We start from the raw sequence: 72089 nt of genomic DNA on the forward strand, positions 1-72089 counted from the left end.
AGATTCTCTAACTCAGGCGAGCAAAACCTTGAGACTTACTTAGATTTCATGCACAAGCTGTTGTTTACAATTACACATAGACCGCCACCCCTTGTCTTACCAGAGGCTGCTGTTCTATCCTGCCGACAGAGTGTACAGTGAAAAGAAAAAGTATTTGAACCCTTTGGAAATACCTGGATTTCCTCATAAATTTGATCTGTACTTCATCTAGGTCACAACAATTAACAAACACCGTTTGCTTAAACTAATAACACACAAACAAGTGTACGTTTTCATGTCTTTATTGAACACACCGTGTAAACATTCACAGTGCAGGGTGGGAAAGGATCGATGGTAAAGGCAGATTACCCACTCGCCGTCGGATCCTTACAAGGCACCCAGACCTACGTCCCCGATATCTCTGTCTCTTTCTTCTGCAAATGCTGGGGATGAGGACCTTGTCGGGTGTCTGGAGTAAATCCTTCGCGTCCGACTCGAACCCATAAGAAAATATATTATTCCAGTACGGGGTGAGTAATCGCTGTCCTGATATCTAGAAGCTCTTTTCGGTCATAACCGACGGTGGCAGTAACATGGTGTACAAAATAAGTTACAAATAACGAGAAAAAACACACACAATAGCACACTTGGTCAGGGGACCGTAAAACGGCAGCCATCTCCTCCGGTGCCATTATGTTCACAGACCCAGCAAAGTTGCAGTTCTTGACACAAACCGGGGCGCCTGGAACCTACTAACATACCCCGTTCAAAGGCACTTAAATCTTTTGTCTTGCTCAATTACCCTCTGAATTGCACACATACACAATCCATGTCTCAATTGTCACAAGGCTTAAAAATCCTTCTTTAACCTGTCTCCTCACCTTCATCTACACTGATTGAAGTGGCTTTAATACTGATTGAAGTGGATTTTCTTAATGTTTTGTATACTCAGTGTATATCAACCATTGTTATTAACTGGCAAATATTATGTCAATATATTTGTCACTTTAAACATCATGCTGACCTCAAACTGTTAAATGGGTCTGTGAATGAGACTAAAAGTGATTGCTACAGAATGTATTCTACTATTAGGCCAGACAAAATTGATTCACTGTTTATCGGATTTTCCCCCCAGAAAAGTGAGGTGAGCGAGCAAAAAAATACAAATAAAAATAATAAGGTGGATAAGGAATAACAACTTTACCACCTTGTTCTAGGCTATATGGACATGAACAATCGGCAAAATATTCAATTTCAGACTGATTTTCAGATTATTATTAATACACAAATGAACATTAATGAACATGATTCAAACAGGATGTATAATAGAATGCAATATTCTATCATAGGAAAAAAAGTCATGTATAAATGTATTATCAGTTCATTAATCTACTAAATTGTATAGTCTAACAAATTCAAGAATGATTAACAAGAAATAAATTGTAATCAAATTAAAATGATGCATGAGCTTATTACCTGCATGCATCTCTATAGACTAGGCATTAACAAAATACTCATACAAATACGATTAGGCCTCTCATAGACTAGTAGGCCTTGTAGAAAGAGGGTCAATCAAGTTAGGTCTGCCAAATTAATGTAGCAGTGGAAAAAAATACATAAATCCAGCCATAGAGTATAACCTTTCATCACAATTTTTTTTTAAATAACATGCACAATTAGAAGCATCAATCTATATAGAGCAAGCCGACTCAATTCGAGCCCAGTAACTTTGCTCACCGCATCCTTCGATTGTCTCGTCTGGCTGCCACGAAAAGCCCCCACCTGCTGATCTGCACGAAGTGTGTGCGTGCCACTGGCGATGTACTTTGCTGGACAAGCTAGCGTTTCTCCGCGGTGCATCATCACTTCAAACGCATTCCGTCGTGGTGTTATCGGTTGGCCTATTACTACTGGTAGTACCGGTAAAATGTAAGTTATGAATCGCAAATCACCATACAGCTGACACACTTCGATTTCATCAATCATTTTGACTTCAATTTGGTTGTACAAAATACTATCAGTTTACACTGCGTTTTTGCTGATGAATGCCCTAATCTCTGACAAGTCCAGATGTTTGTTTCGTTTATGAATCGCTTCAAATATATCTGAAAATGATGCAATAACCATACATTTTACCGACTGTTTGTTTATAATGAGGGACGTCCCACGTTTAACCTGGACACATAGGAATTTGCGCCGGCTTCAGCCATGACTGCATGAGAGAATTGAAACATCTGCACGTCGCCTGCAGGTGCCAGCTTGTGTGTTTCACTGTCCAAACTGAGGCTCGAACATGATTTGAGCGCGTGATCTGAGGCTGTTTGGGTTCTTGGGCGTCAACTTGGGAAAGCCTCAAGGGAGAGCGGACAGTGCATTATAAACAAAGAGCCGCATGTATTGGCCAAAAAAGAACACATCTGATTTTTTTTTTTTCGGGGTGTGGAGAAAAGTGAGGCGGGGCATCCGTTAAACAGTAATTCAACTTTGTCCCGGCCTTAAAACGCTTTGTTTGCTATTTAAACATGCAGCATAATAAGAAACTGAAGCCGAAACGTAATCACCCTTGTCCAGTGATTTAGATTGTTGGTTTTGTGAAAGTCTTTGCAGGGGTAGTTAGAGACAGCGAGCTCGCCTCCTTCATTTAACACACAATGAAACTCGTTCTCGCTATATGGCGAGGTAATTGAGCGATGAATTACTTTTTTCATGGGCAACACACAATGGCACTGATTCTGGTGTAGTTATTATCTCCCATTCTGGTCGTAATTCATCCCTCTAATGACAACCCAAAGGAAAATGTACAGTCTTCTCCTTTCATTAGACCTGTAAAAACAAACCACTCTTATCTAAGGGGAAAATGCAATGTATTTTGAGTTTCATATTTCCAACCCCTTTTGCATGGGGGCTTTACATGTTTTCCTGATGAAAGTATGAGTTTGAAGGCCTATGAGGTGCCTTTTCATTTTATGGAGTCAAGTCTTGGGAGTTTGACTTTTGTACATTGTTGTTCCCCCGGGAAAGGAAATAAATTAGTTTTACATTGAAAGTAATGCAATTAGCCTCTGCCAGACATAGATCTCCCAAAGTTGATTATATCAGCAATAATTGAGTAGATGTCTCTACCTAAAATTACATTATAATAGCAAAGAGCAGGGAGAATAAGTGTGGAAGGAGGATATAAAAAATATATAGGGAGATTGAATGAGAGGGAGAGTATTACATGTGTAGGAGGGCGGGCTCATTGTAATAGCTGGAATGGAATAAATGGACAGTTATCAAACATTTGGAAACCACATTTGATTGTTCCATTTATTCCATTCCAGCCATTACAATGAGCCCGTCCTCCTATAGCTCCCCCCACCAGCCTCCTCTGAAGTATATGTAACAGTGTTTCAGTGAAGAACAAACAGGCGTCAAGTCAACAAGAAAAAGAGGACAATCTTTATTTCAAACCAGTAATAAAGTGTGACAATCTCAATTCAAACCCAATGAGTGGAGTTTGGCAGAGAATGGTAGGCAACTACAATGACCAGAATGCAAGGCAAGGGCATGTTGGTTTCCATAGTGCAATTTCACAGTTGTCTTCTGAAAACCAAGATTAGTACTTGGGTTCGGGTGCCTAATATTGTCAACTAAACGCTAGTTAAACGCAAGCACAATAGACGGGTTAGCTGACGTCACGAAAACGATGCGCGTGCTTCAATGGGGCAGAGGGCCGTGTGTTGTGATTCTGGATGGCCAGATAGCTAGCAACAATGACAAGAAGCTGCCATGTGGGGAATCATAGGTAGCAAGTTTTTATCTTGTTCTTGATACCATGTCTTGTTTTTGAGGTGCTTTGACTGTAGTCATGTCTATGCTAATATGGCTCAAATTTGCTAGCCAACTAACAACTGTAACGATCTATTTGAGATAAGTGCTCATTGTGCAAATGTATTGTTTTCGATAAACATTGGAGACTAAATATATAACATTTTGTCATCAATCTAACACAATCTGTTTTGCCCTATAGTTCCGCACATTTCGGTTTTGTTTCTAAACTATCAACACTTCTATGAAAACCGCTAAAGAAAAGTAACAATTGTTATGTAATATAACAGTTTTACTGGGTAACTTAACGAGAGAGCTGGAGATCACGTTTTTCGTAATACTTATTTGACCTTGATCTAACATTTCACAAACATCAGTATGCCATGTATCCGTAAGACAAACCGTTGCAGTAGTTGATCTGGCATTGTTCATCAACCGCAGGTCATATCAAATACATTGTTTATGTCATGCAATGCTTATGTAGGACTAAGAATATAAACGACAGTGTACCCCTTTAAACGCCACATGACCCTTTTATTGCAATGTACTGTCATTAAGTACTGTAAAAACTCCCAACAGGTTTTTGTCAGTGCATTGAGTAAACTCACACTGAATTGTATTGTAATCTCAGTGCATTTGGATGCAATCTGATACCATTTCCTACCAGAACTAGTGATGGACAACAGGTGGTGAAGATCTTTCAGAGGAGAGCAAAGAGCCACCATTTTTGGATCTGATCAGCCATTGTCTTCAAGTGTATTACCATTCCATGTTTGCATCCGAAATGGCACCCAATTCCCTATATAGTGCACTACTTTTGGCCAGGCTGGTCAAAAGTAGTGCACTATATAGGGAATAGGGTGCCATTTCGGATGCACAAACCCACATTGATGTCATTAAGCCTGTCTCCCATTACATTAACCATTGGCCATCTAAAATAGAGAAAAAAACAACTTACTGTACAGTGTGTCTATTTAAAACTACAGCAGGGTAAATAAGCCAGACATCCCTTCAACCTTACATTATCCAGATTGTGGGCTCTACCTATGTAATTGTTTGCATCATTTCCACTGTTGTACACTGTTCTATGAATAAGTGTCTGGAGTTACAAACGTGAGATTCCATTTGAAATGTATGAGTATTCATTTTATGGCAACTTTTCCTTCATGGGCACTTCCTCTGCAGTCGACTATGGGTGAATTGCAACATTCAGCGGGGGGGGGGGGGGGGGGATATTTTAATCAAAAGCTTTGAAATGGGAATACTAAATTCCATCAGAACAAAGTGTATAAATCAATATCAAATATTTCAGTGCCTATGGACACGGGAAAAATGGGTTACCTTTTTACCACATTACCAATGGGTCACATTTTTTAAAGCACAAATGCTACCTGATTCAAAGTATGGAATGACCCTGTGTAGTGGTTGTTTAAGAAACGATAATAATACATTTAGCTAAAATGTGGCTTATTTCCTTCCTTTCTTCTCTGCAACACTTATCAATGACTAATCTTTGTAATTCCATTTCAAAAAGGCTAATTTAATAAAGGACATGATTTTTTTAGTGCGTTGCCTAGCGGCTGACCTAACTGACTAATAAGATTCAATAGCAATAAAAAACAGTCTGCGAAAAGAAAACAGTAGGGCAGGGGGGGAAAAGGATGATAAAGATGAAAAATATATATAAAACAACACATTGTTGATATGTGTCTGAGTTCCATGTTGCTGTATGTCACTAGGCCGGTTCCTCCGCCTCCACTACCCTTGGCATTAATCTGCTTTCTTGTCGTCTGGGTTCTTCTCCTGCTCCTCCTCTTCCTCATTCTCTCCGTCCTCCTCGGGGCCCTCCAGCTCTCCGGAGGCCTGCCGAGGCTCGTCCTCCTCTTCGTCCTCCTCCTCGTCGTCCTCCCTCTTCATGAGCTCCATGTCCTCCTGGCCATCGTCTGACTCGGCTGTGCAGATGCCATAGCACATCAGGCTGATCACGCCCAGCGGCAGACCAAACAGGAAACAGCCCAGCACTGGGGAGCTGCGAAACACAGACTGAGAGGAGGGAGGGGTGATCGGGGGAAAAAAGGAAGAGATTGAGAGATTGGCAGAGATGGAGAGAAAGAGAGAGGAGGTTTGGCAGTGGTGGACAGAAGGTAGGGTGGAACAGTGGAAAGAGTAAAATATATTTATGCTGTTAGATTCTGGGTTAAACTTGGAACATTGCTATCCTAGAGACATGATACATCAGAAGTAAGACTATGGTATCTGAGGGGTGATAGACTGGTTTTTACATCAGAAGTTAATGGTTATCTGTAGGAGCCAGATGGCTTTGGAATGTGCTGGGTAGCTGGGAGGCAGTCACATGATTGCTATGGGTGGAGATCTTTGGGTTAGGCATCAAGGGGTTTGAGGTCAGGTCAGATCACCTTACGGGAGAAGGAATGGTTTATTACCCCATCACTTTGACTTCCTGTCGAACCATAAAATATGTAAGGATTGGAGAGAAGGAGGAGTGCCTAAATTGTATATATACTTGTGGTGGCGGAAACATGTTTTGTCTAATTCAGCTGTATTGATCCTCTGGGAAGAATTAAACTTGGTTAAGCTTTCATAGCGTCCGTTGAGTTTTTTACTCTGATAATTAGATCCTAACAATGCCCTCTATAAGCCCAAACCATAAACACATATTCAATGCCAAACATATCATTACCTAACATGCACTATTTATGCTTGCCTGGCTCAGTTTTCCCTTCTAAACCAAGCTAAACGACCCTCAGTCACACACGCAACCCCAGGAACCTCAAATATGACTCTGTATAATTTGCCCTCTTTGCTCAGCGTTCCCTTATAAACCAACCTAAATTAGCCTCACCTACAGGCACAGATGAGCTCAGGGCACTACTCCAGTGACGCACAATGTCTTCCTCTAAAATATAGATGAGTGGCAGTGAATCATTGGGCCTTAATAGAGCGGGTTGCAGGGGAGACAATGTGCCGAGAGGCAAGACATTCAGTCAAAGGCTGCTGTCATCCAGGAAGGAAAGGAAGAGAAATCCTGCCGACAACGCCAGGGGAAGAAGAGGGATGGTAATTGCCAGGCGTGTGTAATGCTAAAGATGGGTGTGCTTTGCTAACTCATGCAGCATCATGAGTCATTGGGTCTAATGCGGACCATTGCTTCCTTGCAGTGATGTGTGTTTGTGTGCACTCCGAGGGAAAGGTGATGGCTGCTTGCTCATCTCGTTCACTGAGTGACCAAGGCTAGCAGGGGCACTACTCAAAAGAAACAACTGAGTGCTTCACAATAAAAAATTATGACATTCAGACTGAAAAAAATAACGAAATCCTTCTTTCCCATTACAGATTTTAGTGGGGCATGCTTGAACTTCACACAAAAAAACAACTGTGAAAATTCTATAAAACATTTCAAAAAGGTAATTTTTGTCAAAAAAAACAACAATGATTTCCCTTTTCCCCCCCCGGTGACCATTTTCCATCAATTTATTTTTCCTGCCAGATTAGCATTTTTCTAAATCTAATCTATCATTTTCTTTTCCATTTGAGGGCACCTTTAAGGTTTATTCTTGGATCGGGTATCGTCTACTTTCTGAATAGCATTACGCTACTACATCCCATTTTCATTCATATCACACAGTCAGCCAAATAAACACTAGTCCTCCCTGTTACGAAACCAACTAGCTAGCCTACTGACTTCACTACACTCGCTAAGTCTAGGGGTCCTAGGCCTAGCTATAACCTGATTTGATGTGTGCGGACCGTGATGTATGCATCTGCCCAGGAGACAGCAACCTTACTTGGGTCCAGGGCTAGCTCAGTCTTGACTCCTTTGTCGGCCAGCTCAAACAAGTTATGGATGTTCAAAGTGGTGACAAAAAAATATAAAAAGAAACTACAAAAAGGCATGCCCAAAAAATAACGATTCAAACCAAAGGCCCAAATGGCCCTCAAACTGCAGCAGCCTCACGGCTATGCAAGCTGCCACACTGACTGATTACCCACACCTGTGCACAATCAACACTTAACAAAACTTCCTGGCAGAGCACAACACCTGACTCAGTTGGTGCTGTCACCTGGGGATGGAGTGTGAAAGTGGTAGTGTAGTGTCTAATTGTACTATAAGAACAGCTCCAACAGTTCAAAGAAAGATTTATTTATCCCTTCCCTCTCTTTCTGTCATCTTTTCTCTCTGTCACAGTTGCAACTTCCTTTTTCAATACACCACTCCTCTTCTATTGACGAGTCATCTCCTCGTGATACTGGTAACTATCAGGGGAATAATAGTGGGCCTTAAGACACATACTAGGGGTGCACGATATATCGGTGAACATATCGGAATCGGACAATATTAGCTAAAAATGCCAACATTGGTATCGGCCCAAGTCTAGTTAAACCGATGTCAAAGCTGACGTGCATACCTATATAACATAGGTACATGACGTAATGCAAGCATTTCGCTACACTCGCATTAACATCTGCTAACCATGTGTATGTGACAAATTAAATTTGATAATGACGCCACGTAAAATGTTGCGCTACACGTGCAACACAGCATTCCTAAACTAGCCCACAATGTATGATGTGTGGATCGAGCAGTCAACAAGTCAGCAGTCATTTGAAAGAGTAACAAAATTTCAGCGAGACAAATCAAAGGCGAAATCCATTAAAGCCGAGATAATGGAATTCATTGCCCTTGACAATCAACCGTTCTTTGTCATGGGTGATGTTGCAACTGGTCGAGCACCGGTACACACTACCAAGTGCGCTATTTTTCAGATGTTGCCCTACCGGAGTTACACAGTAATAGCGTCACTGCTATTAACGTCACCACATACATACTATGGAACGCCGTTTGGGTCTTTGCGTGTGAAAAAAGATACAGTAGCACTGTCAACGCTGTACAAAAAAGCAAACCTCGGTCACGAACAATGTGTTTACAATACCGCATTGGTAATAAAGCATAATTTGTTCGACCGCATCTTCTGGGGTAGCTAGCTTTAGCTTGGTACCTAGCTAGCATCAATACAACCAGCCTGAAAACAATGACCAGAAGAACCTGCAGTAATTTTCATTATTCTTAGCAATGATTTAGGAATCCTTGTGAGTAAGTATTAGCTAGGTTGCCACTTGTTGTTCGCCTATTGAAATTGAACTTAATTTCCTGAAAATAACTAGCTAGTCAGCAACTTGAACCCTGTTCCCCAAAGCTAACGTTATAATCTGGCTAGTGAGGCTCGACCACACCGGGTTATGTATTGTGAAGCTAGCCACAATAAGGATTAGGCACAATAGTGGAATTTGCGGTTTGCCTTCAAAATAAAAGAATGTCATGAATGACAGTAATGCAAATGAATACAAATAGTAGAATTATGCCATACTTTCATTTTGAAGGCTAACTGCAAAGTCCACTATTGTGGCTATTCCTTATTGTGGCTAGCTTCACATAGATGCGTTCGCCCACCATTAATCAAATAAGAGCTGTCTTATGAATTAGGGTTATTTTAGATGATGACACCAAGTATATAGTTAGCCAGCTAAATATAGCTACTGACACAGATGTTGTGTTATTTGACACGTCAAATAGTGTTATTTGACGTGTATCTTTTTTGACACGCAAAGACCCAAACGGCGTTCCATAGAAATCCTGGTTGAGAATGAAACGACTGAACAAATGAACAACGAAACAGCACAGCAAGTAAGTGAAAGAAATAGGTTTTGTGTGTCCATGTGTGTGTGTGTTAAGTATTTAACTGTACTAGAATGCTTAAAATGCCGATAAAATTGTAAATATCGGTTATCGGCATCAGGTTTCTTGGCAAAGAAAATACTGGATATCGGTATCGGCCAAAAATATCATATCACTAACACATACTGTAGCTAGCTACACAGGATATTGTACAGAGAGCTGTTTCCTTCCATATTCTACTTGTTATTCAGAAAATATAATGAGAAATATTATTCAAATGAAAAACGGCAACCAAATGTTGTTTTTTCTTAATTGTTTTGATAGAGACATCACGACAGCATACATTTAACCTGTGCTGCACACATGGCCAATTTATCCTCCCTCAATCATCTTGTTTTCCCATTTCCCCTTGCTATTTGGCTAATGCTGATTGTGCCCAGCCACTCACCATAATGGTGGACTTGGCGTCGAAGGCCACTCGTTTGACCCTCTGGAACATGCCGTCTCCTCCCTGGGCCTGAGGGGAAACACACAGACAGAGGATGTGGTGTTATAGTGGAGCACTGGGGAGACTGGAATGTGAGTGAGAGAGAGAGAGAGACATCAGCCTGCCAGCGCTTCCTCATTAGAGTCTTTGACAGCATAGCAGCCATGAGGTGAGCTGGCTGGGCTGGCACGAGCCTGGGGAACAGAACAGGGTTCTCACTATCCACTGCTGTTTACTTGGTGGGGTTTTGGTTTGTTTTGCCAGGCGAAAAATAACACTGCTGAACGCTCTGGGAAAGAGAAGGACTTCCGTTGTGTTTGGATTACGGTTTAATTCATCTGTGACTTTATAATAAACAAGAGGGGGAAAGGATGTCACTTTTTCCAGCTGCCATTTAGTGGATTCAATGATGTATAGAAACCCCTGATTGCTGATGCTATGTATTGGCCATAGAGCGGCTTTAAAGCCACCGGTTGGCCATATTGGCACTCCCCAGTAGGAGCAGTACTCCATAGGAATTAATGGAATCCTACAGTATTTAAATGACATGTTTCAACGACAAAATTACATGTCTTTAAGTATTTGGTTGTTGTAGTGGGGATAGTTACATAAGTCATCTCTAAATATTATACTTTAAGGAATTAAAAAATATATTTTCATTTTTTATATGTATGTTTAGCTCACATAATATAATTTAAAAGTATGCATTAAGGTGTCTCTAATAGAATGAATAGGGGGGAAAAATTAATAAATGCATTTCTATAGCTTCCAAACGATTTTTTTTACAACAGTGGGGGGGTGCCAAGATGGAGGCATGGTGGCTTCAACACAGCACCCCCATATGTCATCTAGTGTACATATAAATCATTGAGTGGAGTATATTATAATGCCAAATACTGATACTGGAATATATTATATGCCAAATACTGACACTGTAAATAAATATTTAGGAGCCAGAGTAATGGCAGAAAGGCTATGTAGAAGAAAAACGATGTAACATAAATGTCAATCGCAATAAAGGATATTGCCAAAGAGTCCATCCAGTCTCATTGGAATTCCCTGGATAAATAAAGACTAAACAAAGCCTGGACCGCTGCACAAACAATTTGAGCTTTTTGTTGCAGTTAGAATGGTCAAATAAATAGGGGAAGGGAAAAGAAAACCAGCTGGAGCCAAAATGGCGGAGGGGAGTCAGAAGAGTGGAGTTGTGGACCTGAGCGGAACCGTCTAGAACACTGTTGATGAAGTGAACCAGCTGCTCCAGGGTCTCCACGGGCTCGCTGGGCAGGAAGTACTGCTCATTAGACGTGTTGAGGATGATGATGGACGGCACCGACACCTCTCTGTGGGGGAGAGAGGAAGAGGAGATTATCACTCTAAAAAAGGTCACAGAGATATGGCAGATAACCAATTCAGAAGATAAACTATGCAGCAAAATGTCAATCTCAATAAAGGATGATTGCAATCGTTCGACTGCAATCATTTTAGCAGTGGAAGGATTGAGGTACAGGCAGGTGGGAGAAATAGATTGGAGGGTTGGAGCAGGGATTGAATCCCTGTCTATGGTCAGGAGAGCACTATAAGCCTGGAGCATTAGCACTAGACCACGGATCACATGCGCCGAATACAACAGGTGACTGTGATTACAGGGCTACAGTAGGCAGGAGGCCTTTGGCCAGTGGGAGGTCAGGGGTGAGCGCTCTCTATTTCAAGCACACTCACTACCTCTATCAAATCAAATCCCATTTTGTTTGTCACATGCGCTAAATACAACAGATGTACAGTCGTGGCCAAAAGTTTTGAGAATGACACAAATATAAATTTTCACAAAGTTTGCTGCTTCAGTGTCTTTAGATATTTTTGTCAGATGTTACTATGGAATACTGAAGTATAATTACAAGCATTTCATAAGTGACAAAGGCTTTTATTGACAATTACATGAAGTTGATGCAAAGAGTCAATATTTGCAGTGTTGACCCTTCTTTTTCAAGACATGCAATCCGCCCTGGCATGCTGTCAATTAACTTCTGGGCCACATTCTGACTGATGGCAGCCCATTCTTGTATAATGAATGCTTATAGTTTGTCAGAATTTGTGGGGTTTTGTTTGTCCACCCGCCTCTTGAGGATTGACCACAAGTTCTCAATGGGATTAAGGACTGGGGAGTTTCCTGGCCATGGACCCAAAATATCGATGTTTTGTTCCCCGAGCCACTTAGTTATCACTTTTGCCTTATGGCAAGGTGTTCCATCATGCTGGAAAAGGCATTGTTCGTCACCAAACTGTTCCTGGATGGTTGGGAGAAGTTGCTCTCGGAGGATGTGTTGGTACCATTCTTTATTCATGGCTGTGTTCTTCGGCAAAATTGTGAGTGAGCCCACTCCCTTGGCTGAGAAGCAACCCCACAAATGAATGGTCTCAGGATGCTTTACTGTTGGCATGACAAAGGACTGATGGTAGCGCTCACCTTGTCTTCTCCGGACTAGCTTTTTTCCGGATGCCCCAAACAATCGGAAAGGGGACTCATCAGAGAAAATGACTTTACCCCAGTCCTCAGCCGTCCAATCCCTGTACCTTTTGCAGAATATCAGTCTGTCCCTGATATTTTTCCTGGAGAGAAGTGGCTTCTTTGCTGCCCTTCTTGACACCATCCTCCAAAAGTCTTCGCCTCACTGTGCGTGCAGATGCACTCACACCTGCCTGCTGCCATTCCTGAGCAAGCTCTGTACTGGTGGTGCCACGATCCTGCAGCTGAATCAACTTTAGGAGACGGTCCTGGCGCTTGCTGGACTTTCTTGGGCGCCCTGAAGCCTTCTTCACAACAATTGAACAGCTCTCCTTGAAGTTCTTGATGATCCGATAAATGGTTGATTTAGGTGCAATCTACTGGCAGCAATATCCTTGCATGTGAAGCCCTTTTTGTGCAAAGCAATGATGACGGCACGTGTTTCCTTGCAGGCAACCATGGTTGACAGAGGAAGAACAATGATTCCAAGCACCACCCTCCTTTTGAAGCTTTCAGTCTGTTATTTGAACTCAATTAGCATGACAGAGTGATCTCCAGCCTTGTCCTCGTCAACACTCACACCTGTGTTAACGAGAGAATCACTGACATGATGTCAGCTGGTCCTTTTGTGGCAGGGCTGAAATGCAGTGGAAATGTTTTTTGGGGATTCAGTTAATTTGCATGGCAAAGAGGGACTTTGCAATTAATTGCAATTCACCTGATCGCTATTCATAACATTCTGGAGTATATGCAAATTGCCATCATACAAATTGAGGAAGCAGACTTTGTGAAAATTAATATTTGTGCCATTCTCAAAACTTTTGGCCACGACTGTAGACCTTAACGTGAAATGCTTACTTACATCAATAACCAACAATGCAGTTTTAAGAAAATATTTACTAACTAAACTAAAGTAAAACATTAAATACGAGAAGTAACACAAAATAACTATAATGCGACTATGTACAGGGGGTACGGGTACCGAGTCAATGTGCGGGGGTACAGAGTAGTCAAGGTAATTTGTACATGTAGGTATGGGTAAAGTGACTATGGATAGACAAACAGCGAGTAGCAGCAGTGTAAAAACAAATTGTTCTGCAGTCTTATGGCTTGGGGGTAGAAGCTGTTAAGGAGCCTTTTGGACCTAGACTTGGCGCTCCGGTACCGCTTGCCGTGCAGTAGCAGAGAAAACAGTTCATGACTTCAGTGACTGGAGTCTTTGACAATTTTTTGGGCCTTCCTCTGACACCGCCTAGTATATAGGTCCTGGATGGCAGGAAGCTTGGCCCCAGTGATGTACTGGGCCGTATGCACTACCCTCTGTAGTGCCTTGCGGTCTGAGGCTGAGCAGTTGCCATACCAGGCGGTGATGCAACCAGTCAGGATGCCCTCGATGGTGCAGCTGTAGAACTTTTTGAGAATCTGGGGACCCATGCCAAATATTTTCAGTCTCCTGAGGGGGAAAAGGCATTGTCGTGCCCTCTTCACGACTTTCTTGGTGTGTTTGGACCATGATAGTGTGTTGGTGATGTGGACACCAAGGAATTTGAAACTCTCGATCCGCTCCACTACAGCCCCGTCGATCTGAATGGGGGGCGTGTTCGGCCCTCCTTTTCCTGTAGTCCACAATCATCTTGCTCGTATTGAGGGAGAGGTTGTTGTCCTGGCACCACACTGCCAGGTCTCTGACCTCCTCCCTATAGGCTGTCTCATTGTTGTCGGTGGTTATGTCGTCAACAAACTTAATGATGGTGTTGGAATCGTGCTTGGCCACGCAGTAGTGGGTGAACAGGGAGTACAGGAGGGGACTGAGCACACATCCCTGATGGGCCCCCATGTTGAGGATCAGTGTGGCAGATGTGTTGTTGCCTATCCTTACCACCTAGGGTCGGCCCGCCAGGAAATGCAGGATCCAGTTGCAGAGGGAGGTGTTTAGTCCCACGGTCCTTAGCTTAGTGATGAGCTTTGTGGGCACGATGGTGTTGAACGCATATCAACCATGATGCCAATTAAATAGTAGATTATAGTGTAAGAAGCACAAGAAACAAAAATAACAAAGAAGCTTTACAGTCAAGATGGGATACACAGCTCTTTTCGATGCGGCTCTACTTTTCCTGAGGGCATTGGTATTTGGTATGGATGAAAGGCAATGCGATGCAGAGTTTTTGGAGTGTCATCTTGATCTTTATGCAAACAGTGTGCGACTCTGGCGGCATCATGGGGCCACAGTTAAAGGAACCTTTACAAATTAGCTGACAACTGAATCAGAGGGAGTCTAGCACTGGGTGGCCACACAGCTGAGGTGACATATACAGTGTCACACAGACACACAGTGTAACCCAGAAGATCAGACACAACTGCACAGCTCAACTGAGAGAAGGCACACGTATAGATAGATACAATGTACACGTGCGTGCACACACACACACAACTACACAGACCAGCTGAGATAAAGCATGTTGTGCATCACTGTGCACACCGCAGCTGAGCTTAGGCACACAAGCTGCGCACACACACTAGCTTTGTAGACAGCCCTCCACTACACCACCATTAGGCTGAGATCTGGAGCTGTGCACACACACACACAACCCCCCCCCCATCCACAAACCCTACGTGAGTACTCCATCTGACATTCAGCCGAGAACCAACAGATGGCAGACATTTTGAATCAACATGGATTAGCCCATTCACCTTTCAGAGAGCAGACTGCTGGGGCTTTTCAGCAGCACTTCCACTCTCACTCTGCCTGCTTTGCCCATGCATATTGCAGAATGGCTCTCAGTCATAGCAACGGCCATTACGGAGAGTGCGAGAGTCGCCACGGCTCTGGCTCCTCCAGGTTTCCACCCAAACACAATGCAATGAATGCATACCATATGCCCGGCTGTGATGTTGCAGCGGCATTGCTACGTCGCTAATCCTATACTCAAACAGACGGGCAGAAACACTAAAACCAGCCTCAGACGTTAAACTACATGGGACTAGGGAGTGTGTGTGCTTGCATGCGCGCACGTGTGTGTGTGTGTGTGCACGTGTGTGTGTCTGCCAGATACGACTGGGCGCTTCTCGCTGCCAGAGAAGGAGCCCAGTAATCTGTGTGATGAAGGAGGGGAGGATAAAAGGCCATCAGATTTATTTCCCTGGCCTTCCTAAGGGAGCGGGATTAGTGGCCATTGACAGGCCGGGATTTTATTCCTCAAAGGAGGCCAATTAATCCTGGGCAAACTCGGTCCGGGGCCGTCCAAAAGAATCACAGACACACACAAGCAAGCACATATATACACAAGCATGCAAACAGTTGTGTAATCACTACCCACCCTATACACATTTTAATATGTATGTCTATTATAATCCCCCATCACAGTGTCAGCATTACACACAGACACACAGTGTACTTTGATCACAGACATATTCACAGTAACACATTTGCTGTCATCACAAACACACTCTGTAAACCCCTGGTGTGATTAAAAGAGCATGTTTACTGTAATCTCCCTCACACAAACAATAACATTCCGAGGTATTTAACCCCCCCCTCCACATACACTAGGGTTGTCATGATGCTAATATCGCAATTCATCCGAAATACCGTGTTAAGGAAACAAAACATGAAGCAGACTTGTTTTTGGGGGAAAACAGTCATAATGTTGAAAAAATATATATTTTACAGAAAGTCATTTTTTCAAGGACCATCGAGTTTAGTCTGCTCCATGTTTTCTTTTTTGCCATGGAAAATCTGGTATCACGACAACCCTAACCAAACAACACGTTTTGGTCACGCTCATATTAAAAAAGACTAACCAGGTGAATCCAAACGAAAGCTATGATCCCTTATTGATGTCACCACTTCAATCAGTGTAGATGAAGGGGAGGAGACAGGTTAAAGAAGGATTTTTAAGCCTTGAGACAATTGAGGCATGGATTGTGTATGTGTGCCATTCAGAGGGTGAATGGCCAAGACAAAAATATGTAAGTAACTTTGAACAGGGTATGGTAGTAGTTGCCAGGCACACTGTTTTGTGTCAAGAACTGCAACACTGATGTGTTTTTGACATAGTTTTCTGTGTGTATCAAGAATGGTTCAGCACCTAAAGGACATCCAGCCAACTTGACCCAACTGTGGGAAGCATTGGAGTCAACATGGGCCAGCATCCCTGTGGAAAGCTTTTAATACCTTGTATAGTCTACGCCCCTATGAATTGAGGCTGTTCTGAGGGCAAAGGGGGATGCAACTCAATATTAGGAAGGTGTTCCTAATGTTTGGTATACTCCTTGTATTATGTATGTATGCATGGTTGCATGCATACATTACACACACACACACACACACACACACACACACACACACACACACACACACACACACACACACACACACACACACTATGTCCTGTGCCCCCGCTGCCCCGCTGTGATCCTGCTGGCCCTGCCAGGCTTGGCGGTCCGGGCTAATTAACAGTGTGGTGGTGTCAGAACAGCAGCAGCACAGGCCTCTCAGAGCATGACACCACACCACGCAGCAGCGAGCCCTGTCACGCAGCTCCATACCAGGGCTTACTGCATCATTAGCACAGCTCTCCCTCCGACAGCCATTAAAGCACAGGCCCAATAAGACTCTAATCCACCAGCTTCATAGGACTCGTGTATTCTCCCCTTCTCCACGGCGGTATCTATACAAGGTAAACCTGGCAGGGAGCTAGCATTAGTGATGGGGGGAAAAATAAAAAGATACAGTTACATATCGGGATATTATTTTTTCAATATATTGTATCGTTTTGACAATGTCGCAATATTTTTGCGCTAGTTGGCTGTACCTGCACCAAAAAGGCAGTATTTTTCCTTCAAAGCTTGTTCTCGATCTTCTTTTTAAATAGGTAGCCATTTTGTTTTTAGCACTTTTATTTCCCTGACTGATCAAAACTCATTCTCATGGCTCTCTCTTGTCCCTCTGCAGCAGACATATGGTAAGCAATATGTTTGGAACATCGAATCGCACTAAAATCACAGTATCGAATCGCAATACATATAGAATCGTAATACATATCGTATCAGCACCTAGGTATCATGGTAATTCTGACAATTCCCAGCCCACTAAAAGCAAATAACGGTCAGTCCCGGGTAATTGACAGATCCAACAGAGTGCATTTTAATAGCGGAGGCAGACTTTAAATTGCGGTTTTATGGAGTCTGACAGTGTGAGGTTACTGCGGTAGCCTAGGAAACCTGAGAAGGGAGTAGGGGGAAGAGAGGAGGAGGCAGTAGAAGGGAGGAAGAGACAGGAAGGTGGTGGTAGAAGAACGGGGTGGTAGAGGAGAGGAGGAGAGGAAGTACAGAAGAGGAGGTAAAGAAGCAGAGAGATGGAGGAGAAAAAGGAGGAGACGCTCACCCCATAATGAGGCTGTTGATGTAGTCGTTTCCATCCATGTGGCCAAACTGGAAGTCTCTGGGGAGATAGAACAAGACAAGCAACAAAGTGAGACACAACATGCATACAAACAAGCTCATTTATGACAAACAACTCATCATAAGACCAACAAAATGAAAGGAGACCAACTCATATAAGCATTGCTATCCTATCAAGAGTCATAACACAAGACCTAGCTTCCTATGAAGACTGAACCAAGGACTCCCTTCTCTCGCCAATGGCACGTAATAGCAAAATAACACAAAATTCCCATCTTCTTTTCAAAAAAGTATCGGATGATTTACCTAAAAACGGTAAGGCAGAGGAAAGAAGAATTCCATTTGTATCTCGTTGTGTTGTTCTGTGTTGGCGCATGCCATTTCTATCTCATTGTGTTGTTCTGTGTTGGCGCCTGTGTGATGCATTGTGGGAAGAAAGCAGGCGATAGGGATGGAAGGGGACTGCCGCAGAAGCCGGGGGAACTGGGAAGAACCCAGTCATTTGTACTGAGAGACGGATTAGGCCGCCTCAACATATATATTACATTCATATTGAATCATGGTTCCATCTGGAACACCTATCCCCTGGGTGCCAAACAATACTGCCGGTGCCAATATCAATGACATGTTTATGAAGACACTCAACTATTATTAAACTCGATCTAATCTGGTTAGGCTGAAGCTCAGTCAGATAATATTGGGCTAAAGACTGAGTACTTGAAGTGAGGCTTGTTGAATTCTTATTCTAAGATACCAAGCAATTGTGAGACATTACTCTTACCCAAGAGGAAGCTAGTTTATGGACTTCAATGAATGAATTCAGTGTGTGTGTGTGTGTGTGTGTGTGTGTGTGTGTGTGTGTGTGTGTGTGTGTGTGTGTGTGTGTGTGTGTGTGTGTGTGTGTGTGTGTGTGTGTGGATATATATGCCTGTGTGTGTGTACATGTGAGAGACTTTTGGAAGAATATATTATACACATTTTATGTGGTGAGCGTGTCTATAAATGTCAGTTCATCATAGCAATCACCATAGCTCTCCCCGCTCAACCGCATAAATATTGCTGTCTCCCTCCCGTTCCCCCTGTCTTCACCTCCCTCTACCTCCCTCCCACTCTCTTTTCAACTCCCTGCTGTGCAACAGACCCACAACGCTAACTCACAATCACTCAAATACACATATCCCCAAACCATAGCACACAGACACACACACCTAGCCAGCACCCAAACACACACAGAGAGAATCACACCACACACACAGACACGTCTCCTTGGGTAGTCTCCTCTCAGAGATTGCATTTATCGCTCTGTCACACTGTTGCGGATGGAGGGCGAGCTGAATGCCACAGTATTCATTACCGCCCTCACACACCGCCTCACTCATCCAAATGACATCTATCTGCATCAGTCGCCTGCCCTGCGTGTCTGCCTCAGTCTCCGTGTCTGCCTCAGTCTCCGTGTCTGCCCACCAGAAGGGGCACTAACAAGGGGGGTGTGACGTAATTACAACGAGCCATCTAGCATTTAGGTTGTGTCAAAACACTGGGCTATAATCTAACTGTGAATCAGGAGAGTGTGATGACTTCAAAAACAAGGCGCGATAGCGTGGCAGATAGTCTAACTGATGATAGGGATCTGTGAAATTCAATCAGCTCTAATGTGGCTGCCTGGAGAGGAGAAGAAACACTTTGATCATAGAGATTTTAGATAATAGCTCTTCATTTAGCTAGAGGGCCAGCACCGGTGAATTAACTAGTAAAGAGAAAGAGCAATATGGAGTGTGTGCCAAGTATGGTGAGATTCTGTACATTGACACTAATATGTATGACTATGTATGGGACGAGGGTCTGTACTGCAGTGAATGCATTTGATGTGTGTGTTCTTACGCATCAGCCTTATGAAATCCCATTTCGAGTTTGTCGCGAGGTAGATCACTTCTTAATTAAAGCAAAAGTAATCCATTGCACGTACCATTCTGTAATGTAGTGTTCCATTCACACTGGTGATAGTTTAATAAGGTATTCTTACAGGAGAACAAAGTCTCGTGAGGTAATAAGTTCCTCCAACTGTGCAGCGACTGACAGCTCCAGAGGAGCGCCTATTTTTGGTAAGCCTGACATTTTGCATAATTACCTCCCCACTGATACTGAATGAAACCAGACATGTCCTCAAAGAAGTACAGCTGGTTAGGCTGTCTCCCCACAGCGATCCCTTGTAATGTGTGTGTGTGTGTGTGTGTGTGTGTGTGTGTGTGTGTGTGTGTGTGTGTGTGTGTGTGTGTGTGTGTGTGTGTGTGTGTGTGTGTGTGTGTGTGTGTGTATGTGTGCGTGCGCGTACACTTGTTCTTCTATCCTCGTGGGGACCTGAAATCTCCAAATGTTCCCACAAGGATAGTAAAACAAGGACCATGAAGACAAAAGACTATTTTAAGTTTAGGGGTTAAGTTTAGAGTTAAAATTAGGGTTAGAATTAGGGGTTAGATTTAGGATTAGAGTTAGGGGTTAAGGTTAGGGATTAGAGAAAATAGGATTTTGAATGGAAATACATTTTAGGTCGGCCACAAGGACAGAAAAACGAAAGTTTGTGTGTGTGTGTGCTTATGAATATATGAATGGTCCATCTTCATCCAAACACTCTTACCTGTTAAAATGCTCCCTGTATTCCTTTGCCACTCTCTGAATCAGAGTCTTTAATCTAACAGACAAATCAAGAGGGAAAGGTACCACATTAGTTCACATCAGTCCATATCGTGACGCTCTTCCCACATGCATCAATTTGTAGGCAATCCAAACAATAAATGCAGCGCTTATCTTTAGTTGAAAAAGCTGGGCGTTTTTAAATGCCGCCGCAGCGGTTTCCATGGAAGCGTGCGATTGTAATTTGTCTAGCAGCACTAGGCTTTAATTTCACAATGTTCTTTTGTACCTGCCGCTTTCCTCTGTCGGGTCCTTCTCGTCGATGACTGCAATCGCCACCAATTTGCCTGTAGAGGGAGAGAGGGATTACAAATCACACTCACAAACAGACAGAAAAAGAGAAGGCGGGAGGACAATAGCCTGAAGATAAAAGGCTTTGGTGGAGATATAGCACATCACTACAGAAGCAGCTAAAACAAAGAAAGCACCAACCAAGATTAATTAATTTGTCATTCTGCATTTGGTGACTTCTTGGTGGTTCTAGAACCAGTGAGCGGAGGCTACTCAGGTGCAGTAGAAGGGGAAGAAGCCCATAAGAACAAGACAAATGGACTCATAAAACAACTGCCATACAACTTAAGATGGGTGTTCATGTATTGTTCAGCGTTCAGGCTTGTGGACTGATGCAGGAAGGAAGCACTTAGTTGGAAATGGTAAGAACTACTCCGCCCTCTGCTGGCGTGTCATGTAGCATTACATGACAAAGCCTTGGTTGAGGTTATTATGTTGAATGTAATGATAGGATGCAATACGGGGGGTGGCCCAATCCCAAATCGACCCCTTGACTCTGTGCACTTGTGGAGATCTGAGAGACTTTGATTGGTGTAAGCACTAGGGTAAAACGTTGGAGTTGGAGCTATTACCAAATTGCTTACACCTGTCAAATCCACCCAGATAGCCACAAGTGCACAGGATTATGGAAAATAACTATACTGTGCTTTTCAGTAGGTTGGTAGAGTACAGAATGTATACTGAACCTGTCTCTCCCAGTTCATACAGGGTGAAGCCATCGATCTGCAGGTAGCTCTGAAATCGCTCTTTGTTAACCCAGGAAGACAAGCCACCGTCCACGTACTCTGCAATTACAGAGAATAACAAGACAACAGAGAAATGTCAAGCATTGATGATCAATTGAGAAAACAACAGTTTACAGAGAATGGTTCAATTGAGTATCGACGCGTGGTTGGGAAGTAGAAGGTCAGACTAATTACTTACTTACTACCTGTTGATATTCGCTATGTGAGGAAGACAAGCTCGCACTCACGCACACAGTTTCCAACACACCCAGACACTACAAAGAGGGCCACACACAGTGGAGATGTGGCTGGACCATCGACGCCACCTCTACTCAAGCTAGTCCTATACTGAACTGCATCATCATCCAGCTGTGGAGGACCATCTCTCATGAACTGCCAGCTCCCTGAATTATTATTCTATATATTTTTTTTTTTCCTTTACAGATTTTGCATGAAAATCGCAATATAAAATAAATATATATTATTTATAATTATGTAAGAATGTGCTATTGGACCAGTGTTCTGCCAGATATTTGTCTATGGGTGAAGTGGTCTGGTAGGATATATTTCAGAACTGCTGCTTACTATAGACTTTTGTAGTATACTGCAGAATACTATACTGCACACCGTAATAACACTTGATTACGTAATGTTTACTTTAGTATTTTTAGATCGGTTGGACTGCTAGATAGCTTTTCTGCTAGCTGCTAGCGTTGTCGATGCTGTTTTGATTTAAACGTGCTGTCCCTGGGGAGCTCATGCCGTGGATTTCCTGTGAGGTTCCCACTCGATCGTGTAGTGCTTACTATAGAATTTTGAAATATACTGTAGAATACTATACTCCACACTGTAGTCTCTTGATTGATTGATTTGACTATTTAAAAACACAAATACAAGCACAAAAGTGGATACAATGCATTAAGACATTTGTTGAGAAAAATACAAATGAAGTTTAAAATGTAGGGATGCACGATATAAATCGGTAAGCATATCGGAATCGGACGATATTAGCTAAAAATGCCAACAATGGCATCGGCTCTATGTATAGTTTAACGCCAATGTGCAAAACCGATGTCAAAGCTGACGTGCATACCTGTATAACGTAGGTAGATGACGTAATGACGCCACAAAAAAAAATACAGCATTCCTAACCTAGCCCACAATGTCTGCTGTGTGGATCTATTTTGAAGTTTAAAAGGAGGATAACAAAAAGGCCCATATGAGGGTGACCGGTAGCGTAGTGGTTAAAGCGTTGGGCCAGTAACCGAAAGATTGCTAGATCAAAACCCCGAGCTGATAACGTACAAATCTGTTGTTCTGCCCCTGAACAAGGCAGTTAACCCACTGTTCCTAGGCCGTCATTGTAAATAAGAATTTGTCTTTACTGAATTGCCTAGTTAAATAAAAGGTTAAAATAAAAATGTTTGTGCTGCTATTAGTGAAATATTTCAATACCACAAACCTAATTACTCATTTGAAAGTGCAACACCTCCAGACGTTCAGCGACTACTTAGAAAGAAACTAAGAGCACACTTCCAACAAGTTCAAGTCGACCAGTCATTTGAAAGAGTAAGAACATTTCAGCTAGACAACTCAAAGGTCGAAATCCATTAACGCCAAGATAATGGAATGCATTGCCCTTGACAATCAACCGTTCTCTGTCGTGGATGATGTTGGCTTTCGCCGACTGGTCGAGCACATCGAGCCCCGGTTCACACTACCAAGTAGGCGCTTTTTCTCAGATGTGCCCTACCGAAGTTACACAGTATTGTTGAAACGCACATCCATGAGCTACTTGCTATGGGCGTCACTACTTTCAGCTTCACGACTGACATTTGGACCAGCGATGTCAGCCCCATGAGCATGCGGAGTCTGACAGCACAGTGGCTCAACGAGGATTTCGTACTGAGGAAAGCCGTATTGCAAACTCAAGAATGTGCTGGTTCTCATATCGCTGCTGCCATTTCAATGGCATTTGAGAACATGTTTGAAACTTGGAAAATCACCAAGAACAAAGTACATGCTGTGCTACGTGATAATGCGCGTAACATGACAAAGGCTTTGGAAGAATGTGGAGTCGGCAGATTGCCATGCATGGCACAGACGCTGCAACTGGATGTGAACATGTTTTGGCCCAACGCAGCATATCTGACACAGTGGCAACAGGTAGGAAGATAGTGGGTCATGTTAAACACTCACAGCTAGCATACAGCCGCCTGCAAGCAATACAGGAGCAGCTTGGAGTGAAAACAAAAAGGCTTAAGCAAGACGTTTCCACCAAATGGAACAGTACTTTTTACATGATGGAGAGCCGTTTCCCTATCCTAGCTAAAGCTGTGTGCAAGTATCTTGGTGCTCCCTGTACTAGCGTGGACAGTGAGTGCCTTTTCAGTGCAGCTTCAAACATTGTAAACAAAAAAATAAACAGACTCTCTTGTGACAAAGCCGAGCAGGTCCTCTTTGTGAAGAAAAAACATCCCCAAATGTTAAAATTGAAAAAAGCCCAATGGCTTTTCTTTTGTTTATTCGTGGCTGGTATAGGTCAACATTTTCATTTCATTTAAAACAAAGCATTTTTGTTATTTTGTTTATTTTTTACATTTCCTAAATGAAAGATGAGATGATGTGTTGTAAATTTGTTCACATTTTACTAGTCAAGTCAGTTGAGCACATTTGAAAAGTTTAAGTTGTGCCATTTATAGCAGTTTATGACATAACCTAGAGACAGTCATTTTTCAAGCAGCTAAAGCTAAAATGATTAACTGCATTTTAGTTTAAACCAATATTTATTTCAAAGCATTTTTAAGTTTCTCCATATGGTCAAGATTGGATAGTAAGAAGAGCCACCAACAACTTCACCATCTTTGTAATATTTGTGTCATGAATATCTGTTGTGTGATCAAATTAATTCATGGATTTGTCATTTACAAGTTATTAAACAATCTGTTACTAACAAATGAAACTTTGTTTCAACTATTTAACTGTACTGGAATGCTTAAAAGGCCGCTATCGGTATCGGCCAAAAATGTAATTGTCAAGTGTGCTCCCTCTCCGGCCTCTAAGTCACCAGGCTGCTCATTATGGCGCACACCTGTCACCATCGTTACGCACACCTGCGCGGCATCAGACTCCATCACTTCCCTGATTACCTTCCCTATATATGTCACTCCCTTTGGTTCCTTCCCCTGTTTCATGTCTGTGCGTTGTTCGTGTTTCTTGTTTTGTATTATGTTGTGTTTATTTATTAAAACACTCACTCCCTGAACTTGCTTCCTAACTCTCAGCGCACATCGTTACAGTCATATTAGTGCATCCCTATTAAAATGTATTTCCATTGTTTTCCTAGTTCACATTTTCACATAACCCACATGAAAAAATACTAAAGCCAGTGCAATAATGTCCTTTTGTTTTCAGTGGGTTTGTTGGGAGAGACTTTGCTGGTTTGAGGTCCAGGCAGTTTATTGGCAGCGCCCTCCAATCAGTTGACTGTCTAAATAAAGTAATATGTATTTCTAAAATATCAATTGTTTATGTAAATGCAGTGGTTAACTGCTTATTTTCTACCATCAGAAGTACAGTACTGTTTGTCACTGTTTTTGGTCATCTGAATCTGAAAGCACTGTTGTATCTCAGAAAGCCATCTAGTGAAAGTAACAGATCTAAGAAGTCACTTTAGTGTCCTCTTAATGCATGTTGTGTGTCAAATAAGCAAACCTAATTCTCTAAGCTTTAAAGTCAATTTTCTTGCAATTGTATACATTTAGCCATGTCTAATGTGTATTCATATGATATTTGAGGGGGGCCACTGCGCTAAGCCAGCACTTCAACTTAATCAGCCCTGTAGTCTATAACCTGGTCAAGCTAATAAACTTAGCTTGTTCTTTATATCTGACTCTGAAATGTTTACCTATAAATGGGCCTAGAACCTAAAGTTTAGATGTTACAATTGTAATACAAATTGTACATTTTTGCTGAAGTGTTGTCTGGTCTGTTACATTGCTCAGAACTGTTGAACCAACTCAATAGGTGGCCTGTCACGAACCAGTGTGTCTTATGTTCTGGTTGAGGTGTTCCCCTCAACAAACAGTAACTGGCGTAGTCTGGTAGTTGTGCCATTTTAGCAAAGGTGTTACTACAATATACTATGGTCATGTCCGCAAAAACGCAACAGTAAATACTAGTCACGTAGGCGAAAACACTACAGTAACTAAACAGTATACTACAGTCATGTCCGCAAAAGCAGTACAGTGAATACTATAGTTTATATAATACTACAATATTTAGACTAGTATACTATATTATTTGTTCATGTGGGTGTGCTGTGTCACAGCTGGCATGTTGTGAATCAGGGTGGCTATCAGAATAGTTTTCCAAACATGAAAACAGTTTTGTTGACGCACAAATTCTATGAATGAACAACATCAGACCGAAGATGTTATTTAAGCATTTTAGAAGAGTCTGATTCACAAGATAACGAACACAGGTCTCAAATTCTACTGTGAAACTGTGTAGGCCTGGATTCTTTTCACACTGTGACATCTGGATGAATAATACCCTCCCTCTCCCCCGACCTTATTAGCCTAACAATTTTGTTTCTGTATACAACCACACTGGTGAATGACTCAGAGCAAAAAAATGCCATTCAGACTCAGGAAGCAGCTAGTCTGAGCTCTTTTCAATTGTACAGTGCATGCATAACTCTCCCGCTTCAATAAAACCTCAATGATAAATTGTCATATTCAACACTACCATTTCCTGAGTGCAAACCAACCCCATGTTGTTTTTCTTTTTTTGTGACCCCTTTTCATTTTTCTTAATTGGAGGTTACAGGTACAATATACAAGGAAAAGAAACAAAAATAAGTGATCCTCCACCCCTAACCTCCCATCCCATTCACCCAACCCAGCCTCCCTGCGAGCACAGAAAACACTCCACATACCACCCCTTCCCCGTGGGCCTGACAGCAATGACAGTCAAATAAAACAAAAATTAAATGCATATACAAACATATACAGTACCAGTAAAAAGTTTGGACACACCTACTCATAACAGGGTTTTTCTTTTTCAGTTAACAGGTGTGCCTTGTTAAAAGTTACATTTGTGGAATTTCTTTCCTTCTTAATGTGTTTGAGACAATCAGTTGTGTTGTGACAAGGTAGGGGTGGTATACAGAAGATAGCCCTATCTGGTAAAAGACCAAGTCCAAATTATGGCAAGAACAGCTCAAATATGCAAAGAAAAACAACGGTTCTTTCAGTCAATGTGGAACATCGCAAGAACGTTTTGAAAGTTTCTTGAAAGTTTCTTCAAGTGCAGTCACAAAAACCATCAAGCGCTATGATGAAACTGTCTCTCATGAGGACCGACACAGGAAAGGAAGACCCAGAGTTACCTCTGCTGCAGAGGATAAGTTCATTTGAGTTCACTGCACCTCAGATTGCAGCCCAAATAAATGCTCCAGAGTTCAAGTAACAGACATCTCAACAACAACTGCTCAGAGGAGACTGTGTGAATCAGGCCTTCATGGTCAAATTGCTGCAAAGAAACCACTACTAAAGAACACCAATAAGAAGAAACTTGCTTGGGAAAAGAAACATGAGTAATGGACATTAGACTGGTGGAAATCTGTCCTTTGGGCTAAATTATAGATGGGCTATGTACAGGTGCAGTAATCTGTGAGCTGCTCTGACAGCTGGTGCTTAAAGCTAGTGAGGGAGATACGTGTTTGCAGTTTCAGAGATTTTTGTAGTTCATTCCAGTCATTGGCAGCAGAGAACTGGAGGGAGAGGCGGCCAAAGGAAGAATTGGTTTTGGGGGTGACCAGAGAGATATACCTGCTGCAGCGCGTGCTACAGATCAATCCCAGAACAACAGCAAAGGACCTTGTGAAGATGCTGGAGGAAAGCGGTACAAAAGTATCTATATCCACAGTAAACAAGTCCTATATCGACATAACCTGAAAGGCATCTCAGAAAGGAAGAAGCCACTGCTCCAAAACCGCCATAAAAAAGCCAGACTACGGTTTGCAACTGCACATGGGGACAAATATCGTACTTTTGGGGAAATGTCCTCTGGTCTGATAAAACAAAAATAGAACTGTTTGGCCATAATGACCATCGTTATGTTTGGAGGAAAAAGGGGGAGGCTTGCAAGCCGAAGAACACAATCCCAACCGTGAAGCACGGGGGTGGCAGCATCATGTTGTGGGGGTGCTTTGCTGCAGGAGGGACTGGTGCACTTCACAAAATAGATGGAATCATGAGGTGGGAAAATGATGTGGATTTATTGAAGCAACATCTCAAGACATCAGTCAGGAAGTTAAAACTTGGTCGCAAATGGGTCTTCCAAATGGACAATGACCCCAAGCATATTTCCAAAGTTGTGGCAACCAAGTTAAGGTATTGGAGTGGCCATCAGAAAGCCCTGATCTCAATCCTATAGAAAATTTGTGGGCAGAACTGAAAAAGCGTGTGCGAGCAAGGAGGCCTACAAACCTGACTCAAGTTACACCAGCTCTGTCAGGAGGAATGGGCCAAAATTCACCCAACTTATTGTGGGAAGTTTTTCTCCCTAAACATCACTGCTCTAGAGGAGATCTGCATGGAGGAATGGGCCAAAATACCAGCAACAGTGTGTGAAAACCTTGTGAAGACTTACAGAAAACATTTGACCTCTGTCATTGCCAACGAAGGGTATATAACAAAGTATTGAGATTAAACTTTTGTTATTGACCAAATACTTATTTTCCACCATAATTTGCAAATAAATTCATTAAAAATCCTACAATGTGATTTTCTGGATTTTTTTTTCTCATTTTGTCTGTCATAGTTGAAGTGTACCTATGATGAAAATTAAAGGCCTCTCTCATCTTTTTAAGTGGGAGAACTTGCACAATTGGTGGCTGACTAAATACTTTTTTGCCCCACTGTACATACTCATATATATTATTTTAGTATGTATTTGTTGGGCTTTATAGATTTTTTATTGGTATGTGCTGGGCTTCAGCTGAGATTATTCTTACAAAGTATATACACTACCGGTCAAAGTTTTTAGAACACCTCCATTTTTATAGTTCTTTATAAAAGTTCACACAGTTTGTCTTAATGTATTCTGAAATTAAAGCATAGAACAAATAAACAATTGGAGACAGAAAATAAATCAGGGAATCTTTTTGTTTAACAAAATGTTATCGTCAAAGTAGCCACCTTTTGCAGACATAACAGCCAAACACACTCGTGGCATTCTTTCTACAATGGAAATCAAATATCATTCGGAAAGTTCTTCCCAACACTGTTGCAGAAGTTCCCACAAATGTGTTGCACTTGTAGGTTGCTTTGCTTTCACCCTTCTGCCAGGTTCATCCTAAACCAGCTCGATGGGGTTTAAGTCTGGAGACTGTGCAGGCCATTCCATGATTTGAAGCCTACCGTCTTGTTCTTTTCTTTTAAGGTACACTACAGTTCAAATGTTTGGGGTCACTTAGAAATGTCCTTGTTTTTGAAAGAAAAGCACTTTTTTTGTCCATTAAAATAACATCAAATTGATCAGAAATACAGTGTAGACATTGTCAATGTAAACGACTATTGTAGCTGGAAACGGCAGATTTTTAATGGAATATCTACATAGGCGTACAGAGGCCCATTATCAGCAACCATCACTCCTGTGTTCCAATGGCACGTTGTGTTAGCTAATCCAAGTTCATCATTTTAAAAAGGCTAATTGATCTTTAGCAAACCCTTTTGCAATTATGTTAGCACAGCTGAAAACTGTTGTGCTAATTAAAGAAGCAATAAAACTTAGACTTGAGTATCTGGAGGATCAGCATTTGTGGGTTTGATTACAGGCTCAAAATGGCCAGAAACAAAGAACTTTCTTCTGAAACTCATCAGTCTATTCTTGTTCTGAGAAATGAAGGCTATTCCATGCAAGAAATTGCCAAGAAACTGAAGATCTCGTACAATGCTGTGTACTACTCCCTTCACAGAACAGCGCAAACTGGCTCTAACCAGAATAGAAAGAGTGGGAGGCCCTGGTGCACAACTGAGCAAGAGGACAAGTACATTAGAGTATCTAGTTTGAGAAACAAACGCCTCACAATTTCTCAAAATGGTAGCTTCATTAAATAGTACCCGCAAAACACCAGTCTCAATGTCAACTGTGAAGAGTCGAATCTGGGATGCTGTCCTTCTAGGCAAAGAAAAATTCATCTCTCAGACTGGCCAATAAAAAGAAAAGATTAAGATGGGCAAGAGAACAGACACTGAACAGAGGAACTCTGCCTAGAAGGCCAACATCCCGGAGTCGCCTCTTCACTGTTGACGTTGAGACTGGTGTTTTGCGCTTACCTTTGTACCATTTCAGGTTATTCACTGGACTTGAACTGCTTAAATTTCTGGAAAAACTGGAAAAATGGGGGTGTTCTAAAACTTTTGACCGGTAGTGCATTTGTGCAGGCTGCAATTGTTCCTTGACTAGCACCAATCATTCTCACGGTTGCTAATTCTAATGTTGTAACTTCTAATAGTAACTGCGAATTGGGAGAAAGGTGATCTAAGAGCCAACATTATTTTTGTGGCAGTGCTGCCTGCCAGCAGTGCTACCTGCCAGCAGTAATCTTCTCTGATTGATTGAGAGAATCAAGGAGCCATCATCATTGAGTAACACAGTAATATTTACATTCATGCACTTCCAAATGTATGTTGTAACTTTGTCCCAGAAGCATTTAATTGAAGGGCACTCCAACATCAGATGAAGAAATGTGCTTAGCTGATATGAAGGGACACAGTGAACAGGTAAGAGTTGGAGCCAATTTCATCGTAAAATGTTTCCTTGGTGTTAAAACCAGTCTGTGAACAAAGGTTAAATGTTTGATGGTTCGGATTACGGGATGCCAAGGTCAAATTTTTCCATATTCTGTTCCAGTTAAAGTGCTGTTCAGATTCACTTAGATCTGTGGATCATATTTTAATGGCTAGCTCAGAATATGAGCTTTCCAAAAGTAGATTATACATTATAGAGATCAGTCCTTTCGGGAACCCAGATAATTTATTTATACATCCCATCATTGGATGGTTCGGTAGTTGGGTTTCCCAAGAGTCCCTAGGCCAACATAGCTGACCTAAGTTGTAAATATAGAAAAAAGGAGTTGCCTGGTAATGTGTCTTTCAAATCTTTACTGTCCATGATAATTGGTAAGGGTACAGATTACACATGTGGACCTTTGGGAGGATGCAAAAGGCCATCCTCCAGATCACAAGGCATTATTGTGAAATATGATATGTCTAACAACGTTGCAAGTAGTTTTTTTACCTTGACATGTGGAACAGGCGTTTGAACGGAAAATACCTTATCTCGTTTCGCCATCTGCCACTAGCGACAGTGAGCAGCGGGGAAGCAGAGCCAAGCTTGACTACACTGTTCTCCCAGAAAAAGAAGCAGCACACGGGCACCGGATGAAATGATTGATGTCAAGTACAAGATTCCATTATGAAATGTTAAGTTAACAAGACCTCGTTGGGTAACACCGGCTGGCTAAAGAATAAAAATAATGCTGTAGGTGTGAACACATTTCTAATAAGCTAATAGTAGGACTCCCTCCTATAGGAGATATGCGTTGTCCACCCAACCATAATACCTGTAATAAACTTATGGACCATCATGGTCATACAATGCTAATACAAGTTTTCCTCACGTAGTCAAAAGCTAAGCTTTGGCTGCATATATGGTATGCAACGGTGAGTCATCTCTTTGCCGTTACATACTGTACAGTAGGTTATATGTAGTCTTAGCAAGATGTTCTTCACAGCACCGAGTCAGACGTGGGCAGACTGGCATTCCAGAAAGTTCTCTCCACAGCTGCTTGGCCTTTATAGACAGCAGGTGAGCAGGCGGCAGCTTGAAAGTTTATTCTCCCTCCCTACTGAAGCAGTGGGGGAGACAGAGAGGGAGGAGAGAGGGTAGGCATCACGCTGAGTCCAGCAGCCTGACTGGGCCTCGTTCACCTTGAAACAAATTAGCTCGCGCCTAGCGCTCGTCTCTGCCTGGGTCGAGCCCTGCAATCTCCACATACACCAACACAAGCCTGTCAGCCTGAGTTTCACAAATCAGGAGGGGTCGAGGGAGGGTGATAAGCCAGCGTATTTAGTTTGAATGTGAGATGCAGGTGTGACATATGCCTGGTAAAGGAAGGTTAATGGTGGATTGGCCCTCTGAGACAAAGCAGACTGAAAAGGAGAGGAGGCTCGTGTTAAGGGCCTGACTACCAGGGCTATGTCACTCACACGATAAGAGAGAGCACAACAAGCCAAAAGATGGGTTGGGATAGCTTGGCAACATCCACAGACCAGATGATAATGATATCTGGCATGGCATGAACATCAGCAAAGGAGAGCATGGTTACCTACCGTGTGCTAGCAAATGATATGACAGGCAGGGCACACGACAGCAAATGGTGTGCAGTGTTGTACGGTATACCAGTACCACGGTAATACCACGGTACCAAAACATCATGATACTTATGATACCAACATTTCAGAATATAAGCATTTCACTACACCCGCAATAAAATCTGCTAAATATGTGTATGTGACCAATAAAATTTGATTTTCATATGATACTACCGAGTTTTTCAGCCCTACCGATCTAAAGAACCGGTTGGCGCCAGTTATAAAATGTTTATAAAGTATTAATTTTTTTAAATGAATCCAGTTGAATTTAAGCAAGTCACTAGTCTCTTGTATGCGCAGATCCAATAATATCCACTTCACTTTTAAGCATTTATCACGTGGCAGCTGTAATCAGCCAGACGCATCCCCTACAAGCCAGACCCGTCAGAGCCAATTTATGCTTGATCCTAAAATGTAGTCAGTGGCTCCGTATGGAGGGTGTGACACAATTGTGGAGCCTCCGGAGGCATGCAGATGTCAAATTTTACTCTGTACCGCACCGCCGTGCGCCTCCCAATTTTTGGAACAATGCGGAGGGCTCCATATAGCTCCGCATTGACATGATTGGTTGATGGTAGGTGGGGGCGGGAGGTCCTGTATAACACAAACTCATTTCCTTGACAACAGCTATACTCAACAGGCCATATGGTGGCGCACAAATGACTCAGTGTCGTCCGGGTTAAGGGAGGGTTTGGCCGGGGTAGGCCGTCATTGTAAAATAAGAATCTGTTCTTAACTGACTTGCCTAGTTAAATAAAGGTTCAATTAAAAATGTATTTAAAAAAAAAACAGCTCTGCGCTGGGAAGCATAAATGTCCTGACTTCTGCAGAGGCCATATCACCGCAAATGCTGCACGGCCAATGCATGGAGCGCCTGAACTCACCTGCTTCTCTCTGTCCTCTCTTCACGTGGGTCTATTCCTAGTCAGTTTTTTGGGTAAATAATTTAGCCGTGATGGCGAGCGGGGATGCAGACCCAGATCAGTCTTCTGTTGTTAGATTTGTACATTTGTTACATTGGAGCAGTGCGCAAAGCGAACAATGTTGATACATTGTATAATTTAATCGCCTGTTATAACCAAGAGCACAAACCAGTCTGAGTAGACTTTGCAAGTTCACTGTCATGCAGCCTCAGAGTGTCAGTGGGAAAATGGAGCACCACTTGGCGACAGGCATTCTTGCAGCTTTAGAGCAAATAAAACGGCTGTCTCTAGCCTAAATTGTAAAAAACATAATAATACCCATATTACCCCAGATGCCTTTTTATATAATTTCACAAACCATAACGCGGGCCGTTTTTAAAGTAATCCCGAGTCGCTAAATATTGGTGTGATGACAAACAATGTTGTTCAGTAATGTTAACTAGCTAGCTAACAACCTGGTAACTTGACAGTAGGTTTAGGCAAATTTGATTGGCACAGGAAGAAAGGAAAAGGGTCTGCTTCAAAAGGTAGGATTCATTTAGGGTTAATGTAAGCCTAAACTATCTAGAAAAATCTATTTCTTTCTGATGCTCCTTAAATTCAGTTTGGTGCCTAACGTTTCACAAGTTGGGAGCAGTGTGTTTGTGGGAGAAAGAGAGTGGTGTGTGTTTATGAGAGTGAGGAAGACAGAGAGACGAAGAGAGGGAGTGTGTGTGTGTGTGTGTGTTAACTGAAGAGTAAAGAAGGTTTCATGAGGTGTTTTCCCCTTACTGACACGCAGGTCCTTATGAATGTATATCACAGGAGGTTGGTTGAACCTTAATAGGGGAGGACGGGCTCCATCAAACACATGGTTTCTATGCGTTTGATGCCTTTCCATTTGCGCCGTTCCAGTCATTACTATGAGCCATCCTCCCTTCACCAGCCTCCACTAATGAATATTCTGGGAAGACCTTTGCAAATATGAGCAAATCAGCCATTCTATGCAGTATTCCATTATACACTGAACAGTATGAAGTCAAATTCAATGTGTTGTAACTTGAATAAGAGTCCGGGGTGGGGGGCAGAACAGGATGCTAGGCCACTGATTTTTTCCCCACCGTGGTATCATGTTACTACTTGGTGTCGTGATACTTGGCCTGGTATCGTATTGTTTGTAAAATGTTGGTATCAGTGTGCAGTAGATGCTTCCTTGCCATAGAGGGAAATAGGAATCATTACCGAAGTTCTGTCGTCCTTAAGAGCAGGTTATCTATCCAACACATTCATATAAACCCATTCATTCATCGCACCTCACTGACGTACTGAAACATTTGCAAACTAATCTTGCCTTGACGCAGGGCTTCCAGGCTGTAATACCATAAACCGCACCACATAACTGGCTATATAAGCATAAAACTGCTGAAATGTTCCATGTACAGCCAAGCGAGACATTGTTGATATGATCTCATTAACAGTATGCTATATATGAGCTCAGCTTTAACAAGGGGAAAGGAAAAAAAGATGTCAAAAGGCTGGAGACAGAGAGACAAAGAGAAGAACAAACTAGTAACCCTACTGTCTAGCGTCTATTTCCGTCTTCATTATAACCATGTTCAAGTCTAGCATGCAGCCCATTATCTTTCACTGAACACAGACTTTATGTAAGATTAAAAACTCCATATCTAGAAGTCAAAGCACTTGTCCTGTACAGTATATACAGGCTGTAACATTATCAAAGTCGGGTAGAACTTTGTCTAACTTCCAAATCGGAGCACTTAGGAGGTTAAAAATGGATGAACCCCTGTACTTTTTGGTTGCCATGGCGCCTAATGGCAGCCTGTGTAGTTTACTCCTGCTAATGTATCCGTAATTATTTGTTTTATTTTTTTCATATTATGTGCATTGTTTTTAATATACAGTATATATATATATTTTTTATAGCTAATCAAGTATTGAACACATATTTATTTTTACCAACAAGGTTAAGTTAGTTATTTTTATCAACTCCTTTAATCAACTAGCTAATTGTTCGGATTCGAAAACCAGCCCAAATCTTCAAAGAGCCTCATCTCATTTTCTTTCAGGCTGGAACAAAGACTCAGAAACAGCAGCAACCATTATTCACTACACAGAAGGGGTTAGGAAACGATTACTCAAACTAAAGTATTGTGTGTGCACTCCCAGTGAGTGCAGTACAACATGCCCACCGGAGTTGGATGATAAAGGACACTGGCCACGTCTCTGCAGGCTGCTCCTCAGGCAGTTGGAAACACCGCGAGACCCACAAGGCAAATCTGAAAACGCGAAGTGGATTTCAGAACCTCTTCAGACACTTCATGCAACTCCTGTTCCATCTACAGCTCCCTTGCCTATCAGAATGGAACTATTTATTGTCTAGTCTCTCACTAATAAATCCCTCCTGCTGCACAACCACATAGTAGACAAGGAGCTTGACATGTGCCTAACTGAAACCTGGCATCAGCCTGGGGTCTACTCAGCCCTAAATAAGGCATGCCCACCTTCCTCAGCACTGGCTTAGCCATCATATGCCAAGTTGAACTCGAAAGGTCCCACCTGCCTGAACTGTGTTCTTTTGTATGTCTCGTTGTAAAATCCAAAACGCTCTACTCCACCTCAACCAACATTGTGATTCTAGGAGACTTCAATATCCACGTTGACTCTCCCTCATGTCACTACTGCTGAGTTTCTGAGTTGACCTGAAGCTACTTGTTGATGCCACCACGCACACCTGTGGGGACACTTGACCTGGTCATCACTGACTCTGCCCCAATCAACGACATGCCGGTCTATGACCTTAGTGTGTCTGACCACAAGGTTGTCGCACTGGACTTGACATTCCTTCCCCCTTTAACCAAGTCCAAGCACGTGTTTCCAGAACTGGAAAAACATCAACCCAGCCAGCTTGTCAGAGGACATATTGAACCGGTCTCCTCCAGCTTTTTCATCAGTGAATGAAATTGTGGAGTTTTACAACCAATGCCTGAGCAGTGTGCTTGACCATAAAAATATTGGACATCGCATTCGCTCGCTTAGCTCCCTGGTTTACTCCAGAACTGAGAAAAACGAAATCCACTGGTCGCATCATGGAACGGCATCTCAGAAACTCAGACTTCATCGTCCACAAATGGGCCTTTCAAGAGCAACATAGGGCCTATTCCAAGGCCATGAAAGAGGCGCGGTCAATGTTCTACTCCAACCTCATCAATAAAAATCCTGGAAACTCACAGCACCGGTTCTCCACCATAAACAATCTTTTGAAAACCCAGTCGCAGATGGAGACAACAGAAGAGCAGTGTACTTTTTTTTTTTTAAACAAAGGTTAGCAACATCAAATCTTTCATCTCCTGCTCTACGTCTCCTCCCGCCCTCGACCCTCCACGAATGCCACCTCAGCCCCTCTCCTGTTTCCTTGACCCAGGGAGGTATTAATGAAAACCTACTCCTGTACCTTGGATCCTATTCCAAAAGCCCTGCTCAAACCATGCATCCCTGCACTGATAACCCAGATTGTTAACCACTCCCTCCAATCTGGCAGTGTCCCACCTGCATTTAAGACCACTGTTATAAGAGGTCTTCTGAAGAAGCCCACCCTAGACCCAGAAGTGCTAACTAATTACAGGCCAATACCCAACCTCCCCTTTCTCTCCAAGGTGTTGGGAAAAGTGGTGTCTGTACAGCTCCAGGACCATGTCAATCAGAATAACCTGTTTGAGAAGTTCCAGTCGGGTTTCCAGCCAACACCACAGTACTGAAACAGCCCTACTCAGGGTCACCAACAACCTGCTGATGGCAGCTGATGCAGGCACTCCGCGTCTCCTGATCCTCCTGGACTTGAGAGCAGTGGTTGACGCTGTCGACCACCCCATCCTCCTGGAATGCCCCCGGGAAACCATCGGAATATCTGGACTAGAGGTCGACCGATTAATCGGAATGGCCGATGGTAATTTTGGACGCCGATTTTGCAGATCTTTTATTTTTCTTCTTCTTTTTTTTTTTTACACCTTTATTTAACTAGGCAAGTCAGTTAAGAACACATTCTTATTTTCAATGATGGCCTAGGAACGGTGGGTTAACAGGGGCAGAACGACAGATTTTTACCTTGTCAGCTCAGGGATTCAATCTTGCAACCTTACGGTTAAACTAGTCCAACGCTCTAACCACCTGCCTCACGAGGAGCCTGCCTGTTACGCGAATGCAGTAAGAAGCCAAGGTAAGTTGCTAGCTAGCATTAACCATAAACATCAATCGCTTTCTTAAAATCAATACACAGAAGTATATATTTTTAAACCTGCATATTTAGCTAAAAAAAATCCAGGTTAGCAGGTAATATTAACCAGGTGAAATTGTGTCACTTCTCTTGCGTTCATTGCACACACAGTCAGGGTATATGCAACAGTTTGGGCCGCCTGGTTCATTGCGAACTAATTTGCCAGAATTTTACGTAATTATGACATAACATTGAAGGTTGTGCAATGTAACAGGAATATTTGGACTGATGGATGCCACCCGTTAGATAAAATACGGAACGGTTCCGTATTTCACTGAAAGAATAAATGTTTTGTTTTCGAGATGATAGTTTCCGGATTCGACCATATTGACCTAAGGCTCGTATTTCTGTGTGTTGTTATGTTATAATTAAGTCTATGATTTGATAGAGCAGTCTGACTGAGCGATGGTGGGCATCAGCAGGCTCGTAAGCATTCATTCAAACAGCAATTTCGTGCGTTTTGCCAGCAGCTCTGCTGTTTATGAATTCAAGCCTATCAACTCCCGAGATTAGGCTGGTGTAACCGATGTGAAATGGCTAGCTAGTTAGCGGGGTGCGCGCTAATAGCGTTTCAAACGTCACTCGCTCTGAGACTTGGAGTAGTTGTTCCCTTTGCTCTGTCTGCATGGGTAACTCTGCTTCGAGGGTGGCTGTTGTCGATGTGTTCCTGGTTCGAGCCCAGGTAGGAGCAAGGAGAGGGATGGAAGCTATACTGTTACACTGGCAATACTAAAGTGCCTATAAGAACATCCAATAGTCAAAGGTATATGAAATACAAATGGTATAGAGAGAAATAGTCCTATAATTCCTATAATAACTACAACCTAAAAGTTCTTACCTTGGAATATTGAAGACTCATGTTAAAAGGAACCAACTTAAACGTTAGCTTTCTTACATGGCACATATTGCACTTTTACTTTCTTCTCCAACACTTTGTTTTTGCATTGTTTAAACCAAATTGAACATGTTTCATTATTTGAGGCTAAATTGATTTTATTGATGTATTATATTAAGTTAAAATAAGTGTTCATTCAGTATTGTTGTAATTGTCATTATTACAAATACATTTCAAAAATCGGCCGATTAATCGGTATCGGCTTTTTTGTCCTCCAATAATCGGTATCGGCGTTGAAAAATCATAATCGGTCGACCTCTAATCTGGACCACCAGCTCTGAGCTAGTTCCACTCCTACCACTCAGACAGGTTTGAGTATGTGTCGCTAGGTGGGTCCAGGTCCCGGACCCACCACACCAACTGTGCGGTGTCCCACAAGGATCGGTTCTTGGACCAATCCCCCTCGGTCGTGTCATTAGCCTGCATGGAATCTCATTCCACTGCTATGCTGATGACACCCAGCTGCAGTGGTGGAAAAGTAAAAGTAAAGATAAGTCACCCAGTAAAATACTACTTGAGTAAAAGTATTTAGTTTGAAATATACTTAAGTATCAAAAGTAAATGTAATTGCTAAAATATACTTAAGTATCAAAAGTAAAAGTATAAATCATTTCAAATTCCTTATATTAAGCAAACCAGATGGCAAGATTTTCTTGTTTTTAGAATTTACAGATAGCCACGGTCACACTCCAACACTCAAGACATAATTTACAACAAAAAATTTGTGTTTAGTGAGTTCGCCAGATCAGAGGACGTAGGGATGAACTGGGATGTTCTCTTGATAAGTACGTGAATGGGACCATTTTCTTGTCCCATTCACGTACTTATTTTGGGTAATTTTGGGTGTCAGGGAAAATGTATGAAGTAAAAAGTACATAATTTTCTTTAGGAATGTAGTGGAGTAAAAGTAAAAATGGTTAAAAAAACAGTAAAGTACAGATAACAAAAAAAAAACGATTTAAGTAGTACTTTAAATTATTTTTACTTAAAGTTATTTATACCACTGCCCAGCTGTCAGTAAAAACTGCCCCAAGTCCCTATGATGCATGTGCCGCCTGAACACCTGCCTTGAGGAGATAAAGGCATGGATGAAGCAACTGAACAGCAGCAAAACCGAGGCCTTAATCGTTGGCAACCCTTACCAGGTAACTCACCAATAACACACCTCCAATCTGTTTGTAATGCTTGATTCCTCACTGACCTTTGACAACCACATCAAACAACTGTGTAAAGCGTAATTCTATCACCTCAAGAACATTGCCAAACTCCATCCCACCCACACTCTCAAAACCCTCCTGCTGACTGTCCAGTCTATTTGTGGCAATGCCCCTCCTTATCTCAAAAAACTGCTCTTCCCCCAATAACCCCACCCTCGGGTCAAGTGATAGCCTGCTCCTCCAAGCCCCCAGGACCAAGCTCTGCTCCTTGGGGGACCTTTCTATTTAGGAAGGCTTTGTCGATAGCTGTGCTCCTTGGTGTCCTTGTAGCGTCAGCTGTGTTCTTTGTGTCAGTTGCCATGTCTAGTGTCAATTTTTTTCTATTTGATTTTTTATCAGATTATTCTGTAAAATGAAAATGATTATTATTACTTCTATTCCGTGGGAGCGTTCATGCTCCAAAATGGACTGCTAGGTTGTTTGTTCTGTGCAGCAAGCCGATCAGAGCTTGATGGCATTATGTCAAATAGTGTTTACACAAAGTGGGGATGCCGTATTTGGACAACACTAAAACTGCGGTGTAGGAATACTGAAGGGGTGTTCTGTGTAGACATTTTCAAATTCTGGCAATGAGTGTACAAACAGGAATTAACACAAAACACTATACATGTACAAATAGACACTGGAATTATCACAAAAGCAAGCCAATATACGTGTCCAAGCTAAACCCCACAGCTATTCATAACACAACTAGAAGCTACAGTAAATGGTGACGTACTAGTCTCATATTTGAATGAGCTGATTGCACGTAGTTGTAAATGTCACTATGTTCAATGCAAATTCTGACCGTCTGGCGATGATAGTAACTTGCATATGTGGTGGAGGGGAGATATCGTGTGTACGTACCCTATTCCCTTTATAGTGCACTAGTTTTGACCAGAACCCTATGAACTACATAGATAATAGCGTGCCATTTGGAAAGTAGCCCAACACATGCAGTAAAAATGTGTCATAGAGCACTAGAGAGAATGTGAACATAATTTCAGTGGCTGCTCTGCTACATTAGAGGAACTCGCCTATTAGGCACAGAGCACAGCCCAGAGCAGAGCACCAATGGCAGGACTCCCAAACTAGGGACCATGCTGAGGAGGATTCAGGTAAAATATGCATCACACTGACTAAATACAAGGTATTATTGGAAAGGCTTTAAGGTCATTATACCGACTAGAGCATTTCACTTAGAGGCACTATGAGATGTGTTTACCAAACAAAATTAGATTTTACCATTCCAATTTTACTTTTGGATTATGTACTACTGTTGTTCTTGAAGTAACAGCCTTCAAAATCCTTTTCATTGTGCAGAGCCCGTGTTCTTGCAGTAACGCTCACAGTATCAGAGTAACGGTACCCCACCGGAGACCAGTATACAATTCTACTGTTCTCCCACTTGCCTGTCTACCCCCTCTGTTTCCAAATGTCTAAAGATGAAGTGTAGAATGTAAAATATATATATTTTTTAAACTTAAGTAATAAAAATCTGTTATCTATCCCAGAACCACTTATGTTTTCCAGTGGAGTGAGATAACCAAGCTGCATGTTCAGAAAAAAGCCAATCCTCTGTCATATCTTGTTGCTCCGGCTCTGATTTCCCTAGCTTATCTCCGGCAGTAACCATGGCGATGCAAGCCATACAGAACATCCTCGTTATCAGGGTCCTAGAGGACTCGCTGGAGTGTGGTATTTTCGTGGTGACCGTCCGCTGTGGAGACCGCCTCCTGCTGGACTTCTGGTGGCGGAAGCCCCCATTTTGGAACAGCCAGGTGGAACAGACAGACATCCAGTGCCAGGCTGGACCAGAGCCAAACCAGGGGATGGATTTTGTTCTGCGGGCCCTTCACAGAGCGCCTAACCTCCCCAACATACACTACTGGGGCCCCTTTGTTGTCGGCCTGTGCCTGGACGCGCTGCCCTTCCGTTTTCACCTCCCACCCGAAGCGCTCGGCGGCGGTATACAGGAAGTGATGCAAGAATGTGGCGAGCTGGTGCTCATACGCTGAGGGGGCTCGGGAACTGTATTGGTGGCTATAGCATATCATTCTTTCCGACCTGACTTTACTGGGCAGCTGACTCAGACATGGCCGAGTCAGTCAGTCAGTCCCAGATGGAAGCCCAGCCTACCCTGGTTCCTCTGGACTGCACTGTGGTCTCCCACCATCCCACGCCCACTCAGTTATATCCACCATCCACCCATCCATCCCTCCCTCCTTCCCTGTTCCTTTGCCTGCTCTGTGTCTGCCCAGAGACAGCCACCACCACGACATCACTCGCCTGACCACAAAGGCGATAGTGGGAAGAGCCGAACCGCTTTATAACAGAGGAGTCACCACTTCAAAAGGCAGTGTGGTGAAGCCGGATGAAAGATGAAAGAACAGACACTCTGGTATAAGACTGGAGAAACAAAGCCTGAGCAAAAAAGGCTAGTAGAGGGAGAGGAGAGGAGGAGGAAAGGGGGGAACAAAGGAGAAAATGGCACCCTTGCCTTGCCCAAATTAGACTGACCTCCTTTCTAGGGAAAAGCTGGTCCTCAAAGGCCGATATCACACATAGTTACTCCAAGAGAACATTTTATGACAAGCCATAGGCAGTTAAAACAGAAAATTATTTATATTTGGAAAGCGCAAACAAAATACTACTCAAGCGTATCACCCACCACCCCAGCCCTGTAGCCCCGACCAGATACTTACCATCATAGGTAAAGTAGGCCCCGTCCTTGAAGACTACGACCGATGGAAGCTCTGGCAAAGTCACTGACTGGATGGTGAAAACACATAAAATACATAATTCAAAGCAAATTCCATAAATCATCCCTTACTTTCTTAATTTATGGGCACCTGAACCATACGAGACAGCAGTCCTATTGGCGGCAAGCCATCCTAGCAAACTATGAACCTCATGCCAGATAAACCTGCAAAAGCAGCATGCTCGCAGGCTTCACTGTCCCTATGGCATTTACCATATCATACTGCATGGAGAATGTCACTGCAGCACTGCTGGACTTTCACTTGTGAGTGCTGCCTTGTGTTCGACTAGCAGGCTATGCGACTAAAACAATTATCAAAAATCACAATAAATCCCTAATTAGAAAAGTGATGAGAATGAAACTTTCAAATGCGCCGTTGATAAGTTCTCTCTGAAATGGTATGTGGGAAAACAACCTAGCCGAAGAGCCAGGGGACATGCCACATTCTCAAGGCCGTTACCTCTGGTAAGACGTCTTCAGACGCAGAGAAGAAGTATGTATACACAATCAGCTCCGCAGCCATGTCGATATACTTCTCCTGCAAACGAGAAATCAACACAAGTTACAAGCTTCTTCTTCTCCGAGAATTGCCCTCGGTGTTAACTTGGTTTGGGACATTTATCAAGGTTGTCTAGCACGTTGTATAAATGGGCCTTTCCTCACTCTGAGAGCGCTTGGCAGCAGCAGTGTGAGCAGCAGCTTTATGATCCAATCAATAAATTCTAGCTAAATGCCGTGACAGCTTTCAGTGGCTTTGATTGGATGATAAGATAACATTTCAGACCCACAGAGAAGTGATAAACATATGGGGGGGAATGCATATCGAATTACTCAGAAAGCATATAGTTAAATCAGGATGGTAGCTAACCAATACGTCAATGTAGTATGGATCGCCTTACTATATAATGTGTACTATGTGAGAGCTCCAACCAAGAATTCCAATTTCTTTTTACACCTCTGAATGGCAAATCACCTACTTGAACTGACTGGAATAAATGTATCGTTAACAAATTCCCATGATCACACTGAGAATATGAATCCTACTATGATTTCATGCAGCGAATTACTTAACATAAATGTTTGTCGATTTTGATATTTTTCACTCAAAATGTCTGAAGGTATTGGGTCAAAACAACTTCACACATATTATATTGCTACACATTGTGAACACTCTCACTCCACACTTGGAGGTTATGCGGTCTGGACCAGAGAAACTTCCAGAGCCCCTACCTTGAGTGGAGACTCCCCGCCGAAGTATACAAAGAGCACGTCATGTCTCTTCATCATATGGTCAAACATCTGTTTGCTTGGAAGTGCTCGGACTGCTGGCCTGAAGAGGACAGAAGACATGCACACAAACAGAAACACTATATTAGGATTATAAAATCATGTGTTTGCCATTAGTTAAATTGCCTGAAGTTGAGAAAACATTTTTCAAACAAAGTGAAACAGAGAGGAACTAACCTGAACATCTCATATTAGAACACTGATTTATTTATTGCTACGGACTGCCTACTGAACACGGCCATGTTTCTTTCCTAGTTGAACTCTAGTTTAACGTGTATGGTTCTGGTGCCATCTAGTGAACATCGCAAAAGCATGCAGTCAGAGGTGAAAACCCAACCAGGTCTTTGACCCACCATTCCGACTGATCAGTCATCATGGGTCTAGTTTGGATTGTCCCGAGAGAGAGGAATCCCCTTAAGCTAAACTATTAACTGGCATTTGAAGAGACTTTAAAGAACTAGGGTGGAAATTCACTGCATTCTAAGGGGGAGACAAGACATTTGTTGTATAGAGTTCCATGTGTAGCCCATACAGCATAATGTCCTGTTTAGAAGACCACAGTATTCAGGGCATGTATAGCCATTTTTGTCCGATCATATTTATTCATATAGACTTACATAAGTGATTATGTACTCATTTATATCACCCATAAGAGATGTTGAAGCAACAGCGCATATGGTAAGAGTCCTACGACTTACCCTGCTACCCTGTTGGCGAATTCTACGATGTCATCCTTTGTCCTTGGCCCTTTGTAATTATAGGCAAGATCACCCTTTAGCCTGAGAAAGGAGGAGAGTGAGTGTGGCGGAGAGAAAGAGATTGAATAACACCAAGAAAAAGACTGAATTTCCTTCTTTATGCCAGTCCTTTTGTGAGGAGAAATGGACAGAATGGTACATTTGCATGAGAAAAACAAGATAAAAGCCTTTCATTTGGCCCTTTAATTGTTATGCTCGGTATCTAGTGCTTGTATGTGTGCATTCTGACAACCCACTCTGGGGTTGCTCTTTGTAGTGCTGTGAAAAGGCATGATAACAATGCCAAAGCTAAAAGAGATTACACTTCCCCAGCAAGTGTGAGTCAAATCCAAAACTACTCAAACCAAAATTTGATTCCAATCCAGAGGCAGGTCCATGGGTCAAAGCGATCCCTTTACCCAGAGGTCAGGGCTGTATGTATCAAGCGTCTCAGAGTAGGAGTGCTGATTACGGATCAGGTTTGCCTTTAGATCACAACTAATAACATTACATGGACAGGGGTAAACCTGATCCAAGATCAGCACTCCCACTCAGAGATACTTGACACTTTCAGCCCCAGAATCTCTCTATTTGATCAGGGTTTTGGATAAGCGTCATCCAATTTCCAATAGCAGTACAGGAGAGAAAACAAGGCCCTCTTCTCTTTCATTATAGTTACATCAACCACTACACTACCAGGATCAGACCCCAAAAGACCTGACAAATACATCCAGGAGTGTTTGCTAGGGATACACCAGTACACAAGGCTATTTGGATCTATTCTAATGAACTCCGGGAGAGATGGAGTCTCAGGTCTGTCTCTATATTTCTCTCCGGGGGATGCTACCTAGTGTAGTCCCCTGAGAATATTTCTTCACGCGCTTGGTTTAATGTGATGATTGCCCCCACTGTGATCATCTAACAGAGTTATCATGTTTGCTCAAACAGAACCTAAGTGTCCTACAGAAGCCTCAAATAAATGAATAAAAGATTATACGGTGTTGTTGTCTGAAGAGGCTAAAGCTTCTACTTCCTCAGGGATTTACAGTGTCTTGCCAAAGTGTTCAAACCCCTTGGATGTCTTCACATTTTGTGTTAAAGTGGGATTAAAATCTATTTAATTGTCAACAATCTCAAAAAAAATACGCTGTGTGAATAAAATGGAATCACTAAAATATGGTCGTTGCGCAAATATTCAGCTCCCTGAGTCAATATGTTAGAAACACCTTTGGCATTGATTACAGCTGCTAGTCTTCTTGGGAAGGTCTATAAATTGTGCAATATTTGGCCATCATTTTTTTCTTCAAGCTCTGGCAAGATGTTGGGGATCATGCCTAGACAGCAATTTTCAAGTCTTACCGTTATATTTTCAAGCAGGTTTAAGTCAAAACTGTAACTTGGCCACTCAGGAACATTCACAGTCTTCCTGGTAAGCAACTCCAGAGTAGATTTGGCTTTGAGATTTAGGTCATTGTCCTGCTAAAAGGTGAATTCCTCTACCAGTCTCTGGTGTAAGCAGACTGAAGCAGGTTTTCCTCTAGGATTTTGCCTGCGCTTAGCTCCATCCAGTTTCGTTTCATCCTAAAAAAACTCAATTTAGGTCATTGTGGAGTCACTACAATGTTATGATAACACTTGACACCCAGCATCATAACACATTATGACACGGCAAGACATTTCATAACAGCTGACATAACTTGTCATCATACTGTCATGACACATACTTAGACCTGTCATGACTTATATTGTGTTATTTTATGGCTGGTTATGACACCTACATAAGAGTGTTAAAACCCACAAAACCTACCCCACAAGACATAACATTCCAGATTACACCATAGCCTATGTGTCAACAGTATGTTTGTTACACAAAAGTGCCCATATTTGAAATTGACCATATTAAATTATTGTAATTTCACACACAATTGTCACACATGCACCTATTCCAATTCTCTGTTGCTGATGACTGGGATGAATGAAGGAGCAGAATTTACAGGAGCAGAAAAAAAAATGAAAGAAAAAAAGACACTCTTTTTGACTAATGACTGATATAAGGGCATGCACGTGATAGGCCTATCTGGTTTATATTATTATGCTTCTTGACAGTTAATGCTTCTTGACAGTGTCATAAAGTGTATTTTCTACAAGTTATTAGAAGTTATTAGAGTTATTAGTTATTAGTTATTAGAAATATGATATGATGAAATATGATGAACAAAACCTGACTATAAATAATACATTACAACAACAAAAAATAAATTTGAATAAATGTGGGTTTTGACACATGTAGGTGTCATACCCAGCCATAAAATAACACAATGTATGTCACAACCGGTGTAAATATATGGGTCATGACTGTTATATTATAAAATGCTTATGACTGTGTTATGACACTGGGTGTGAAGTAAAGAGTTACCAATGTTATTGATCCATCCTCAGTTGTTTTCTCCAATCAATCACAGCCATTGAACACTGTAGCTATTTTAAAATCACCAATGGCCTCATGGTAACATTCCTGAGTAGGTTCATTCTTGTCCTGCAGCTCAGTTCAGAAGGATTACTGTACCTGTCATGTGTCTTGGTGGTTTAATACATAATCCACAGCCTAATTAACTTGACCATGCTTAAAAAAAGACATTCAATGTCTGATTTGTTATTGTTATCCATCTACCAATCACTGCCCTTCTTTATGAGGCTTTCAAAAAGCTCCCTGGTCTTTGTAGTTCAATCTGTGCTTGAAATTCAATACTTGACTGAGGGACAAAAGTTGTCTCAAACTGAAGGATTTCAGTTTGTGACAAAACAAGCAAGTATAGCGTAGAGAAACATTGTAATCTAAATCGCTGTGAAATATCTTCACAATCAAAAATATTACAACTTTACCTGTTGTGTTTATATTTTTGCTCTATATACAGTGCATTCGGAATGTATTCAGACCCCTTCCTTTTTCCACATTTTGTTACTAAAAGCCTTATTCTAAAATTGATTAAATTAAATATTTTCCTCATCAATCTAAACACAATACCCCATAATAACAAAGCGAAAACAGGTTTATATACATTTTTGCTCATTTATTACAAATAAAAAACAGAAACACCTTATTTACATAAATATTCATACCCTTTGTTATGAGACTCAAAATTAAGCTCAGGTGCATCCTGTTTCCATTGATCATCCTTGAGATGTTTCTACAACTTGATTGGAGTCAAACTGTGATAAATTCAATTGATTGGACATGATTTGGAATTGCCCACCCCTGCTATGGAAGGGCCCACAGTTGACAGTGCATGACAGAGCAAAAACCAAACCATGGAAATCGAAAGGAATTATCCGTAGACAGGATTGTGTCAAGGCACAGATCTGGGGAAGGGTACCAAAAAATGTCTTCAGCATTGAAGGTCCCCAAGAACACAGTGAACTCCATCATTCTTAAATGGAAGAAGTTTTTAACCACCAAGACTCTTCCTAGAGCTGGCCGCCCGGCCAAACTGAGCAATCGGGGGACAAGGGCCTTGGTCAGGGTGAAAATGGGAGAACCTTCCAGAAGGACAACCATCTCTCCATCAATCAGGCCTTTATGGTAGAGTGGCCAGGCGGAAGCCACTCCTCAGTAAAAGGCACATGACAGCCCACTTGGAGTTTGCAAAAAGGCACCAAAGGACTCTGACCATGAGAAACAAGATTATCTGGTCTCATGAAACCAAGATTGAACTCTTTGGCCTGAATGCCAAGCGTCACGTCTGGAAGAAACCTGGCACCATCCCTACGGTGAAGCATGGTGGTGGCAGCATCATACTATGGGGATATTTTTCAGCGGCAGGGACTGGGAGACTAGTCAGGATTGAGGGAAAGACGAACTGAGCAAAGTACAGAGAGATCCTTGAGATCCCTGCTCCAGAGCACTCAGGACCTCAGACTGGGGCGAAGGTTCACCTTCCAACAGGACAACCACCCTAAGCACACAGCCAAGACAACACAGGAATGTCCTTGAGTGGCCCAGCCAGAGCCCGGACTTGAACCCGATCGAACATCTCTGGAGAGACCTGAAAATAGCTGTGCAGTGACGCTCCCCATCCAACCTAACAGAGCTAGAAAGGATCTGCAAGGAAGAATAGGAGAAACTCTCCAAATACAGGTGTGCCAAGCTTGTAGTGTCATACCCAAGAAGACTCGCTGTAATCGCTGCAAAAAAAATCTAAAAACCTGTTTTTGCTGTCATTATGGGGTGTGTAGATTGATGAAAAAAACAAAACAATTGAATCCATTTTAGAATAAGGCTGTAACGTAACAAAATGTGGAAAAAGTCAAAAGGTCTGAATACCTTCCAAATGCACTGTACACACACATTCTGCTCCACTGCACTCAGTATATTTGACTGGCACCTTGGATTACCTAAATAGATGATCAAATCATCATATCTTAATGATACAATACCTCATTAGGCCATGTATTGCCCTCAGGGTAGGCGGCAACAACACCTTAAATCCCCCATTGGCTAGCCCCAGGGGCGTATGGGGAGCTTTATTCCATAGGTCTCATCATCAGGCCTAATGCTGACAAGTCAAGTCACAATGGACAACTCAGTTCAGCAAAGACATGATCATTGTGAAAGAAAATATTGGGTAAAGCATTGCTCGTTATGTAAACTTCTAACAAACGGCAATGGTCAGTGTATATTGTCTTCATATGTGCTCATACTTACAATTTGATTGTGGGGTATCCTCGTACTCCAAATTCTGAGGACATGCCTGAATGGAAAGTGACAATATTTAAACAAAACTGAAGCATGTGTCAATCCATTTTCTCAACTACTTCTTATTAAAAAAATTAACCCAAGCTGCATATCCCATATGGAACTACAGAATGGGACAATAAGAAATAGAAATTCCATTAGAACTACAGTAACCATAATCCGCAGTTAATTGTCTTGGGACTACATTTTAAGGACCAGCTCTGTCCTCAGAATGCACTTTCCCTAATACCTGAAAGCTGTCGTCACCTGTTGATGAGGTTTTAGTAGCCTCTTAGTTAGCCTAATCTTGGACTGCGAGTGAAGTCAGTGACAGACAGTCATGTAATCTGTCCGTGGAATTTTAATCTGGTTTATGCGTGATTAGCCAGAGTGAGAGGCTAGGGGTTAATAACATGAGAAAAAAAGATTAAGAGATCCTAAGTAATGAAGTCAGACTTAGGTCTTGGCAATAGGAATAGTGCATCTTTAACAGCCAGGTGAAACCGATAGCAGAATGGCAGTTTCAAGGGAGGCACAGTAAGACATAGGGGAACCCTAAAGAGAGGACTACTTTTGACCAGAGCCCTAAAGGCCCTAGCAGTGCATTATTCACGGAATAGGGTGCCATTTGGGACTCTGTATGCTCAATTAGATGGAAGATATTTACACTACTAGGCCAAAAGTATGTGGACAACTGCTCGAACATCTCATTCCAAAATCATGGGCATTAATATGGAGTTGGTCCCTCCTTTGCTGCTATAACAGCCTCCACTCTTCTGGGAAGACTTTCCACTAGATATTGGAACATTGCTGCGGGAGGGAACTTTCTTCCATTCAGCCACAAGAGCATTAATGAGGTCGGGCACTGATGTTGGGCGATTAGGCCTGGCTCGCAGTCAGCGTTCCAATTCATCCCAAAGATGTTCAATGGCGTGAGGTCAGGGCTCTGTGCAAGCCAGTCAAATTCTTCCAAACCAATCTCGACAAACCATTTCTATATGGACCTCGCTTTGTGCACAGGGGCATTGTCAGGCTGAAACAGGAAAGGGCCTTCCCCAAACTGTTGCCACAAAGTTGGAAGCACAGAATCATCTAGAATGTCATTGTGTTGTAGCATTAAGACTTCCCTTCACTGGAACTAAGGGGCCTAGCCCGAACCATGAAAAACAGCCCCAGACCATTATTCCTCCTCCACCAGGCTGTACAGTTGGCATTATGCATTCGGGCAGGTAGCGTTCTCCTGGCATCCACCAAACCCAGATTAGTCCGTTTGACAGCCAGATGGTGAAGCGTGATTCATCACTCCAGAGAACGCGTTTCCACTACTCAAATCAAAGTTTGTCACGTGCTTACTTACAAGCCCTAACCAACAGTGCAATTTTTAAGTAAAAAAATAGGTATTAGGTATACAACACATAAGTAGTAAAAAAAAAAAAAAGTAAAGTTAAAATGACAGTGAAAATAACAGTAGCGGGGCTATATAAAAATGTGGTACCAATACAGAGTCAATGCGCGGGGGCACCGGTTAGTCGGGCTAATATGTACATGTAGGTATATTTAAAGTGACTATGCATAGATGATAAACAGAGAGTAGCAGCAGCATAAAAGAGGGAGTCCAGTCTAATGGGGGCGAGCATTACACCACTCCAGCCAACACTTGGCATTGTGCATGGTGATCTTAGGCTTGTGTACGGCTGCTCAGCCATGGAAGCCCATTTCATGAAGCTCCGGATGAACAGATCATGTGCTGACGTTGCTTCCAGAGACAGTTTTGAACTCAGTAGTGAGTGTTGCAACCAAGGACAGATGTTTTTACGCGCTATAGCACTCGATGGTCCTGTTCTGTGAGCTTGCGTGGCCTACCACTTCGCGGCTGAACCGTTGTTGCTCCTAGATGTTTCCACTTCACAATAACAGTTTTAACAGTTGACCGAGGCAGCTCTAGCGGACTTGTTGGAAAGGTGGCATCCTATGACAGTCCCACGTTGAAAGTCACTGAGCTCTTCAGTACGGCCCATTCTACTGCCAATGTTACTGTATGGAGATTGCATGGATGTGTGCTCGATCTTATACACCCGTCAGCAACGGGTTTGGCTGAAATAGCAGAATCCACTAATTTGAATGGATGTCCACATACTTTTGGCCATGTATATTTGGTATGCAGACAAAAAAAATAATCATCATAATCGCTCAGACAAAAAACCCAAGTATTGGCATCAGCTGATATTGCACAAATTAGATTCATCACTACCTTAATATGGCGGCCTATTCAGTCAAACAGGTTCTGCACACACATTCTCTGATGGCTGCCACACGCAAGCTATGCGCTGGGGTTCTGGTGACATGCTATTGCTGTAACGTGTTACTCGTCATGCATGTCAGTTTTCTGCTTTCCCACCCCACGCCAGCTTCCACCTGTTTGAGCGCCGTTTTTGTTTTGGTCAGAGGGATTTGTACAGCGTACCTTGCTCACTGCCTGTAATAATAATAGTAATAATTATTATTATTATTATTATTATAATGCACTCTGGCAGTGAGCTACCCCGAAGGAGCAGAGCCTAACGCCAAGACTAACGCATGCATGTACTGTAATCTTTTTCTAATAAATGTTTAAACGAATACGTGGCGTTTCCTGTCTGAACTATAGATAGCTATGGTGTCAACCCGATAGACTACATGTTAACCCATATATGCATACTGTTATTTTTGTCTAAGACTTAAAGCTGTTCAAATGTGCTTACATTGACAAAATAATGTAGGTAGTCAAGACTACAGGCAATCAGGAACATGTAGAGAAGCCATTGACAAGGTCACTGCAACAGAGACTCACCAGAGTATGCAGTGCCGTCCATCTTGCCCACTCGCACAGGCGATCCAGAGCTTTTCAACTCGGCGCCGACGTCATACCAAATGGGCTCCAGTTTTTTACAGTAGCCACACCACGGTGCATAAAACTGCAAAGGCCCAACACAACACTGTCAGTCACTGTAAAAATGATGAAATAGGCCTAGCTCTAAAACTATGAACACAAATACACACACTGTTCAGAAATAACACGCATGGCGGCAACACCCCCAGGGACATCAACTGGGTATGGCAGTCGCCATATCCTAGCTCAACCACAACAATTTAAAATAGGCTAATAAAATCATTCCTAATCCAATTAAAAGACAAATGCAGTTTAGTGGTATTAGCGGGCTGACTTTAGGACCACGAGGACACCGTCGGAGCGGGCAGATGAACAGCGAGACTTTTCTCTCAAAACAGTGCAGAGGTGGAAGACAGCTGTAGACAGCTAGGACGCTAGGTAGGCTTAACTGCAGTTTGACAAGACATAAAACAAAACTAGTTTTTAATCCAGATGCTGAGCTAGTGAGTAGCAAGATAACTGCTGTATTGACATGTGTTTGAGGTGAATGAAGCTACAGCAGCCAAGGTGATAAATAAAGTCCCTCCAAGATTTCGCAGGGATTTTTTGTGATATTTGCGGGCAAAAATGCTTAATTTTACTTTGCCAATTCTGACATTTTGCATGGCAATAGGCAATGATTTTGTCCAATTTGTCGCAAAAATGTGGTGACAAAGGAAAAAGTTTGCTGATGTGTGGCTTGATTGAACCATATGTGGTAAATGTGCGGAGATTGGTTGAAATTGTGAGCCCTCTTTTGGCACTGCTGTGATGGGTCAGTTCTATACAATAATATTGCAATGATTTGACTGTTTTATCCAGAAATATTGCAGTGATTGGACAAATTTACATAATATGCAGGGAACTTTTGATTTGGCAAAAATAGATTGGAAATCCTGGAGGGACTGATAAAGGCTGGAGTCAATTTTGCTGTTGGCAATTCCACGGTAACAATGTGACGCAGAGACTCACTTAAAAAATGTATGCCAAAAAAAAAAACATTGATTGCTAAGTTTAACAAACCATACACCCACAGTGCATGCAGAAGTCTACTTTTAACAATTCCCACTGACTAAATCACATGTACCTGAGGAACAGTGCAGATGCAAAGTTTAACAGAAGAAAATCTCCCTCAGATTTTTATGTGACCACGTAAATATCTACTCCGAATTAAAATTCAAACACGTCTGCAGAAAGAATGCGGTATCAGCTAGGATGACACCTTGTGTTTGAAAAATATATATTTTGGTTATTGAACTAGAGTAACACTCGGTAACATAACAGAACGATGGTAACATAATGGCATCATGGGATCTGTACTATACAGTCATTGTCTTTAAGGTGATGTATCCTGAAAAGGTACACAAAGCTAGAAAAAAAATGTATCACCCATTTGCATATTATTCTACACTATGGCTATTATTCTAATGAGCTCAGCTCCCAAACTAGATCAAATTTGTTTGGTCCAGACCAAATCTATACCAATCATAAACTTCTATGTTCCACAAGTTGACACAACAGTAAAGTTCAGTACAATACAGTTCTGTACAGTAGAGCATAGTAGAGTACATGTAAAAAAAAGTAGAGTATAGTTCAGTACAGTATATTGCATTATACTGCACTCTTCCCATGTATTCTCTACTGTACTGAACTCTACTGTACCTGTGGTTTGTGACTATTATTTCCCAATTCAATTGCAGTCATTTTGTTAGAGTTTTTGGTCACTGGTACCAATTTGGTAACAGAGTGACACGTTTTAATCATTTAATAATTCATAAACAAAATAGTTATCAGTAAAAACCCTAACTAATTTGTAGGTCTACCTTTACTTGTTACTTCTTTCATAATCCTCCCTCCTCATGAGGGAGAGAAATTAGAAAATATTTTAAAGATATGTGGGTTTGTGGTAACAGAAACATGAGGTAATATTTCTTAAAAACTTACAGAAGGCAAATTATTTCTGCAAAAGTAAATATACATTTTGATATTAGTTGTCAGGGGCCTTTACTTCAACATTGTGGTTTGATGTATTTCTAATAGACTTTTTCTAGATGTTTTTTTAAGACTCCTTTTCCATCTGTGTGACCAGAAATCAAAGCCTCTGCTTATTCCACATTTTTAGGATGGAAAAATGGTTGAAAAACATATCTATGCCTTAATTCCCCCAAAATATATACTCAGCTTTCATTTGACACCACATTATATATGCTCCTGTAAACTTAACATGTTGGCGCTCATGGGACCTGTTCTCCAAATAGCATTTTAGAGGGTTTTTTAACTGTGTAGAAATGCAGTAGGCCTTAAAGAGCTTCAACCCCACCCTGTCACTTAGCTATACCCTGGGTTTACTTGAAATGACAACCCTGAACACACCACCAGCCCAAAAAGTTGAATTACAACATTTCAATAAAAATCTCCCATCTTTGTGGCAATGCTGTACTTGGTATTGGGATTGGCATTTCCACCTAAGCATTTTTTCCCCTGATAGTCAATGCACAGCCCTGTTCTGTGTACCAGTCTACAAGACTGTGTTTCCGGCTGTGTCTGTGCCTGCCTATAGTGATCCACGTCAGTGTATATAGTACAACTGCTGTCACTCCAATCATTTCTCCTCAAGCGGTCAGACTGGTCTGGACAGGGAGTGCCAGCTTTGGGTGCCAGCTGGATTTGCTCAGGCCCCAGACATGAACCCTGGGCTCTGGCATAAACCCCCCCAAAGCCCCCAGGCCAGGCGCGCCGCCCGCCATGCATGACTTCTCATTGACTAAAACACACACAGTAGACACACCTCCCCCTTCCCACCCCCACTGCCACTTCCGTAAGGGATGAGCTGGACACTGGTGTCAGGACGAGGGTCTAAAGCAGTGCTGAATGGGCTCATTCAGCCTCGTCTCGTCAGTATGATTACAGTGTGTGCGATGCAAAGCAAACAAGACTCACGTCCACCAGCCAGACATCATCTACTCTGGTGTCTTTAAATCTGAGGAAGAAAAAATAATAATAATAATCAGAATTCATAAAACTTTGGCTTTATATTTTAACCAGTACCAAAGCCATTAAAAGAGACTTATTCAAACCATGAAACTTCGCAATAACCGGTATGAAACCTTGAAAATCAGGACCTCGGAGTTAAAATAAGCAAAAATGATTTGCGTTTAGTTTCCTATTGGTTGATTCTGATATTTCCCAAGTGGGAAACCTATCTTTCTACAACGAGTAAGCAAGTCAGACATTTGAGTTTCCAATATGACGTGAACGAGGCATTATAGACACAAGTAAAATGAACAAGACATACTGCAACAAGGACGTAATGAGCAGGCCCTTAACTTGCAGGGGTTGAATTGGAAATTATTTCCCCACTGTAGTTACTAGCTTTCTGTGGCTTTACACTACTACTCAATTCCTAATTTTATGATTGGATCCCCCCGCTGCAAAATATGCTTTGGGCTCCGCTCTTTCGCTCTCTCCTCTTAACAAACCCTTAATTTTGTGAGCTGACTTGTAACAAATAAAGACAGTCACATTTAACATGGTAAATTCATAAGCACGAATAAGAATTATATAGAAAAAGAAAACATTTTACGTTTAAGTTTCTATTGCAAAGTGACAAGATTTTCTCAAAATGAGTGATAATTGGTAACGGTCGTACTGGGCTAAATTTTGTGAGTTCAAACTACGTTGGTCGTATTATAAACTTGAAACAACTTGTTTCTAGTAGGCTACAGAATTAGAGAAGGGCTGTTCCTCTGAACCTCTGGCAGTAGGCAATCCTGTTTCTCTCCCCAGTCAGAGGCAGCATGCCTGTCTCACATACTATGACCAGCAGCAGCAACCTAGAAAACTATTTTGAAGGCCAAAATTCAGGGAGGAAAGCATTCATCATGTTTATGCAGCCTAATAGTCACCCTATGAGTACTTCCAGAAACAACTTTATATTTTTAAAAAGGATACATGTGACATTGCACAGCAGTAAGCTGCTTTATTTGTCATTTTCTCTTCTTGATTTCAATATGGAAGGGAAACCAGTTACTGGTGTTTGTATGTACGGTTTCTTGATGACTAAAAAGTATTCTTATAACATCATTTTGTGGGGAGGTTAAGGGGCATATGATGTTCCCCCATGAGGAAACGGGGCCATGACAGAAAACGTTTAGGAAGCACTGATCTAGTCAATGATTAGCACAAAAACAGATGGGCAACCCCATGCTTCAGTCTATTTATTTATAGCCACTATGATGCATCAGTTGGGCTACAGATGATAATGCTTATTGCTAAATAACACACCAGCCTGATAATATGGACCAAAATGTTGTTAGGCTCAATTTTGGATTGTAAAATTATATTTCAATGGTGTCACCATCATATTACTTTTATTCATTTTGGAGTAGAAACGTCACCAGGGCTGCATTCGGTACAAAAATAAAAGGTAACGTTGTTCTGAACAACCAGTTTAAAAAACGGGCAGGGGTTTTGGGTTCAAAATTCACCGCTGGCCTTCAAATATGTCACTCACTGTTTCAAGCCACACCCTGCCACACCCACCAAACAACACCATCCGTTAAACAATGTAGCAAATGTTCAATCGAACTGAACGCACCCCAGAACTGACTTTCTCACAGTCCTTCTACCAAAAAAATTGCCAAGCGTGGTTACTTTCTGAACAAATTTGTTTGTTTTTTTCACCTTTATTTAACCAGGTAGGCTAGTTGAGAACAAGCTCTCATTTACAACTGCGACCTGGCCAAGATAAAGCAAAGCAGTGCGACACAAAACAACACAGAGTTACACATGGAATAAACAAACATGCAGTCAATAATACAATAGAAAAAGTCTATATACAGTGTGCAAATGAGGTAGGATAAGGGAGGTAAGGCAATAAATAGGCCATAGTGGCAAAATAATTACAATATAGGAATTAAACACTGGAGTGATAGATATGCAGAAGATAAGTGTGAAAATAGAGAGTTCCTGTGAGCAAAGGAGCACAATAAATAACAGTATGGGGATGAGGTAGTTGGACGGGCTATTTACAGATGGGCTATGTACAGGTGCAGTGATCTGTGAGCTGCTCTGACAGCTGATGCTTAAAGCTAGTGAGGGAGATATGAGTCTCCAGCTTCAGTGATTTTTGCAGTTCGTTCCAGTCAATTGCAGCAGAGAACTGGAAGGAAAGGCGGCCAATAGAGGAATTGGCTTTGGGGGTGACCAGTGAAATATACCTGCTGGAGCGCGTGCTACGGGTGGGTGCTGCTATGGTGACCAGTGAGCTGAGATAAGGCGGGGCATTACCTAGAAAATACTTATAGATGACCTGGAGCCAGTGGGTTTGGTGACGAATATGAAGCGAGGGCCAGCCAACGAGAGAATACTGGTCGCAGTGGTGGGTAGTATATGGGGCTTTGGTGACAAAACAGATTGCACTGTGATAGCAAATTGAATGCAGTCTGAGTAGAGTGTTGGAGGCTATTTTGTAAATGATATCGCCGAAGTCAAGGATCGGTAGGATAGTCAGTTTTACAAGGGTATGTTTGGCAGCATGAGTGAAGGATGCTTTGTTGCGAAATAGGAAGCCAATTCTAGATTTAATTTTGGATTGGAGATGCTTAATGTGAGTCTGGAAGGAGAGTTTACAGTCTAACCAGATACCTAGGTATTTGTAGTTGTCCACATATTCTAAGTCAGAACCATCCAGAGTAGTGATGCCGGACGGGCGAGCAGGTGTGGGCAGAGATCGGTTGAAGAGCATGCATTTAGTTTTACTTGCATTTAAGAGCAGTTGGAGACAACGGAAGGAGAGTTGTATGGCATTGAAGCTCATCTGGAGGTTAGTTAACACAGTGTCCAAAGAAGGGCCAGAAGTATACAGAATGGTGTCGTCTGCGTAGAGGTGGATCAGAGAATCACCAGCAGCAAGAGTGATATCATTGATGTATACAGAGAAAAGAGTCGGCCCGAGGATTGAACCCTGTGGCACCCCCATAGAGACTGCCAGAGGTCCGGACAACAGGCTCTCCGATTTGACACACTGAACTCTATCTGAGAAGTAGTTGTTGAACCAGGCGAGGCAGTCATTTGAGAAACCAAGGCTGTTGAGTCTGCCGATAAGAATGTGGTGATTGACAGAGTCGAAAGCCTTGGCCAGGTCGATGAATACAGCTGCAAAGTATTTTCTCTTATCGATGGCGGTTATGATATCGTTTAGGACCTTGAGCGTGGCGGAGGTGCACCCATGACCAGCTCAGAAACCAGATTGCATAATAAAGTTAGACCAACAGTTTAAAGTAATATCAAAATGATTGGTATTTCAGTTGTGGTTGGAATATATTGACCAAACTATCAGAAGTTTGGGATGTATTTCCCCCCCAACCACCCCAATATAACAACACAAAAGTTACACCCTTGGTGATGGGTACACTGAGTCAAACTCAGAAGTCTACAATTTTGTTTACAAACAATATTAACATACGTTTCTGTGTACAGGGAGAGCGACTGGTTTAAGATTGGAATAGCTTAAGTTATTTTACCATAAAATAGTTATTCATTGGGTCTATTACATTAACCAAAATGGTCGTCAGGTGACAACATTCGCATACATACTAGGGATTGACGTTAAACAAAAGACAGGAAGATTCCACAAGCGAAATACATTAGAGCATCACTTACGTGTCATCGAGTTCTTCGACAATTGCAAGCACCGTTGAACATAGAAAAAGCCCTACAATATAAAAACAAAATGAACAGTTAATGTGAAAATCATCACGTTAACAAATAAGCAACAGTTACACAAATGCTTCTGCAATTTAACGTTACCTAAGGCTTTCAACCTCATGATGCATCAGCTAGAATAGCTCGCGCCCTTAGCTAGCTACGTTACTGTTACTGTCCGTGCATATTGCACCACAATTCCACCCAAACGAAAAAAAATCTGACAAGTTATCAAGGTAATGCAACGAATAACGCATTTATTAACAAAACAGAAACGGTTCGAAAGTGTAAGTACCTGCACAAACCAAGGTGGCTTTCACTTTTGCCATTGCTCCGAAAGGAAACATCAAGCAGGAAATAAATACAAGCAGTATTTTCGGTCTGTCTGAGCATGCGCTGTGATTACGCTGCATTAAATCGGAAGCATCACAAGGTTGCAGGCATCAGAAATGCATAAATACTAATACTTTTATAATAATAACTTAAAGCCCATGTAGTCTTTCAGTGTTCATTATAATTAAATTTACAGACAATCTCTTTCTTTGGCATATTTATTTTCCTGCTGTTAAATTAACTGATTCCGTTTAACCAATAATTAATAATAATTTATTACATTTGTAAAGTGCTTTTCCTCATAAAGAATAATAAGTGTATGAAATAAAAATAAAAACCAAATAGAAAAAAATGGACACAACTAGACACTGCAACTGACACAAAGAATACAGCTGACGCTATGGGGCAAGGACACCAAGAAGCACAGCTATCAACACAAAGCCTTCCTAAAGAGAAAGGTCTTTAGACCCATTTAAAGGAGCCCAGAGTTTCCTTCAGGTGGTCTGGGAGGGCATTCCAGAGGCTGGGGCAGGCCAATGCCTTAAGGGGGCCGATTCTGACCTGAGTTAAGCCCTGTAAATTGAATGTAATTCCCTTCTTATGCACTTTTCTCTCTATGCCTATTCTGACCTTCAGTTTAAGCATGACAATGGAATTCTGTTCTCCCGCTATTCGTTGGGGGTGGAGATCTAAGAAAGGAAGTTGTGGCAGAGGTTGTGTCTACAGACACACCTTAATCTGACCTTGAATTCACATATTAATTCCATCACCATGAATAAAGTCGAGTGAACCTGCCGGTTCCAAATGGAAGAGGCATCTACTTCATTCTTTTTAGTAGAAATACAGCATTCTCCATACACTGTAATTTATAAACTGGTAAGAGCTATTGACAGTGGAAACCCGTCATTCAGGGCCTGTTTTGAGCCGAACATAAAAATGAAAATAAAGTTATTTAAAAAATATATATATATTATTTTTTGGGGGCTTGCCTGTTTTGCATGTTATTTTGGCATTAATACGTGTCACATATCAGTTTGCAAACAATGTAAAACATATACAGTTGAAGTCGGAAGTTTACATACACTTAAGTTGGAGTCATTAAAACTCGTTTTTCAACCACCCCACAAATTGCTTGTTTACAAACTATAGTTTTGGCAAGTCGGTTAGGACATCTACTTTATGCATGACACAAGTAATTTTTCCAACAATTGTTTACATACAGATTATTTAATTTATAACTCATTGCATCACAATTCCAGTGGGTCAGAAGATTACATACACTAAGTTGACTGTGCCTTTAAACAGCTTGGAAAATTCCAGAAAATGATGTCATGGATTCAGAAGCCTCTGATAGGCTAATTGACATAATTTGAGTCAATTGGAGGTGTACCTGTGGATGTATCTCAAGGCCTACCTTCAAACTCAGTGTCTCTTTGCTTGACATCATGGGAAAATCAAAAGAAATCAGCCAAGACCTCAGAAAAAAAAATGCAAACCTTCACAAGTCTGGTTCATCCTTGGGAGAAATTTCCAAATGCCTGAAGGTACCACGTTCATCTGTATAAACAATAGTACTTCTCCTAGAGATGAACGTACTTTGTGCAAATCAATCCCAGAACAACAGCAAAGGACCTTGTGAAGATGCTGAAGGAAACAGGTACAAAAGTATCTATATCCACAGTAAAACGATTCCTACATCGACAGAACCTGAAAGGCCGCTCAGCAAGTAAGAAGCCACTGCTCCAAAACTGCCAGAAAAAAGCCAGACTACAGTTTGCAACTGCACATAGGGACAAAGATCATACTTTTTGGTGAAATGTCCTCTGGTCTGATGAAACAAAAATAGATCTGTTTGGCCATAATGACCATCGTTATGTTTGGAGGAAAAAGGGGGACGCTTGCAAGCCGAAGAACACCATCCCAACCGTGAAGCACGGGGGTGGCAGCATCATGTTGTGTGGGTGCTTTGCTGCAGGAGGGACTGGTGCACTTCACAAAATGCATGGCATCACGAGGAAGGAAAATTATGTGGCTATATTGAAGCAACATCTCAAGACATCAGTCAGGAAGTTAAAACTTGGTCGCAAATGGTTCTTCCAAATGGACAATGACCCCAAGCACACTTACAAAGTTGTGGCAAAATGGCTTAAATGGTCCGTGTAGACCAATTTGGATTTCCAATCTCTCCAAAAGAATGTGGTGATCAATGGTATCAAAAGCAGCACTAAGGTCTAGGACCACGAGGACAGATACAGAGCCTCGGTCTGACGCCATTTAAAGGTAATTTACCACCTTCACAAGTGCAGTCTCCGTGCTATAATGGGGTCTGAAACCAGACTGAAGCGTTACTTATACATTGTTTGTCTTCAGGAAGGCTTTATTACTGCCACGTTTGGTACACATCCGGTGGATAGGGAGCCGTTTATTATGTTCAACATAGGAGGGCCATGCACAGGAAGCAGTTCTTTCAGTAGTTTAGTTGGAATAGGGTCCAGTATGAAGCTTGAAGGTTGAGAGGCCATGATTGGTTTTCATCAATGTGTCAAGAGATATAGTATTAAAAAAACTTGAGTGTCTCCGTTGATCCTAGGTCCTGGAAGTGTTGTGCAGACTCAGGACAACTGAGCTTTGGAGAAATACGCAGATTTAAAGAGGAGTCCGTAATTTGCTTTCTAATGATCATGATCTTTTTGTCAAAGAAGTTCATGAATTTCGCTGTCAACGAAGCATGATTTGTACTGCGCTCAAAACAACTGCTAACTTGGAACTGCGAAGAACTCACTGAAGTCAAGTTAAGACAACTGGGAAGTCGGGAATAAACGAGCTCCAACTGGGAAAATATGTTTTGAATGGTCATCCACCTCGGGAATTGTAAATCCTGCCTCTTTCTAGAGCTACGACCTGAAGATCAATGACACCATCATGATTCGACCTTGTTTTTTCCGAGTTCCCAGTTGTTTTGAAAGCACCATAAATCCAGAGAATGCCAGACTTTGATGACAAAATTTGCCCACGAAGGACTGCCACGTCACCTTCCTGTTCAAGTGAGCACAACAAGGTGAGTCCAAAAAATGTATTGTATGCTGCTGCATAAATTATGTAATATGCCAGGGAGATAGTATTACTTTCTTAGTAACAGTATACATAAGTGTACATTATGTTGTGTAGTAAGATGTTAGTAGCCCATGTGCCTCACCCTAATAATTTGGTCTATTTACCCCTATTAATTTTGCCTACTGTCCTGACTTGGTGGTGCACATGTAGCCTATAACCTGTTTTAGAGAAATGTAATCATCAAAAATTGTAAGAGCTTTCATTGTCTGCTTATATGCCCTCTTTATTTATCCTACGGTTCTGACTTGGTGTACAGGGAGAACACTGTAAGAACGGCCCATGTTCCGAATTATGTCCCTGTACATTTCAAAAGTGTTAAACAAATAGTTATATTGACTACGTCTGTCCTAGCTCGCTCATTAATATTACGGATTGCCTCTTATCCGCTTGTCGTCCCCTTATACCATAGTTTGTACATGTCAATTCTCATTAGAAACCACATTTGTTTCAGCACGTCAGCCCTATCAGCTATGTTTTTTTTAAAGGCAGTAAATGACGCTGAATGAACTGTTTCGCTGATAGCCAGGTGTAGCAGTGGTAAGATGTTGGGACTGCTGTTGGGACAGCTTTATGTAGGTCCTAACAGTTTGTGGGCACCGTTTGTCACCGTTATAGTGCAATTCATGTATTGTTTAGTGTTGTGTTGTGCTGTGCTGTGTAGTGGCTTTGCTGGCATGCATCCACTTTCTTTCTTTTTTTTGCCCAACCAAGATTTATATGTTAAAATCGCCACTGGCTATTGATAAGAGCTAAATAAATTAGTAATCAATTTGGAGAAGGGGATTATAAATACACAGTAATGGCATTGGATCATTTTTTCTTATGAGTCCTATAGACCAATGTGAAACCAGTCATATGAAAGCAACCTGAAAATCATATCAACATGACACGTATTGCAACTTTTCCACAGTGAAGCAGCCTAGGCTATAAATAGCTGTGCCATTATTCTGAATTTTAATTGTGTGCCCTCATAATTTGCTTAGATGAAATATTGAGACACAAGCTATAGGCTTCTGTAAGGCTGAACATGCCGAGCTTTAGAACGTTTTAATTATATGCCCAGGCTTTTCTCCTTTTTATTTGACCATTTGTATCATGTTAAATATTAACCACTGTCAGGGGCCATCGCCAGTAATACCCACATACAATTATATATGTTACTTTAGTGTTTGTTTTCTTAAATTTGTAGCATACATTTTGAATCATTCCATTCCATTTCATTTGTCTGTCTTCCCTCTGTCACATCCGTGAAGTTCGCTAGCATTAGTGGATCATATTAGGCTAACGTTGTGCAATAATTTGGGACATGTAGCCTATTTGAATCACTATGGAACTCAGACCACATGTAGCAGGTTAAACCTGGAGCCTGCCGCACGGTTCACGACGACTGGACCATTGTCATACAGTTCCATGATTAGTGAAGATTAGAGTAGATTTATAGGACTATTGTTCAACCCCTATTGTACACTTTATTCCACCTTCCAATATTTTATGGAATGAACTTGAATATGACAACTTCAGGATGAATCAAAACACTTTATTTCTGATTCAGCAATATATTTCGTGCATAAAGGCATTCTGAATGATTCATACATACTTTCCAAACCTTAAAATGTGCCTATACAGTATAATCTACAAGATCAGAATATTAATTAATATTTTATCTACCAGTTGCTGTTGAAACTAAGACACATGCATTTACTTAATGGCTTTCTTTCATTGGACCTATATTCTGAACCCGGGTCGGTTGACAAAATTGTAATTAAAGGTTTAAAGGTACACGTCTATAAAGAGTTTGCTTAATTAAGATAAATGTACTGAAAACCCTATTGAATGAAAAATCTACAAGAAAATCTGTTGGTCAGCAAATGGGAGTGTTTCCAGCATTGAATTAAATGTATTCAGTGCATGCAATGAAACCATGCACCTGCATGAGGTAAGTCTGCATACCAACTACTGAGAAGTGTGTAAGAAAGGCGTGCATTTACGAAATTGAAATCGGCCCCTGAGAGTTTATAACTGTTTTACCCAGAGATAGAGGACTCATCTTTGTATCTGTGACAGCACGGGCAGCGCCATTGAGGCTATCTCCATTTTGAAGTAATCAATTTTCTTCTTCACGATTGGCTGATCCCTCCTGATGACTCAGTTGGACATGACTCCAACAGGTTCAACAGGAGAGATCAGCCAATGAAGTTGGAAGCCCCAGGCAGTTTACATTAAAATGGTGGAAGCCCTCAATGGCACTGCCCATGCTAATACAGCCTTTTGGCCACTAGATACGTCTATCATTCTCTATGGTTTTACCATATAACCTAAAATATAAGGTTTTATTACTCCATTATTTATGTTTTGTTGTCATAGGAGTCTTTGTAGACAAACAATGTACATCCATGGACTTAAATAGATTCTGATTGTGTGTGTAATTCTGATACCTACCACAAGATAGCCCTGTTTCACACATCCTGAAGCTGTACGCCTTGAGTTGCAGTACCTGTTGATTTTCCATTAGGGTATAACTCTCAGATATTGCCACAATTATCAATTATGAAAGTAACAGTCAAGGTACATTTTTTTATTACAAAACATCTTTAATATAATTGTTACATAGCCTGCCAATCATATACAGAATGAATGATTCTAAGTATTAACCCTTGGCTTACAATGTCCGCACCCCTGCGGAAATCTAATTAACATTATACAAAAAAAACATCAATCTGTCTGTTTAAGCTAGAGATTTTTTTGAATGGGCTGCATCTCAATCCACCATCTGCCGATATCACCCATCCGCATCTGTGGTAAAAGGTGGCAGAGCTAGTGCAGTGTTTGTCAAATCCCGAAAATCGGTCTCCTCACAAAAACATCTGTAGCGTCCGGACCGTTTGGCCTACAAACTATTGAAAAATGACTCTTACGAACACGACAATGTTCTCCGTTTTGCTCTACCATTCCCAACAGCCTCACAAGACTTGTCTGAAGTCAGTATATCCTCTTATGCCAACTTCTGTCTGTAGCGTCTGGAACGGTCGCCCCTCTGTGGAAAGCTGAGGCTCTCACAAACATGACGATGTTCTCCGTTTTGCTCTAGGATGCCCACAAGCCTCACAAGACTGAAGGTCCCGGTACCAATTAAAATAATATATTGAAGTGTATATGGAGATAGCTTAGTGCCTAAAATAAGGGGATAAATACATGTTAAAAAAAAGAGTTCCCTGATCTTTCTTATATCTCTCAGATATTTGACACAATTCAGAATAAACTTCTTTAGAATATTTTTTTTTAATTATCTGTTCCATGTAGTGCATCTGTTATTCAATGCGTTTCTATTGGTTAATAACAGTAGGCCTAATGCCAAATTCAATGTTTCATCTAATATTTTGGGGGGGATAACTTAAGGAGCCTTAAAATTCAAAATCAAATAGCTAAATAATCCTTGGTATGACCATCTTATAACAATTCCATATGTTAGTTTAGAGCCCCCTGCAGACAGGATTTAGACTCTAGATTAATATAATTAATAATACTGAGCAGATACAGTATGTCTCACACTGGCCGTAAGCATATCAATAAGGTTACAAGGCGGGTCACGGTTAGCTTAGCGATATGACAGCCAGTCTGTCAAACATTTGGACTATAAAAATAAATAACCTCTAACATTATATTAAATTAGAATATCCTTGTAACAAAACAAAAAGCATCATCTTCCAAATGATCACACTGATGTTTGAAATTGATGAACTTCACATACTGGTGTGTTCAAAGAGTGTGGCGGAGAGACCAGAGTACTGGAGTTTGGTTGGGTACTCCTGAGGCCACGCGGGATTGGTTGAGTACCGTTTAGCCATGACTGGTGGATGGATGGATGCATGCACAAGGTTCTTCACGAATCAATGTCTACGGTCTAGACCGACTCGGAACAGAAATGAATACAATCAACTGTTCCATACATAATGTCCAGTTCCTTATTTCAGCATAGAGTTGCTAGTGGTGGGATTTTCCTTCTCTCCTAGGGAGCATTAAGAAGGATGTGGTGCCATTTCTCCAACGCAGCCAGTCAACAGAACCACCTCCAGTGCCCAAAAATATGTGCTTTTCCTCCTCTTTAGGCTCTCTGCCTCTGAGAAAATAGAGAAGAAAGCAGGAAGAGAAAAAAAAGTGGGATCGTATCACATGTTGAGAAAGACCTGGGTTTTCTCACGGGCTGAGCAATGGGCATGACTGTGTTGCTAACTAGGGGAGGGGAGTTTAGGGTCGGGTAAAGGCCCCATGTGCCAAGTTTCAGAATGTTCAGCGCCTGTGGATTCAGGGGAGGGCAAACCCCTGTGGCTACAGAACAATACAGAGCAGAGGAAGACAGACAGCTAGCTAGCTACGTAGCTACATACCCAGTAGCCAGAGGGCTCAATGCTGCTGCAGCTTCACACATACAGAGAAAAACTAGACTCACTTCTGTAGGGAGACAGGGACACGTGTGAGCGACCAAACAAGTTACCACTACATCTACAGGACTGCTGAATGTGCAGACAGCTGGAAAACCTTCAATGGAAACAAATGCTGAGTCAATTATTTTGTTTTTTTAATCTTTAATTTGACTTGAAATGTGGACAGAAACAATGTTGGGGCATGCCATATTTTCAAATGTGCCATTCCCACATGTTTGGTGTCAAATGATGTCTTATTTAGTGATATTGGGGGAAATCGTGTTGTGGCTGTGGTTAAACTGATGTTTATTTGCCGAACAGGAAGAGAAAAATCCAGTGTTGGCCTAAATTCCCTTAGTGGTTTTCCACACAACATTGTCATTTGTTTTCTTTAGAAACAGAGAAGATTTGTTCCTCCAGTGGCTGGCTGCGCTGCCGACTCCCACACAGAGACTATAGTCAGCTGTTGGACTGAGTTGTGGAATTACAGTAGCCTATAAAGCATAATACAGGGTCTGACATGGCCTTGCTTGAACCAGCAAAACACTCACTATGCACATGATAACAATCCCCTAGATGAAGATTACTCAACTGTTACATTTTTGCTACTCAAACCAATCTGGTACTGTCATTCATACAGTGATGTAGCGTTCTGATTTTTTGTTTTGAACACAATAACATCCCTAACCTGTCGTCCTAACAATAGGTTTGGTGAGGAAAAGTCACATTGAACCAAAAAAAGTTAATTTCCCATTCAATCCCAATTAGAAAAGTCAAGCTATCACTCCACATAAAACAGCAATCTTTCATAATACTGGTTGTAATGACAACACTGCAGTTTAAGGCTGATACTGAACACAGTTCTATGAAGTACACCAAGTTCAATCCCACAGAAAACTATAATGCACAATTGTAGAGGAGAGAGGACACAGGAAGCAGTTTGATGAGCAAGAAATGGGCAATGTCCTTATAACCCCATCTTGAGACATCAACTTGAGGATGAGGCACACTGGTGATATCACAGACATTGGACTTTGTAAGCCAGTGATATTAAATCTCTCTCTATACAATCTTTCTGTGAGTAACACTACAGTCTGTGTGTCTGTCCATACAGCCGCTGAACCCCAGGATCTGCTCTCCGATTCGACAGAGACAAAGCTGCCATGACAAACGTTGGCCTATAAGCAGCAGTAGCAAAGTTAATAGGTGCAGTTGTGCAGCTACTGAAACATTTGTGGCCAACATGCTGGACAGAGCTGTCCACAGCTAGGTCACATGACATGGTTTGGTTTCTGACAGCATCTGAGCAGGCAGTGATGCTAACCGTCAGCCATTTTGGCTCCTCATTCCAGGATGTCCGTCTCAAAGGGGACCAGATGGTAGTAAGACAGGTTTGTGACGTAGGCATCTGAGTCATCGTCACTGATGTCTGGTTCCACCGTCAGGAACTCCCTGCCATCCTCGTACCTAAGAGAGGAAAACGCCAGACATGGGTATCACTCAACTCACTGGGCACACACTGGTTGAATCATAGTTGTTTCCACGTCCTATGAATTCAATTACGTTAAATCAATGTGGAATAGATGTTGAATTGACGTCTGTGCCCAGTAGGAATGGACCAAGTGGTCAACCCATACTAAGACACTAAATTTACTAAAACATGTGTTCAATATACTGAATCCAAACAGCAAAGCACTATACAACATCATGAAATGATCTTCCAATCTTGCCTACATTCCTTTATTTACAATAGCATCACCATCCCACTGCTGTGATGAATTCTAACTATAGGTAAGATTGTCTTGTATGATATGATCATGCACTTGTGTAACATTCACTTTTTTCCCTTTTAAATTTCACCTTTATTTAACCAGGTAGGCCAGTTGAGAACAAGTTCTCATTTACAACTGCACCTGGCCAAGATAAAGCAAAGCAGTCCGACAAAACACAGTTACACAAACAAACGTACAGTCAATAACACAATAGAAAAATCAATGTACAGTGTGTGCAAATGTAGGGAGGTAAGGCAATAAATAGGCCATGGAGGCGAAATAATTACAATTTAGCATTAACACTGGAATGACAGATGTGCAAGTAGAGAATAGAGATACTGGGGTACAAAAGTGCAAGAGGATAAGTAACAATATGGGGATGAGGTAATTGGGTGTGCTATTTACAGATTGGCTGTATACAGGTACAGTGATCGGTAAGCTGCTCTGACAGCTGATGCTTAAACTTAGAGAGGGAGATATAAGACTCCAGCTTCAGTGATTTTTGCAATTTGTTCCAGTCATTGGCAGCAGAGAATTGGAAGGAAAGGCGGCCAAAGGAAGCGTTGGCTTTGGGGATGACGAGTGAAATATACCTGCTGGAGCGCGTGCTACGTGTGGGTGTTGCTATGGTGACCAGTGAGCTGAGATAAGGCGGGGCTTTACCTAGCAGTGACTGGTAGATGACCTGAAGCCAGTGGGTTTGGCGAGGAGTATGAAGCGAGGGCCAGCCAACGAGAGCGTACAGGTCGCAATGGTGGGTAGTATATGGGGCTTTGGTGACAAAACGGATGGCACTGTGATAGACTGCATCCAATTTGTTGAGTAGAGTGTTGGAGGCTATTTTGTAAATTATATCGTCGAAGTCAAGGATCGGTGGGATGGTCAATTTTACAAGGGCATCTTTGGCAGCATGAGTGAAGGATGCTTTGTTGCAAAATAGGAAGCCGATTCTAGATTTAATTTTGGATTGGAGATGCTTAATGTGAGTCTGGAAGGAGAGTTTACAGTCTAACCAGATACCTAGGTATTTGTAATTGTCCACATATTCTAAGTCAGAACCGCCCAGAGTAGTGATGCTGAACGAGCGGGCAGGTGCGGGCAGCGATCAGTTGAAGAGCATGCATTTAGTTTTACTTGCATTTTAAGAGCAGTTGGAGGCAACGGAAGGAGAGCTGTATGGCATTGAAGCTCGTCTAGAGGTTTGTTAACACAGTGTCCAAAGAAGGGCCAGAAGTATACAGAATGGTCTTGTCTGCGTAGAGGTGGATCAGAGAATCACCAGCAGCAAGAACGACATCATTGATATATACAGAGAAAAGAGTCGGCCCGAGAATTGAACCCTGTGGCACCCCCATAGAGACTGCCAGAGGTCCAGACAACAGGCCCTCTGATTTGACACACTGAACTATATCAGAGAAGTAGTTGGTGAACCAGGCGAGGCAGTCATTTGAGAAACCAAGGTTGTTGAGTCTGCCGATAAGAATGTGGTGATTGACAGAGTCGAAAGCCTTGGCCAGGTCGATGAATACGGCTGCACAGTAATGTCTCTTATCGATGGCGGTTATGATATCGTTTAGGACCTTGCGCGTGGCTGAGGTGGACCCATGACCAGCTCTGAAACCAGATTGCATAGCGGAGAAGGTACGGTGGGATTCGAAATGGTCGGTAATCTGTTAACTTTGCTTTCGAAGACCTTAGAAAGGCAGGGTAGGGTAGATATAGGTCTGTAGCAGTTTGGGTCTAGAGTGTCTCTCCCTTTGAAGAGGGAGATGATCACGACAGCTTTCCAATCTTTGGGAATCTCAGACGATACGAAAGAGGTTGAACAGGCTAGTAATAGCAACAATTTCGGCAGATCATTTTAGAAAGAGAGGGTCCAGATTGTCTAGCCTGGCTGATTTGTAGGGGTCCAGATTTTGCAGCTCTTTCATAACATCAGCTATCTGGATTTGGGTGAAGGAGAAATGGGGGAGGCTTGGGAGAGTTGCTGTGGGGGGTGCCGGGCAGTTGACCGTGGTAGGGGTAGCCAGGTGGAAAGCATAGCCAGCCGTAGAAAAATACTTCTTGAAATTATCAATTCTAGTGGATTTATCGGTGGTGACAGTGTTTCCTAGCCTCAGTGCAATGGGCAGCTGGGAGGAGGTGTTCTTATTCTCCATGGACTTGTGTCCCAGAACTTTTTTGAGTTTGTGCTACAGGATGCAAATTTCTGTTTGAAAAAGCTAGCCTTAGCTTTCCTAACTGCCTGTGTATATTGGTTCCTAACTTCCCTGAAAAGTTGCATATCACGGGGGCTATTCGATGCTAATGCAGTACGCCACAGGATGTTTTTGTGCTGGTCAAGGGCAGTCGGGTCTGGAGTGAACCAAGGGCTATATCTGTTCCTGGTTTAAAAAAATAAATAATGGGGCATGCTAATTTAAGATGGTGAGGAAGGCACTTTTAAAGAATAACCAGGCATCCTTTACTGACGGGATGAGGTCAGTATCATTCCAGGATACCCCGGCCAGGTCGATTAGAAAGGCCTGCTCGCTGAAGTGTTTTAGGGAGCGTTTGACAGTGAGGAGAGGTGGTCGCTTGACCACAGACCCATTACGGATGCAGGCAATGAGGCAGTAATCGCTGAGATCTTGGTTGAAAACAGCAGAGGTGTATTTGGAGGGCAGGTTGGTTAGGATGAGATCTATGAGGGTGCCCATGTTTACAGATTTGGGGTTGTACCTGGTAGGTTCATTGATAATTTGTGTGAGATTGAGGGCATCAAGCTTAGATTGTAGGATGGCCTGGGTGTTAAGCATGTCCCAGTTTAGGTCACCTAGCAGCACGAGCTCTGAAGATAGATTGGGGCAATCAATTCACATATGGTGTCCAGGTCACAGCTGGGGGCAGAGGGTGGTCTATAGCAAGCGGCAAGGGTGAGAGACTTGTTTCTGGAAAGGTGGATTTTTAAAAGTAGAAGCTCGAATTGTTTGGGTACAGACCTGGATAATAAGACAGAACTCTGCAGGCTATCTCTGCAGTAGATTGCAACTCCGCCCACTTTGGCAGTTCTATCTTGGCGGAAAATGTTATAGTTTGGGATGGAAATTTTAGGGGTTTTGGTGGTCTTCCTAAGCCAGGATTCAGACATGGCTAAGACATCCGGGTTGGCAGAGTGTGCTAAAGCAGTGAATAAAACAAACTTAGGGAGGAGGCTTCTAATGTTAACATGCATGAAACCAAGGCTTTTAAGGTTACAGAAGTCAACAAATGAGATCACCTGGGGAATAGGAGTGGAGCTAGGCACTGCAGGTCCTGGATTAACCTCTACATCACCAAAGGAGGAGTAGGATAAGGGTACGGCTAAAGGCTATAAGAACTGGTCGTCTAGTACGTTCGGAACAGAGTAAAAGGAGCAGGTTTCTGGGCTCGATATAATAGATTCAAGGCATAATGTACAGACAAAGGTATGGTAGGATATGAGTACATTGGAGGTAAACCTAGGCATTGAGTGATGAGACAGATATTGTCTCTAGAAACATTTAAACCAGGTGATGTCATCGCATATGTGGGAGATGGAACTAAATGGTTGGTTAAGGCATATTGAGCAGGGCTAGAGGCTCTACAGTGAAATAAAACAATAATCACTAACCAGAACAGTGATGGACAAGGCAATTTGACATTAGGGAGATTCATGCGTAGCCGAGTGATCTTAAGGGTCCAGTGAATGGTTGGGCTGGCTGGAGACACGGCGATTCAGACTGCTAGCAGGCCGGGGCTAGCAAAAGGGTCTTAGAGGGACGTCGCGATGGAGGAAAGTCTGTTTTAGCCTCCTCGTGCGGTTTCGTCGATAGATCAGTCATGATGGATTAGTAGGGTTCCGTGTAGCAGAGGGGTCCAGTCCAATTGGCAAATGGATCTATTCAGCTAACAGTCCAATATGCTCTAGACAGCTAGCGGGCCACGGCTTGCAGGCTAGAAAATGGGCATTCAGGGGACGTCGCGACGAAGGGGCCTGTTGGAA

At 42.1% G+C, this 72089-nt stretch overlaps 2 protein-coding genes across 3 annotated transcripts in view; both read right to left on the reverse strand.

Annotated features, from left to right (window-relative positions):
- Positions 1-3397: 3397 nt before the first annotated feature.
- LOC120051115 (protein disulfide-isomerase TMX3-like) lies at positions 3398-58826 on the reverse strand. The gene is made up of 16 exons (XM_038997787.1): positions 58742-58826; positions 58405-58456; positions 54682-54721; positions 51664-51787; positions 48804-48849; positions 44063-44143; positions 43308-43407; positions 42538-42615; positions 42022-42088; positions 21549-21647; positions 20801-20858; positions 20516-20569; positions 17864-17920; positions 11185-11314; positions 9933-10001; positions 3398-5832 (listed from the first exon to the last, which is right to left on the reverse strand). The coding sequence occupies exons 1-16, from the start codon at positions 58791-58793 to the stop codon at positions 5560-5562; spliced, it is 1380 nt and encodes a 459-aa protein (XP_038853715.1). The 5' UTR covers positions 58794-58826; the 3' UTR covers positions 3398-5559.
- A 7626-nt stretch (positions 58827-66452) lies between these two features.
- The window catches only part of pxdc1b (PX domain containing 1b), a 17472-nt gene continuing 11835 nt past the window's right edge, over positions 66453-72089 (reverse strand). For both annotated transcript variants that reach the window (XM_038997789.1, XM_038997788.1), the window contains one exon: positions 66453-67781. In XM_038997789.1, coding sequence (XP_038853717.1) covers positions 67658-67781 — 124 coding nt within the window. In that variant the 3' untranslated portion in view covers positions 66453-67657. The remainder of the gene's footprint in view (positions 67782-72089) is intronic.

The sequence above is a fragment of the Salvelinus namaycush genome, chromosome 7 (assembly GCF_016432855.1).
Source record: "Salvelinus namaycush isolate Seneca chromosome 7, SaNama_1.0, whole genome shotgun sequence".
In the NCBI taxonomy this organism is placed as follows: Eukaryota; Metazoa; Chordata; class Actinopteri; order Salmoniformes; family Salmonidae; genus Salvelinus; species Salvelinus namaycush.

Excerpts from the sequence above, each read along its gene's own strand:
- LOC120051115 (XM_038997787.1), bottom strand. The coding sequence starts at position 58,793 with ATGTTTCCTTTCGGAGCAATGGCAAAAGTGAAAGCCACCTTGGTTTGT. Across the intron at positions 43,408-44,062 it reads TTCGCCAACAGGGTAGCAGG|GCCAGCAGTCCGAGCACTTC; the intron begins GTAAGTCGTAGG and ends TGTCCTCTTCAG. Across the intron at positions 11,315-17,863 it reads ATCAACAGCCTCATTATGGG|AGAGGTGTCGGTGCCGTCCA; the intron begins GTGAGCGTCTCC and ends TCTCCCCCACAG.